Raw genomic sequence first — 72,089 nt, forward strand, 5'->3', positions numbered from 1 at the left:
GCTTCTTCAATATGCAAATCAAATATACACCAAATCAGCCACAACATTAAAACCACCTGCTTATTATTGTGAAGATCCCCCTTGTGCCATCAGAACAACTCTGACCTGTCAAGGGATGGACTCCAAAAGATCTCTGAGGTTGTCCAGAGGTACCTGGCACCAAGATGTTAGCAGCAAATTCTTTAAGTCCTGTTCAGCTTCACAGTGGTGGGTTCCATGGATCACACTTTTTTTCCCAGCACATAGCATAGATCGGACTGAGATTTGGGGAGTCTGGAGGCCAAGTCAACACCTTGATCTCTTTGTAATGTCCCTCAATCTATTCCTAAACAATTTTTGCAGTGTGGCAGGGCACATTATCCTGCTGAAAGAGGCCACTGCCATCAGGGAATTCTGTTGCCAAGAAGCGGTGTACATGATCTGTAAAAATATTTAGGTAGGTGGTACTTGTAAGGGTAACATCCACATGAATTGTCCAGAACATCAGGCTTCTTCTGCCAGGTTGCCTTCTTCTCATAGTGTGTCCTGCTGCTATCTCTGATGTACATGCACCTGACTGTCCACATGATCTAAAAGAAAATGTGATTCATAAAATAAGGTCACCTTCTTCCATTACTTCACGGTCCAATTATGATGCTTATATGCCCATTGTAGGCATTATTGGTGTTGGACAGGGGTCAGCATGGGCACACTGACTAGTCTGTGACAATGCAACCACATATACAGCAAGCTATGAAGCACTGTGTGTTCTGACACCTTTCTCTTATGGACAGTACTACAGTTTTCAGCTATTTGTGTTACAGTAGCTCTTCTGTGGTATCCAACTAGGTGGACTAGCCTTCGCTCCTCATGCCTTGGCACCCATGAACCTTTAACTGGTTCACCAGTTATCCTTCCTTTGACCACTTTTGGTATTGGTACCAATCACTACATACTGGGAACACAAGCCCTTTCGATTTGGAGGTGCTCTGACCCAGTCATCTAGTCATCACACTTTGGCTCTTTTCAAAGTCGCTCTGGTTCTTACACATGCTCATTATTCCTGCTTCAGACAAATTATCTTCGAGAACTGGCTGTTCACTTGCTGCCTAATATATCCCATCTTTTGACATAATGTGATAATCAATGTTATTCACTTTACCTGTCAGGATGCTAAGGATAGAGCTGCCAGGGAAGAGAAAAACAGGAAGGCCAGAAGGTTTATGGATGTGGTGAGAGAGGACATGCAGGTGATGGGTGTAACAGAACAAGATGCAGAGGACAGAAAGATATGGAAGAAGATGATCCGCCGTGGCAAACCCTAACGAGAGCAGCCTGAAAGAAGAAGAAATAGATTAAAAGAAAAAAAAAAATAACAGGCAGTTCTGCAATAGTCTTGCCTTCATTCTCTCAAAACTCAGAGGAACGATAAGCCTTCTCCTAAAAAACGAATTCGAGAACACCTTGGTATAGAGGCAGCTTAATACTAAAATGACTTTCCTCAGAACATGCTCACTGTCATAACAACTTCTACCTGAACAGAGCCGGCTTCTCGCATATACAACTGACCGCTTCTTACAGAACTCTCGAGGATTTTTAATAATCTTGACCAGCTCTCAGCTGACAAGGGTACGAGTTATTCCATTCCCTGTCACGCGTACACGCAATTCTTTATCTACGAGCGGATCTCTCTCACACGCATGCTCACTCGCTCATCGAGAGCACAGTTGCGCGCTCACGAACCGTCTCCCGGTCTCAGGATCTTTACGCTAACGCCCGCCTAAGCGCACCTCTCTTAACATTTGGCAAGCTTTAACGAAGCCGCCAAAACGTACTTTTCAAAACTTAGCTGACTTTATACTGTTCTAGCAAGCGACCTCAAAATAAGCGGACAGGTGGCGGATAGTACATCTCCTCTAGGACCATTCGAGGAAGGGTGTTGCCTCCTAAGAAATGCCTGTGTGTTCTGGGCATCACAGGAGTGTGCAAGATTGAAGCAATCAGAACCGTCATATAGGCAGCAGAAAAAAGCCTCCAGATGGCTGTGGATTAAGAAGAGTGAACCGAGGTCAATTGTTACTTGGACGACATTTACTTCATCATCGCCAATGGAATGTGCTCCATACGGAGAACAGTTTCAAGACATTGCTCTTTAACTTTAATAGGCAGCACAATGGCAACATTCGTTCATTATCTCATGTTAGTTTGGTTGGCTCATGTAAGAAGGACTGTACTGTCAGCATCCTGGATTGTGTCCTGCCTGGCTCTCAAAGCTACCCAGATAAACTTCGGCTCCCGACTATATTATATTTTAATATGCGGTTTCAGGAAATGGATGGACGGCTTTTGAACGTGATTCAGTGCATGAGTCACCTTTAATAAATTGACGCAGTCCAAGCAGTGTACGTAATTTTGAAGCCTAGGTAATTCAAGAAGTATTGAAGGAACAGCAGCGATCGAATCCCCGTCTCATTAATCCTGCATTCGATGCCTCCACTAGACAGGCAGAGACTCTTTTGTGTCGTGTAAATGCGTCTGGTGTCAGTGATGCCGTCGCCAGGTGCTCTCTTGTTATGGCCACATCGCTTCTGCTACTCACTGCCAACCGCGAGTTTAGCTTGTCGCACCTTGCGTCAAGGACCTCATCAGTGTCTCTTACGATCGCAGAAGACTTGGAGCAAGACGAAGAGAGCGTAAAGATGGGTGTAAGAAAGAAAGAAAGAAAGAAAGAAAGAAAGAAAGAAAGAAAGAAAGAAAGAAAGAAAGAAAGAAACGCACCTTTCCCTCTGTCTCACTCAGTTTCACTCATTCGTTTAATGTTACTCCAAAACACAATGACCTTTAATATAAGATTTGGGGCCATTTTAAGACATCCCAAAGCCGCACATTCGGTACCAATTTACAGTGGGCTGTTGGTATTGTGAATTGTGGGAGGAAAACCGGAACACCAGAGGTAAAGCAGACGTGCAAGCTCCTCACAGAATTTGACTGCTTTGTAAAAAGCTACCTCTTACTGTACCTTGCTCAATCTTTGTATTATATAACGTCTTTCCCTGCGCTCTCAAAGCAAACTTAATACTATACAGAATAGTGACTGTTTTTATATATCCACCCATTTTCCATACCCGATACTGAGCAAGGTTGCAGGAAACCTAAAGGCTCTCCCAGCATGCAAAATGTCGCAAGGCAGGAACCACAGGGCGCCGGTTCATGAAACACACATTCACACACACACACCAAGGGTCAATCAAGCTTCGCCAATCCACCCAAACTGGATGTCTTGAGACTTTCTTTGGTGCATTTAGAGGAAACCCGCGCGCATACGGAAAGAACTTGCACACTTCACAAAGGGAGCACCCAGAACGTGAATCGTGGCGTCACTTTTACTTACGGATATATGGAATGTATAGGGTGGGCCAGATCTAATTATGTAACTTTTAATTCAATGCAGGAAAACAATACAAGACAAAAGAATTCTTCGAAATATCTTGTAAAAAACGAAAATGGACTTACATTGAATTAATTCACTGATTTTCCATGTAATCTCCCACTTGTACTCCATTCAGTTGGATACATGCTCGGAGTAATAAACTTAATCAGTTATAGCGTAATGAAAATTGCATAATTAGATCTGGACCACCCTGTAAGTGCAGTATATATACGTTAATGTAGTAATGTTTATTGTATATAGTGCACAGAGAGTTACAGAAAGTGTGCACCTGTAATGAAATAAAGGTAAAAGCAATTTCACACGCTGTGAAGAATAGACGCAAATATTTTGCCTATATAACCTTAGATGTCCGACTTCCTTGTATTTCCAGCGTGGTAACAACTTTCATCTTTTTCACCTTATTTACACTTTCACACTTAAAAATAACGGTTCTGTAATGGCTCTTTACAGGATGGTTCCTCATGGAACCACTGCTTGACAAAGTACAGTCTTTGCAAATGAAATTGGTTCTTTGGGGTTGGAAACAAATCGGTACTATATTAGGCTACCTACCAAGATATATACTAACAAATAAAGAAAACCCGAACTTTCCAGGTGTTTTTATTTACAACAAAAGGAATCCACTGCTAATTAAAAAATCTGTTATCTATTTATGGAGCCTGTGGATCTAAATAAACAATGGTACTTTCTAGAGCCTTCATATGGATAATTCTTTTCGGAACCAAAAATGTTTTCCGAAGAATGTTAAGGGATGTTAACTAGCGGGCTGGCGCGGCTAATGATGATGTCATCAGGTTGGGTCAGCACGGGCTTGCTTCGGTGTATTTGTTGCAGCAGTTTATAACACGACCAGCTTTGAACTAATTGCCCGACTACTGTCGTTATTAACTTTTGAAACATGGTGTCAGAAGTTTAACCACGGCTCCGAAGATTAAAAAAACGCACCGCTTTTCTTTCGCATCCTAAACACAGACAAGGGCTGCGCCGCTTCGAATCAATTCAAGTTAGTAGGCGCACCTATCCGCGGATATGGCAACACACATTCCGCCTCCTACTGCATTGAAAATGAGTGGCGACCTGGGCACAAACTGGGATGTTTTCAGGTCAGAGTTTGAAGATTATGCCATTGCTATCGAGCTTAATAGGAAGGACGCCGCAATTCAAGCGGCTGCGTTGCGGAGTATCATGGGCGCCGAGTGCAGACATGTGTACAAGCACAACTTGAGTCTTTCAGCAGCGGACCAGTCCAATGTAACGGCTATTCTAAATGCACTGGAGGGACACTTTAAACCTACAAAGAACGTGATTTATGAATGCTATGTATTTGGGAGTTGCATGCATGAGGAAGGGGAGCCATTTGACAGTTTTCTTACACGGTTAAAAGAAGAATCCGCCACCTGTGAGTATGGAGCATTAGGAGACGAATGTGTTCGCGATAAAATTGTGCTAGGTACAGCAAATGAAGCAACCCGCAGACGGTTATTACGAGAGAGAGATCTCACCCTGGCCATGGCCGTGGAGACATGTCGATCAGCAGAGCTCACTGACATGAGACTTAGGTCGATGGAGTTGGATAAACCTTCCATGGATAGTGTTAATGCCACCTCGAAGCGAATTATTAGGAGGTCACCACCCATCACAGCAGCAAAGCAGGCAAGTCAGTTTTCAGGTTCAGATACAGATCGACCGACATGCAAATATTGCGGCAGTCCACATGGACGTGGGAGGGAGCACTGTCCAGCCTATCTATATGGAAAAACATGCAACTCATGTCAAACAGCCAACCACTTCGCTAGAGTGTGCCTGAAAAGCAAGAGAAGACAAATGGAAGGTAAACTTCTTACCATTGAGCCAGAGGTAAACCAAGCAGGCAGCTGTGCTGATAATGATGTTTATTCTACTGAACACATTGGCACTATGGGTGCTAGAGGTAAGAAGTGGTTTGTTACACTGCAGCTTCATAAGAAACTACAGCAATGTCAATTAGATTCTGGGGCCACTTGTGATGTTATGTGCTTATAGGACAAAATGAGATTAGCACCAAGAGCAAAACTACGTCCCAGTAATACCAAGTTAAAACTGTACTCGGGTCAAACAATGACCTCCTTAGGACTCTTTGACACAGAATGTGTCATTCGCGGTCGTAAGCATAGTTTGGAGTTTGAGATCATAGAGGGCAGTCAGAAACCTCTTCTGTCAGGCTCAACGTGTGAAAGGCTTGGCCTAATGTGCTTTACCATTCCAGCAGATATACACCTCATAGACAGTGCCTCATCTGTGCCCCTCACCTGCAGTAGCTTGATTAAAATGTACGCTGATGTCTTCACAGGACCAACCGACTGCCTCCCAGGCACTATACATTTCAACCTAGACAGGTTAGTACAGCCAGTTCAATGTTCTCCACGTAATGTGCCAGTTGCTATGAAGGATGCTGTTAAAGCCCAGCTTGACAAATATGAAGCTGATGGCCATATTACCACAGTGTCAGAACCGACTAATTGGATCAGCAACATGGTAATCGTGAAGAAGCCTGATAAATTGCGGGTGTGCATAGATTCAAAATTTCTGAATCAAGCACTGCGACGTTCTCACTATATTATGCCCACTCTGGAGGATGTACTGTACAAACTCCCTAAGGCTAGGCTCTTTACCTTAGTGGATGCCAGAGATGCCTTTCTCCAGTGTAAGCTAGATGAGGAAAGTAGCTTCATGACCACATTTTGGACACCCTGGGGGCGGAAGAGGTGGCTGAAGCTTCCCTTTGGAGTTAGTGTTGCACCAGAAGTGTACCAACGTAAGCAGCATGAGTTGTTTGCAGGGCTCGAGGGTGTGGAGCCAGTTGCAGACGACATCCTCATTGTAGGCTGTGGTTATACTGATGTCGAGGCTAATAAAGACCATGAAGCGAAGCTGCTTGCTTTCATGGAGCGATGCAGAAAGGTCAAGCTGAGGCTTAGCGTTAAGAAGTTGTGCTTTAAAGTGCCTGAAGTTCGCTTTCATGGACATGTTTTGTCATCCAGTGGCTTAAAAGCTGATCAAGAAAAAGTGCGGGCAATCATGGAAATGCCAACTCCAACAGATGCTAAAGCTGTGCAACGATTTGTAGGGTTCATCACGTACCTGAGCAAGTTTTTACCATGTCTTTCGGAAGTGTGTGAGCCCCTAAGGAAACTCTTGAGCAAGGATGTAACTTGGCACTGGCTTCCCAAACATGAAGCTGCTGTGCAAGAGATTAAGAAGCTTGTCACCACAACTCCAGTTTTGCGATACTATGATGTGTCTAAACCTGTTACCATCCAAAGCGATTCAAGCCAACACGGTCTTGGCTGTTGCCTCATGCAAGAGGGCCAGCTCATTGCTTTTGCTTCGAGAGCATTGACTTCAGCTGAGCAAAACTATGCACAGATAGAGAAGGAATGCCTAAGTATTGTATTTGCTTGCCAGCGTTTCCACCACTACTTATATGGCCGAGATCAAATCATAGCAGAAACGGATCACAAACCTCTTATCTCAATTTTCAATAAATCCCTTATCTGTGCACCAAAACGTCTTCAGAGTATGCTGCTTGCCCTCCAGCATTACAACCTCAAAGTGGTATATAAACCGGGTCCTGAAATGTTTTTGAGTGACGCCCTCAGCAGAGCCTCTACAGCGGACACGAACAGTGGTTCAGGTGAAGCATGGCACTCAGTCTGTGCGCTACAGCAGGAGCAGTTCGATCTAGAACACGTGACTCAGGCCGATTATCTCAATGTCACGGATCAGCGCCTTACTCAAATAAGGCAGCACACAGAAAAAGATGAAAACCTCCAAGCGCTTAAATCCACAGTTCTAACAGGATGGCCAAACCTGAAAGAAGACACCAACTTAACAGTCAGAGAATACTGGCCATACAGGGAAGAACTCAGTGTGCAAAATGGCGTGCTTTATAAAGGTCAGAGAGTGATTATCCCAAAATCAATGCGCCCAGAAATGTTAAGATGGACACATGCAAGTCACATTGGTGGAGAAGCTTGTTACAGACAGGCACGTGACACCTTATACTGGCCCAGCATGCAGAGTGAGATTAAAGACTTTGTGAGCAAATGTACAGTCTGCAATGAATACGCTATAGAGCAGCAAAAAGAGACAATGATGTCTCATGAACTTCCTACCAGACCCTGGCAAATCATCAGCATCGATCTCTTCCAACACAACGGTAAAGATTTTCTGCTGCTGGTTGACCACTATTCGGACTTTTGGGAGATAGACCTCTTACCTGATTTGGCTGCAGAAACAACCATCAAACGTTGTAAGGCACAGTTTGCCCGGTATGGTCAGCCTGATAGAGTAATCACCGATAATGGGCCCCAGTTTGCTTGTTTTCAATTCAGACACTTTGCTGCAGCATGGGAATTTGAACATTGCACATCTTCCCCACGACACCCAAAGGCTAATGGCAAGGCTGAAGCTGCCGTGAAACTAGCAAAGAATCTGATCAAAAAAGCACTGCGTGACGGCACTGACGCCTGGAAGGCCATACTCCAGTGGCGTAACACACCCACTGAAACAATGGACAGTAGCCCAGCACAGTGCCTAATGTCCAGGCGCTTGAAGACTGCCCTTCCAGTCACCAATTCATTGTTAGAGCCCAGTGTTGTGACAGGTGTTGTGGAGAAACTACATCAGAGAAAACAGATAGCAAAGCTTACTTATGATCGCAGTGCAAAAGATCTCCCAGAGTTCTCAGTGGGGGAAGCAATTCGGATGAAGCCGCCACCAGGTGATCAAACGGGCATCTGGAAGCTGGGATCCTGTGTGCAGAAGGTAGCCCCGAGATCCTACTTAGTAGGAATAGATGGCTCGCTGTATCGTCGGAATAGGGTGGACTTGAGGCCTGCAGAGTCCTCTATGCAAAATTCAGATTTAAAGTCTGGGACTTTGTCAACTTTCAGTCAATCGGAAGGAAATGGCAAGGCAGAGCAACACAAGGAGGAGGAGCAGTCATCCCCTGCAATAGCAACAACACCCTCTGTTCACGACTCCTGTGGTGATGTTAGTGATGCCACCCCCGCACAACATACCACCGTCATCTCACGCTTTGGTCGGGTGTCCAGGCCTCCCAACAGACTCAATTTGTGATGTACCCACCCTTGTTCTTGAAGTTTTTTCTCAGTAATTTGTTTTGTTCCTACTCGTGTGTTATTGTTGCTATTAGGCCTACATTGTTTAAAAAAAAAAAAAAATAATAATAATAGCTTTACTTGGCATCAATGGTAATTCTAGTTATACACTTGATGGCCAATTTCGTTCAGAAGGGAAAGATGTTAAGGGATGTTAACTAGCGGGCTGGCGCGGCTAATGATGATGTCTTCAGGCTGGGTCAGCACGGGCTTGCTTCGGTGTATTTGTTGCAGCAGTTTATAACACGACCAGCTTTGAACTAATTGCCCGACTACTGTCGTTATTAACTTGTGAAACAAAGAACAACTCTGGCATATTTATTATAAGAATGATGAGCGCGATGTAGTTGTCTCAGCAAAAAAAAAAAAAAAATCTACTGGACCGATTTTGCTCAAATCAGTAAAATACTGAATGGTACAGTTTTAAAAACTGCAAAGTTTCATTCTGGTTGCACAGTTCGTTTTGTCCACTGATATACACACACGCACACACAAACTGACAGGCATCACTCAAAGTTTAGTAAATTTAAATTTCGACCCCGACACAATGCGTTTCCTACCTACAGTTAAAAGGTGCTGGAAACAAAAGGAAACGTGACCGTTTATTATTTTTTTCTTTCTCCTGATTTCGAACGGCTGCTACACTGAGTGATATCGCAGAGTCGATATTATTGATCAAATAGGCGTGTTGCAGCGACTTACACACTCACACCGATTGGCGCTTCTTTCACTCCCGCACGTGCATTTATCTCCTGTGCAGCAGGCCACGCCCCTCTCAGCGCACCGCGTGTCGGTGTCCGTCGCTATTTGTGAGAGCAGCTTCACACCTTGCAGCAGACGGGGTTTCGTTTTTACTTGGTTAGCATTACTATTTTGCTCGTCTCTTTGGTGTGTGGAATTGTTTTTCCTGAATTTGGAGATCATCCTGCCACCTTTGCCTCATATTTACGGATTTCAAATACAGCGAGAAAAAAAACTTAAGAGTGTCTTATTAGCACATTGATGAAAACTGATTTGCGATGAGACATTAAATGACTTATTTCTATTCTGAATCTATTTTAACATCTGGTCTGAAACGAACAGGAGTACACAACGCTTTTCCGCACTTCTGGACTGTCAGGTACAATTACTCACCCTTTTTCCTCAGGGCTTTAATATGTTAATGTTAATGCGACGAACACTGTGTTTGAATATGAATAATATATTACTTGCTACCGCGCTCAGTAGATAAAATCTGAGCTCCTCGCCTATGGCAATGAATTTTATATTTTACCGAACAGGTGAAATATCAGAGCTAACATGTCTGTGACGTGGAACTTTATTTAGAGGTACACTTGTCTGTCAGCTCCTAAAAAAACGAAGAAATAATAAAGAAATCGATTTAGTTAGCAAGATATATTAAATATATCTCGATCAATGAAACTGGTATTTTGCCTAGCGGCTGATAGTCTCAATCTAAGGGAATCCTCGGTCAGGAAGAAAAAAAATACGGAAATATCCATTGAAATAATAAAATGTGAAGACAGTACGAGTTTTATTGTTAAAGTATTATCAAAGTCGCTCCCTGCAGTGTTTTACATTTAAGAGTCCCGTATCACATTGACTGCTCATGAAGTTTCATTTGATAGACGGATTTTGAATTCTTGCATTTGTAGCCACGTAAACGTGAAATAAAATAACCGTCACACCTCAATTGACCGTCAAGATGACAGATGCTTTATTTTATACAAGGTTTAATACAGCATGTAACAATACTCGAAAATTAAAGCCCATGTCTATAGACAAACGTAAAGATTTGAAATTAATGAACTATAGAACTCTGGCCAGTTATGCACATATGTGTATTTGCGCGTGGGTTTGGGTTCATGGGGATGCTGCGCCGCTGACTGATGGCTCCAGCGTCCTGGGTGTGAATGCCGTGCTGGACTGTTGTCTGCGCTGAGTATGCATAACCTCCGTGTCAGCGTGGGCTTTTCTTCGAGTACTGTTATTTTACTCACTTGTTCCAGAAATGGGTGTGTTGACTGATGATTCTAAATTGGTTTCCTGGGGTTGGTAATGGTTCAGCCCTGTAACGTCCATAGTTTGCGTTTTTTGCTCATTGATACTTGGATCGGTTCAAACCTCCCCAGCCTGAGACCAAAAACTAAAGCAGAGTTTTAGAATATTTGTAGGAAAACAAAAAGCTGTGTATTGCAATAATAATAATTTATGATATCGATAACGATGTCTTATTTTAATTAATAAATGATTATTGATCATAATTAATAAATTATTTGTATGTATTAATTAACATATCATTAATTATTAATTCTGTTATTTATTATTTAATTAATCTTTCTTTCATGAATGTTTCCTTCATTTTTTCCTCTACCAGCATAATTTTGCTCTTCCCCTTGCCTCTTTTAACGCGGTTACTACAATCGGAGGATGGCTGTGTTTTCTTTAGCCTCTGTGCTGCGTTTCTTGAATGAGCCTATTGAAGGGTCTTGACTCCGCCCCTACTGGAGACTCATTGGCCGGTTCTAAGTAGTAACAGCCACTCAGGTTACATGGATAAGCAGATAAGGAGGACCACAGCTACAAACCGATTTCAGATCGAGCGCTATGCTTCTGAACTATATATCTGCATTCCAATATTACCATTAGTATTCTTATAATATTTGGTCTGAGGTTTAAAAAAATTCGGTATTAGCACTAGGGCATTAAAAACTAAATGTAACATAATGCCAGCTGGAAATTAAGATGTTTTTGGGTGGAGCACATAGGAATACGGCAAGCAAAGTTTTCCGTCGGGTAATTAAAACTTAAATGTACAAGTTTTCAATTATGTGTTGATGGAAGCTGAACAATTTAGTAGGGTGGATGTTCACTGATGGAAGCCTTTTCAATCTACCAATGAAGATTTGTATTACTGGATTTTTGAAACTTTTCTCATTCCAGCAGTTTTCTAATCTGACTTTGTCACTGCAGGCTCATAGTGCTTATTGGACTGGGTGGGGACATATGGTTGGGTGGCATTGTGGAGTTTTGGTATAGTAGATGTGGGAATGGTGTCTTCTTTTTTGTTCATTTTCATTATTATTATGGGATTGAAATCTGCTCCTATGTAACTTAAGATAAGAAAGAAAATTGTTTTACAGACAGAAACATCTATAAGAATTTTGAGTGACGATTAACTAATATCAAGCAATTCTTCTGAAGCATACCACTTCTGTCTACTTGTCATCTGGGACAGCCATGAATACTGTCTTCACCAGTTTCCTTCTTGCTCCGACTACTTGTAACACTGATGTCACATCACATGACTTTTAGTCTTGGGGTATGTCATATTTGCCAAAGGAAATTGCTGATCACCAGTTATAATAGATGGTGGCACCAGGCAAATCTATTTACAGGTCTTCTGAAAAATGTCATCACCCCATTAATTATACAGGTAACAGTAATTCTTTACATTTATATTGCACTTTCTCACTGCTCAAAGTGCTTTTCGTAATGACTGGGAAACAACTTCAGCCACTCCTAATGTGTAGCATCCACCTGGATGATGAGACGGCAGCCATTTGTGTGCCAGTCTGCTCACCACACATTAGCTATTAGGTAGTGAAGGGGTGAGAAAGACAGGCAAGTAGAGACACAGGATACACCCTGCTGTTTTCAAATGATGCCCAGGTATCTTTTATGACCACCGTGAGTCAGGACTTGGGTTTACATGTCATTTTAAAAATGAAGCCATTTTTATAGCACAGTGTCCCTGTCATTGCACTAGGCCATTAGGATTCACATTCAGACCACAGGGTAAGCACCCCCTGCTGGCCTCACCAACTCCTCTTCCAGCAGCAACCCAAGCTTTTCCTAGATGGTCTCCCATCCAAGTACTGGCCAGGCCCAAACAGGCTTAGCTTCAGGTGGGTGACCTCATGTGGTAAGACTGCTTGAAAGCTTTCACATTTTTCCTGTTATACAAAATTGAATCGCAGTGGATTTCTTTTGGTATTTTTGAAACTGATCAATAGAAAAAAAATAGACAAAGTAAAAAACAGATCTCTGCAAAGTGTGAAGTAAACTAATTACAGATCTAGAACACAAAATAATTGTTTGCATAAGTATTAACCCTCTGAAGTCCATATTTAGTAGATGCACTTGTGGCAGCCATTGACAGCCTGTGCACAGGTCTCAATCAGCATTGCACATCTGGACACTAACATTTTCTCAAACTGCTCAAGACTGGTCAAGTTACATGAGGATTGTGAGTAAATATCCTAAGTTGGACTGAGATCAGAACAGTAAACTTGTTGTTTTAAAGCCATTCTGTGTAGCTTTGGCTGTACAGTATGCCTGGATTCAAACAAATCTTCACCCAAGATATTTCATATTTTACCTAATCAACTACATTGTTTTTGAAGATCTGCATTTATTCTGAAACTGATGCCTGCAACACATTCCAAGAAAGTTGGAACGGGGTAGTTTAGGACTAATAACAATGTGACAAGTTGAAATAACAAGGTGACATGAAACAGGTCAATTATATTCTAGTATATAAAGAGCATCCAAAAAAGGCCTAATCCTTCAAGGTCAAGGATGGATTGAAGCTCACCAGTTTGCCAGCAGAGGTGTCCATAAAGAATCCTGCACTTTGAGAACAACCTTCCCCAGAGACAAATCAGGTAGGATTATGGCATTTCATCCTTTACCGTGTAATAATCAATAGATTCAAGGTGTCCATTTAGATCTTGGTGCATAAAGGGCAAAGTTGAAAACCATTTTTGAATGTTCCCGATGTCTGAACACTCACATGTCACTATTTTAAATTGTCATGTGTCTGTCATGGATATTGTGACTCTGGAATACTTTGGTAAACCTTTATCAGTCAACACCATTGACCTCTGCATTCACAGATGCAAGTTAAGACTTTACTACACAAATACAGAAGTAAAATATCAATGCTGTCCAGAAGGTCCTCTGGCTTGTCTGGCCTCCGTCTCGTCTGAGGTAGAAAGTTGGACATTGGGATTGTATTTTGGGCTCTGATGAGTCAACATTCCAAATAGTTTTTGGTAAAAAAGCAGCCACCATATTCTTTAGCCCAAAGTGGAAAGGGACTGTAACTGGCATCAGTTTCTGTCATGGTATAGTGGTGCTTCACTGCTCATGCTATGGGTAACTTGCACATCTGTGAAGGCACCATAATGCAGAAAAACATGTACAAATTTTGGAGCAATATATGCTGCCATCTTTTCCAGGGACATTCCTGTATTTTCCAGCAGGACAATGTCAAACCATATTCTGTGCAGATTTCAAGTGTATGCCTCTGTAGCCAAGGATTATGGGTGTGAGACAAGTGTGTCTGCAGTCCTGACCTGCCCCTGACTGACAGAGGGTGTGGTACATTATGAAGCTCAAAATATGGCAACAAAGGCCCTGTGTAATTGTGCACCTGAAGACCTGCATAATGGATAAACGAGGAAATGTCTGCTTGCTAAACTTAAGCAACTTGTGTCTTCAGTACCCAAATGCCTAGTAAGTGTTATTAACAGAAATGGTGATATTAGATAGATAGATACTTTATTAATCCCAAGGGGAAATTCACTTTTTTTTCAGTATTACACAGTGGTAAACACATAAATGCCCCAGGGTTTTTTGGAGCGTGTTGCAGTCATCAGATTTAACATGAGCATATATTTTCAAAAACGACAATTAAATTCACAAGGTAGATTTTAAATAATATGCTGTTTTATTGTTTTCAGTGGTGCACAGGATGAAGAAATCACAAATCACTTGTTTTTATTAACATTTTCCATACTGTACCAATTTTGTCTGAATTGGGGTTGTAAAATGTTTCTCTGCTTATGCTATAATTAACTGTTATCCAACCAGATAGTAAACTGCCTTCTGCTCAAGTCCTCAGTTGTAACAGTTGTACAACTACAGACAATCAATGACTAACTTTATTAGGTACACAACATAAGTGTTATGGGATGACCAAATATTACTGCCAATTGAATGAATTCCACCATAACACAGCTGTAAATATTTGTTTTCCAACAAGCTAATTTTCCAAGCTGGGATAATTTTCCAGATCCAGAAAACATTTCAGAAATTTGACTTTCAAGTATTTGAATACATTAGACTCCTGACTCACAAGATGTCAATCCAACCCTGACTAATATAACTTGGGGTGGCTCACGGTCCAAGCAATGTCCAGGCAATGAGAGGAATGAATTATGAATAAAACCTGCAATTTTACAGGAAAATGTCAGGCTGCCTGCGGTATGACAACAATGTTCAACACAAAAAAGATCTTTGAGAAAAGGGCAGTAGTAGCTGAAATGATGTATTTTAGGTGGCATAGTCAAGGCACTGACATTAAGCCAAATGAAACTGTGTGGCATCACCTAAAGGGAGAAAAAAATAATTCATGAAAGCCAGACGACAAAAATTAATAGGCTGAAATGAATTTAAAACATGAAATGGAGAGAAATAATCAAGGCTGAGGGGCAAGACTGGTCTGGTCAATTCTTCTTTCCAAAAGTGCTCAAGCTCCGCCAGGTAGAATGAAGATTGAGAGTGAACAACCCTTGTCAAGTCCAACCACATATTCTCAACTGGACTGAGATCAGGACATTGTCATTGTTGTTTTGTAGCCATTCCTGCATAGCTTTGGCTTTATGCTTGGGGTTCTTATCCTGATGGAAGATAAATCTTCTCCCATGGTGCAGGTTTCATGCAGACTGTTTTGTTTCAGGAGTTCCCTTTATTTTGCTGCTTTCATTTTACCTTCTCCCATAATAGGCCTTCCAGGGCCTGCGTACAGAATCATTCCAACCGCATGATGCTGCCATCACCACACCTCACGCAGGAATGGTGTATTTTTGATGAAAAAAAGAGATGTTGTGTGTTTATTAACCATGACTTTCTCTTTGTCTCCCCCATAAAACTGCGACTGGTGTAGCACCTGGGCAGCAGTTGGTACCTGCAGAGCCACAGTAACTTGTAACTCCTTCACAGTCCTCATAAGTTCCTTGGTGGCCTTCCTCACCAGTTATCTTTTGCATGATCACTCAGTTTTTGTGGATGGCCTCCTCTAGCATATTTAGAGCTGTGCCATACTCTTTCCATTTCTTGATGGCTGATTTAGCTGGACTCCAAGGGATAGTCAGTGACTTAGAGATTTACTTGCCACCATTTTTCTTGTGCTTTTTAGTTACCTTTTCCTTGAGATGTTTTGGAATGTTCTTTTGTCTTCATTGTGTAGGTTCGGCCACCACACTGACTCACCACAACATGGACGTTCCACATTCAGGTGCATTAAGACTACAATCAGTTAAAACCACAGGAAGGTGATCTCCATTGAACACATTCTGTGACTAATTGGCTGCACCAGTGATGATTTAGGGGTGTCTTAGTAAAGTGGGTGAATACTTAAATAATGTGAATGCCATAATGGAGGGACTGGTATCCTGACAGAGAAGAAGGGTGATTCCATACCTGGATGAGATTCCATAATAGAAATGCATCTTGCTTGAGAGGCCATAATGGAAGGATATTGGGAGGCTCCTTCTGGGGGCCATATATTGCCCCTATACATGGGGATTAGGTGGCAGCTCCCATTTGTACACCCACAGGGCATATTAGGAGCTGTAGTCCTGATGGGCAGCTCTGTTGGGCTGTTTGGATGCCACCAGGGGGAGCTGTGGCACTATGGCTTCTTTGGGGGGCTTCTGTCTGTCCCAAAAGTGCTTCCCATGCCTGTCATAAAAGAGGCCATCTTCTCTGCATCAGAGAGTCAGAGTTGGGAGGCAGTGGACAACACGCACAGAAGAGGAATAGAAGGAGATGGAGATGCTGCTTTGAATATTATAAGGTAACTTGAACTATCTGAAGGTGATTTTGTAAAATAAGTAACTCGTTATCTAACCTCGAATCAGTGATTGGCCAAGTTGTGTCAGGTGTTTGAAGATAAGGGGCACACCCTAGTGGTCAGAATGATCAATCATTTTTCTGTTTTATTTTTGTAATTACACCACTTTTAAGAGATCTGCTGTCACTTTGACACTAAAGTGTCTTTTTCTGTTGATAAGTATCAAAAAAGCCAAATTAAATCCACTGAGATTAAACGTTTCATTCTTTCCTCACAAGCCCGAAACATCAGCTGTAACCGGGGTTGCCATTGCACCTGCAGAGCACGAAAGCTGAAACGATTTCTCCGAACTGAAGGCCATAAGTGAGCTTAAGAAAGACATTCAGAAAAATATGAAGAAAGATAATAAAGACGTGGACATGAGTCTATACAATCGCTTTGACGCGACCTTTAAAGGTATGCTGCGGAAAATTGAGGAACACATCCAAGAAAATATGTCTATACTGAAGAAACTTGCCAATCAGCTGGATGACGTTAAGCAGACATTTACAGCCTAAATTGAAACAGTGGAACAATTGGCATCTAACGCCAATGGAAAAGCTACAGCTGCGAATTCTGAATGCAAGAAACTCGGAGACAGACTTACAGCTCTGGAAGATGGATACAGAAGGAATAATATTAGAAATGAAGGTCTACCTGAGAATTGTGAAAGTCCAAACCCTGTGAAATTCGCAGTTGAACTATTCTCTAAAATAATTGGTGAAGAATTTAAATCAGATACCGAGATAGCAGCAGCTTATCGCTTAAGCGGATCAAATACCTTTAGACCTAGGTCTTTTATTGTCCGCTTCGAGAGATTACTATGTAAGCTAGATGTGATGGCACTTCTCAGACACAAGTAAGAGGTTATATTTGAAAATAACCATATTCCTACTATCCCGGATTTCTCTCCTGCAACAGCTGCTAAACATGCAGCCTTCTACAACATTAAACAGCGGTTACGGCAAACCGATATCAAATACAGCCTCTTGTATCCTGCCAAACTGAAAGTGGATGTTCAAGGCCAATACCACATCTTCTCCAGCAAGGAGGAAGCAGAAAAGGAATTAAGGAAGCTGATCCCGACACTATTCTGAAACACAATAGTGAGTCACATCCTGTTATGGCACATCCTGTTATGGCATGGCAAGGATATATAACCTGCTGTCTGATCCACTTGTAATGATACAGGTATCATAATTATACATCCTTTTCATTACTCAGACGCTTTCTGTTTCTGTTTTACTTACAGTTATAGACATGTGTGTGGAAGAAATTAATAATTTTGTTTTACTGCCCTAAAGGAGACTGTTTAACATCATACCCTTGGTTTATTGTTACTGTTATTATTGCATTTGGATTTACTATGCTAATCCTGGACCACGTTTTAACACCATTCCCTGGGTTTTATTATCTTAATCCTTTAAGATTGCTGAAGATTATATTTTATGCTTATAGTTTGTTAATGATTATATTTAGGCATATACTGTAGTATTTAGACTGTAATGGAAATAGATATCTCTACTTTTAATCCTCAAACGCCGCTGCTGGGGGGCTTGTTTTGTTTTGGACATGCTCTTTCTCTATGTATGTCAGAGGACCAGGACTCTGTGAAGTGGGGTCCTGCCTCACTTGGGGAGGCAAAATGGGGGGTGGGTGGGGAGAGAAAGAGAGCAGGTTATATCTAATCTATCCTTTTAACCCTTATAATTACAACTATCAATGTAACAATAGGCTGCATGGCAATAGCTCGTGGGGAAATTGGAAATTAAGGTTAAAGCTGTCTCACTTCCAGTTAAGACTATAAAATGACATTAAAAATTCCAAATCAATGTCTCCATGATGGGACAGTTAACTTTGTGAGCTGGAATGTTAAAGGCCTGAATCACGAATTAAAGAGAAAGAAAGTATTCTCTCACCTAACAAGTTTAAACGCTAAAATAGTATTTTTACAGGAGACCCACTTACTAAGCAAGGATCAGTGCCGGCTGCAAAAAGACTGGACTGGCCAAATGTTCCATTCTAGCTTTACAAAGAAAACTAGAGAAGTGGGAATTTTCATACATAGAACAGTCTCCTGAAGGGAGATATGTGATTGTCATGGGCAACTTATTTAATTGTAAAGTGATTTTGATAAATGTTTATGCACCTAATGTCGATGATAAGGAATTCATGCAAAATTTATTTGCATCCATTCCTAATGCGAACACTCATAAAATTATAATGACTGGGGACTTTAATTGTGTTTTAAATCCACTCTTAGATAGGACTCCTGTCACAGGGGGATGACATCTAACACTGCAAAGACAATTACACAGTTTGTAACTGACCACAACTTATCAGACCCCTGGAGGTTTCTAAACCCAAACTCAAGAACATATTCGTTCTACTCACCAGTACATCATTGATACTCAAGAATAGATTATTTATTTATAGATAATAATTTCTTGCCTACGATTAAATCTTGCATGTACAAGGCTGTTGTTATTTCCGACCATGCCCCTCTAAACTTGGAACTAAAATCATTAGGCCCCCCACACTCATCTCGCAGATGGCGTCTTAACCCGCTTCTATTAGCAGATGAGAACTGTACAGAATTTATATCCAAACAAATCAGTTTCTTCCTAGAGACAAATACATCCTCAGAGGTGTCTGCAGGAATACTCTGGGAAACTCTTAAGGCCTTCTTAAGAGGACAGATTATTTCATATCTTTCCCACAGGAATAAATTAGAAACCAAGAAAGTATCAGAGCTAAAAGCAAATTACTAGAATAGATGAAGAACATGCCAGGCTTCCAAGCGAGGCTCTACATAGGAAAAGGCAGGCTCTGCATTCAGAACTCAACCTCCTGACAACTAAAGAAACTGAACAACTAATTTATAAATCAAGACATCATTACTATGAACACGGAGAGAAAGCTAATAAGCTTTTAGCTCAACAAATCCACAAGCAAGAAGTTCGCAATGCAATCCCAGTAATCACCAACATGAACGGAGATGAAATCATTGACCATAAAAATATAATGTACACATTTAGAGACTACTATAAATCCTTATATTCTACTGAGTTTAAAGAAGACAACACACAATCTAATGCATTTCTGGATACATTACAGATACCACAAATAGATACTTTTAGTGCGGAGGAACTGGATAAACCTTTGGCTCTATCAGAATTACTAGATGCTATAAAGTCACTTCAAGGTGGGAAAGCAGCAGGCCCTGATGGCTACCCTGTAGAATTTTATAAGAAATTCTCCACTCAGCTAGCTCCCCTCTTATTAGCAACATTTACAGAAGCTAGAGACAATCAAATTCTACCTCAAACTTTTCGCCAAGCATTAATCACTGTCTTTCCTAAACAAAATAAGGACTTATTACAATGTGCATTATACAGACCAATTTCACTTTTGAATAATGATGTTAAAATACTCTCAAAAATCATAGCTAGAAGGATGGAGAAAGTGCTGCCTTCGATAATATCACAAGATCAAACTGGATTTATCAAGGGTCGACACTTATCTTCAAATCTTCGACGCCTGTTTAATGTAATATACTCACCAGTAAAGTCAAACACCCCAGAAATATTATTATCATTGGATGCAGAAAAAGCATTTGACATGATTGAATGGAAATACCTTTTCACTACATTAGAGAAATTTGGGTTTGGCCCGAACATTTGTGCATGGATCAAACTACTGTATACCAATCCAGAAGCTTCAGTTTGTATCAACAACATTTGTTCAGACTACTTTAAACTAGAATGTGGTACCAGACAAGGATGCCCCTTGTCACCACTGCTATTTGCAATCGCCATTGAACCACTGGCAGTTCACTGTCCAAATGCTTATCAGATAAAGGGGATTATTAGAGAGGGACTGGAACAGAAAATTTCTCTATATGCAGATGATATGGTACTGTATATATCAGACCCACAAAATTCTGTGCCTGCAGTCTTAACAGCACTCACAGAATTTCAAAAGATCTCTGGTCTCAGAATTAATTTGAATAAAAGTGTACTCTTTCCAGTGAATTCTCAAGCATATAATATTAGATTAGACACCCTACCTTTTATCATTGCAGAGTTTAAATACCTAGGGTTAACATCACAAGTAAACACAAAGCTCTTTATCAACAAAATTTCTGTATAGAAAAAATTAAACAAGATTTACATAGATGGTCAACCCTTCATCTCACTCTAGCTGGAAGAATTAACGTTGTTAAGATGAATATTCTTCATAAGCTTCTTTTTGTATTTCAAAACATTCCAATATACATTAATAAATCATTTTTTAAGCAATTAGATTCAACAATAACCTCATTTTTTTGGGACTCAAAACATCCATGTATCCAAAGAGCGACACTACAAAGACATAAGGCAGAAGGTGGCATGGCTCTACCTAACTTTCAGTTTTATTACTGGGCAGCAAACATACAAGCTATAAAAACCTGGACACAAATAGATGAAAATACACAGGCTAGAAGTAAAATTGTGCAGTATTTCTTTATATTCCCTGCTTTGTGTCCCAACAAATGTAAGTTAATGCCAATATACTAAAAACCCAATTGTGCTTTACTCACTCAGAATATGTAATCAATGTAGAAAGCATTTTAAGATGGAGAATCTTTTATCTGTGGCACCTCTGCAAGAGAACCACCTCTTTCAACCCTCACAAACATATGCAGTTTTTAATATCTGGAAAAGATTTTTGATTAACTTGCTTAGAGATCTTTATATAGACAACATCTTTGCATCCTATGAACAATTACATTCCAAATTTAACTTTCCAGCTACACATTTCTTTCACTATCTTCAAATTAGGAACTTTGTTAAACAGAACCTGCCCAATTTTCCTCATCTTGCACCCTCCTCCATGCTGGAAAAAATATTGCTCAGTTTCGAGGACTTAGACACCATCTATGCAATATATAAAATTATTTTACAGTCCCTCCCTTTCAAAGATCCAAGAGGACAATGGGAAAAAGATCTTTTGATCAATATATCAGAAAAGGAGTGGAAGGTAGCAATGCAGAGAATTCACTCGAGCTCCATATGCACAAAGCATACAATTATTCAACTCAAAATTATATATCAAGCACATCTTTCTTGCTTAAAACTGTCCAAAATGTTTCCAGGGCAAGATCCAACCTGCAAACGCTGCAATCAAGTCCCAGCTTCACTGGGTCACATGTTTTGGGCCTGCACCAAATTAACATCATTTTGGACCAAACTTTTTAAGTGTCTTTCAGACACACAATCCCTCCTAACCCTTTAACAGGTGTTTGGGGTTCTTCCAGATGGGCTTAAAGTGGAGAAGGACAAACAAACTGTGATTGCATTCACTACACTATTGGCACACAGACTTATTTTGCTAAACTGGAAGAATCCTAACTCTCCTCTTTTAAGTCAGTGGGAAACTGATGTTTTATACTATTTGAAATTGGAAAAAAATCTAATTCTCAGTTAGAGGATCGGTACAGAATTTTTTCAATATCTAGCGGGATCTAATCAATAATATTTTAGAATAAGCTCTTAAAGCACCAAGGTAGCAATTTTTTCCGCATTTCTTTTCCTTCTCTATTCATCTCTATTGCTCTTTTAAACTAATCAATTTAGGTATGTTTACAAGCTTTAAGGTTTACTCCATTGGTCATACTCTCTTTCTTAGGGGTGGGGGTTAATTTGTTGACATCCTATTTTTTTTTTTGTAAAAATTGATCTATTTGTATGGAATGATTACAATACAATTAATAAAATAAAATAAAAAAAAGTTGAATAGCAGTAAAATATGAAAACGTCCACGTGGGAGAATACTCTATAAATCTATCTAATGTAAGTCTTCATCTTTGCAGTATAATTTAATAAAATCATTTCATTTTGCTATTGTCTTAGGTGGCTTAAGTGAGACATATTTCTCTTGACATTGCATACTTGAGAATCAAACCCGTGCATCTTTCATATTCACAAAAAATTTTACGAACATATCACAGGCTACTATTTCTCACTCCACAGAGATGAATAGCCACTTTACTAATGCTTTGTAAGTGTGATTAAAACCAAAAGAAGCCTTTATTAAGGTCTTGTTACATAAAAGTATAGGGGTAATGGATGCATTTGTGTAGTAGCTAACAAAAGAGTTACCAAGGAATCTATATATATATATATATATATATATAAAGTCAATGTATGTATGTTCCAGCATCACTTCCAAACGGCTGGAGCGATTTTCATGAAACTTGGTACACGTGTTTCTCATTGGTCGACTATAAGTACTGTAGGGTCAAATCAACCCTAACCCACCCCCTTCTGGGTAGGGTAGGGGTGATCTTGTGGTCTTGTATGCATGTTATCATCCAGTTGACACTCAGAACAACCACCAGAGGGCGAACTGGAGGTGACTGCCAGTATTCTTTATGTCTGAGCACCACCGCACCCCTGTTGCTTTTGAAATTAAATAGAGTCGGCTGGTTCTGAACGTCAACTGGATGATAACATATAGGGTGGTCCAGATCTAATTATGCAATTTTCATTATGCTATAACTTATTAAGTTTATTACATAGAAAATCACCGGAAAAATCCTGGACCATCGAGAAGTGTGCGAACTGACGACATGAAGAATCATCTTTGTGCCGAACTGGAATCGTCCCCGCATAAATCAAAGTCATCCAGACTACCTGGATCTGCATAATTAGATCTGGACCACCCTGTACATACAAGACTGCAAGACAAGCACATTAGTGAGTCTTCATTGTTTGTTAATTTATTTTAATTTTTAAAGTTGTGTTTTATTTTTAATTATATTTTTCTCAAACAATTAAAAAAAACAAAAACACTTTATTTTCCTCCCAGGCAATGCTGGGTATTTCAGCTAGTTTGCTATATAGTTGAAATAAAAAATTCTCAAACTTAGTTCCTGGCCCACTTTTCTGATCAGTTTCTATTTCTCTCAGATTCCACATTCAGAAATGCTTATCAAGAAAACAACAGTTTTGTTTGCCTTTTGTAGGACTTTCAAAGGAGGCACTGACTGCAATAACATTTTCTTGGCTGAAAAGAATGCCATTCTTTGTTTTCGGGAGGTGGTTTATTTAACACTGTTTTAGTAAAAATTCGAGTGTTTAGGACATTGTGAGTATACAACTGGAGACTTCATGTGTTAATTTTGTGAGACAAGAAACGTGTGATATTTTCAAATACATTAGAAAAAAATTCGAAGAGAACATGGCATTCAGATAAACCAATCTCGCCAATCCTATTCACCTAATTCCTCCAAAATGACATCAAGTCAAGTTTTTTTTTTTTTAAATATTATTAATTTTATTGCAATTATTCCATACAAATCAATCAATTTTTACAAAAAGTATAATTAATTAGTTTTGAAGGTCCCTGAAGTCTTACTGAAGTCTGAAGCCCACTACAAGTCCTTGTAACTTATTCCATGTATCTCTGGCTCTCTGTGTAAAGAAAAACATCCTAACATTTGAGTGAAATTTACTCTTAACAAGTTTCCAGCTGTGTCCTCCTGTTCTTGATGAACTCGTTCTTATAGTAGCTATCTCGATCTACTGGACATATGCTTTCACAATTATAAATACTGTTATTATCTCATTTAGCTTGAACTGAAAATGCTCAGCTGTTTTAATTTTTCCTCATAATTCATCTCCTGCAGTCCTGGAATCAGCCTAGTTGCTCTTCTCTGGACTTTTTCTAGCCCTGCAATGTTTTTTTTTTACAGTTGCATACGTACATCTATTTGCTTAGCAGATGCTTTTATCCAATGCAATTTACAAGAGAGGTAAGCATAATCAAGTAACATTAAGCTAAGACTTGTTTACTCAGCAAGTGTAATAGGACAGGTATCAGATGTTGATTGCCACCAATAATTTACAATCATAGGTTATAATCGACAAAGCAATTAAACAAAAAAAAATAACCAACAATATAAAAGATCACAGAGCATAGGTTTTTGTAGCCTGGATATCAAATCTGCACTCAGTACTCTAGTTGAGGCCTCACCAGTGTGTTATAAAGCCTGAGAACAATCTCCTTGGATTTGTACTCCACACATGGTGATACATTCTGTTAGCTTTCTTAATTGTTTTTGTAGTCTCTATGGAAGTTGATAGTGAGTCCACAATGATGTCTAGGTCCTTTCAAGCTTTAGACCTTCTATTGTGTTCTCAAATCTAACAAATTTACTTCCTACATATAATACTCTGTATCAGATGAAATTTAATGTAAGTAAATATACATCTGTCCAAGCATGTCTGCTGTCCAAGTCTCTCTGTAATGGTTCAATAGATCTGAGATTATCTGCCAATCCACCTATCTTGCTATTGTCTGTAAATATTAACCAGCCTATTGTTGATAGTCCTGTTGAATTAATTAAAATACAGGTAGTCATCGACTTATGATCACGTTCAGTTCCGATGGACAGGTCGTACTGTAAGTTGATCTGGACATGAGATGGACTGGTATGTGTATTCAGTCCTACCCATATGTATAGTACTGTATAATAACACATGTCAGTTTCCCTCCACTCCTGCCAGGTCCCACCAACTCCTCTTCTGAGTCTGACCACTGAGTAGATGGAGACAGATCCTTTCATGCTAGACCCAAGAATACTTCTGTGGTCCAGGAGGAAGCCCATTAAAGTAGAGACAGCTCACCCCATCATCTCCCACTGTTGGCACCCATAGAGCCAAACAAAGCTTCCTCAAGGAACTAAAACTTCCAGTATTCCTTGCAGGCACGCAAATGCACATTCTGGCCCAGGAATGCTACCACTCACTATGCTAGGGGAGCATGAACTCTTGGGAGGCAGTCACCTCCCCCACCACCCCCATCCATCCACTACACTGGCCTCCCTGTTAGGTACAGTTTCTGACCATAATGTCAGCCCAGCCCTGCCATCCATCACAATATACAAGGAGACAATACAAACTGTACACAGGCTAGGAATTGCATCAATGTCTTTAGAATGACCCCCTCAATACTTTTATGTTTATATACAATGCGGATTAGGTGGATTCTTCTTCTTCCTCTTCACCTATTCCCACTTCTACGTGGGATCGATGAATTTGACTGACCTTCTCCATTCAGCTTGGTCCTGCACCTCCTCCTCCTCAGTCAAACCCTTTATCCTTCAGATTTTTTTTTACTTTATCCATCCACCTCCACTTTGGTCTCCCTGACATTGCCTTCACCTTTACTTCCATTCCTGTCACTCTTTGGCCCACACATTCATTGGCAATGTTAAAGGGGCCCCTTTTGTGTTCACCGTTCAATGGACTGGCGCCCTGTCCAGATGTAATTCCTGTCTTACATCCTGTGCTGCTGGGATTTGTGGGGAAGCTAGAGCCACTCTGGCTTGGATAAGCAGGTTAAGGAAATGGAAAGATTGATGGCTGACTTAATAGGATAATCTGATATGGTATCTCCTTTATAGGTGACTCAGCAGAAGATGTGGAATTTCACAGACTTCCCAGAGTGGAACAGGAACAAGAATGCGACCTTCTCCCAGTACTATCAGCATTCCCTGGCAGTGGCGGCTAGCTACATTCTTTCCTACCTGTTTATCTTCATTCTCTGTATGATTGGCAATGGCCTTGTTTGTCTCATTGTTCTGAAAAATAAGCGCATGAGGACCGTGACCAACCTGTTTATCTTAAACCTGGCGATCAGTGACCTGCTGGTGGGGATCTTCTGTGTTCCCACCACCCTTGTCGATAACCTGATTACAGGTAAGGAAACAGCTTTTGTTAAAAGCCACTATTTTCTTTTTAGTGTGTTTGGGGGCTTTCAGCAGTAATTCTTAGGTGGGTGCCTTGCAATCAGTTCCAGTGCTAGGTTATTTTGCACCCTAGGCCAAGCTTATTAGTGTGCCAGCTGACTGTTCAGTAGCTAACCAATGCAGCTGGGGTTTCCCCTCCCTTATGATCTGCACATTCACCTTAATGGTGGCACCAATCTTGCCGGCAATGCGTGTTCATGTAAAATGAACTTCATTTTATTTTCCTTTACATTCAATCCATTTCATCCTAAACATTAATCAAAATTGCTGTACCACCTCTATTCAGTGAAACACTCATCCTCTTAGTGATTGAAGAGGAACTATATTTTTTCACCCTTCGTTCGACCAGCCAAACAACCTGATTATACTGATGCTGGCTCAAGTTTTTCAAAGCTTGCTTTGTGTCTTCTTAGAGAAAGCCACAGAAAAATTACTGAACATCTCCATGACATGTACTATGAGTGTTTACAACTACACAAAGCAAAGACTAAATAGAATTAAAATCTAGTTGTTTTCCATCTGGTTGCTGGAACTTGAGAATGCTGAAGGAACATCCATTCAGGCCTAGAAGTTGAAGGCTAAGTTGGAAGGTCTCGCTTAGTAGGATCTCCAGCTACCTAGGGAAGACATCAGATTTTATGACTACCGGGGCAAAAAATGGGACCTTTTAGTAGGAAACCTTTTTTTTTTAAAGAATTGACCTCTAACCAAGCCTCCCCTTGGGGGGTGGGGGTCGTGAGTTGAGTGAAAGAAGCAGCAAAGAAAATGGCTTTGGAAGGAAGGAAGCCAAGGAAAACGACGGAGGCAAACTTCACCTGGGTACGTACACTATATGTTGGGTGGCCACCCAGCAGAAAGGAATGGCAAAGTGATACATGAGAAGATGTGAATTTGGTGTATGGCCCAATGGTTCGCTGGTTAATCCTGTTGGTGAGTCAGACTCGCTCTCTATTCCTTGGGATAGCTTGAAATCAGCCATATCCATCTGATGACTATTTTCTTACATTATTTAGCAAGGAACTTTAAGAGAGGATACTCATCGTCATTTCATCCTAACTGTATTTAATCATTCCCCTTCTTTTTTGTACTATTTTGAATACTTGTGTCTCTTGGTGTTTGTATATCGCATTGGGGATAAGGTGTTTGGTGGAGAGGGAGGTTGTCCGAGGAAATGGGATCCCTGTCACCTTTTAATATGATGTGTAAATACTGCATTCTTGATCACAACACATTTTCAGATTTTATCAATTTCACTAACCATTATTGGCGGGAGCAGGAAGGTGGAAGTGTGATCTAGTACTGAATATTTTAATGCTAGTATATCTTTGGAACATCATCCACTTCCCTTACAAGTGGTGAAGTGCAGCTATCATAGCTTTTCTAAGTCGATTTGTTACAAATTTCATCCCTGAAATGAATGTCCGTCTAGGAGAAGTGGCACACTTAGTCATTTAGATGAGGCCTCACTAGTGCATTATAAAGGTTGAGCATAACCTCCTTGGATTTGTATTCCACAAACTGTTTTATATACCCTGACATTCTGTTTGCCCTTAATGGCTTCAGAACGCTGTCATGAAGTCGGTCCACTATGACTCCTAAATCATTCTCTCTTCTGACTGCCCATTGTGTATTCAAGCCTAACATTTTTACTTCCTGCATGTAATATTTTACATTTACTGACATTAAATTTCATCTGCCACCAATCTGCCCAAGCCTGTATGCTATCCAAGTCCTTCTGTAATGATATAACAGATTCCAAATTATATACTAATCCACCTATCTTGGTATCATCTGCAAACTTAACCAGCTTGTTCCTTATATTCCCCTCTAAATCATTTATATATATTAAAAATAGCAGCGGCCCTAGCACTGACCCTGTGGAACACCACTCTTAACATTGGCCATTCTCTCATTCTCTCATTCTCTCATTCCTGATCATGCAAGGCTTTGTTACTCCAAACATCCATCTCAACATCTTTATTTCTGAAGCTTCCAATTTCCTTTCATGCACCTTTTTAACTGCCCAGCTTCCTGAAACATACAACATTGCTAAATTGACTAATGATTCACTCTTGCACCAATTCTTCAGTCATATTACATTCCTGATACTTTTTCCAAGTTTTTCCAACCCGATTGCGTTTAGTTTATTTTTAGATCTAGTGTCCAAAACTTCCATTAAGATGCTTTAAACTGGAGCCGCCTGGGTTGGTGAAATCAAATACTGAATGACCACAGTATACCGAATCAAAGCAGGGATGCAATAGTCATTTACATTCTTATAGTAGCTTAACTTAGGTCAGAGTTGCACTGTACCCAACATTTAAGGGTGCAAGTCAGCAACCAGCCATATGTGGGGCACCAATCACAGAATCCACTTATATGTACACACATACATAAGCACAAAGCTAAGTTGCAGTTTCCAGTAAACTGTTTGAGGTAACTGACCCAAAGAGTTTTGGAATTTCAGTTTAGTTCCTACCCTGCTCTTAAAATGACCTCTCTGTATAACCCTGTAATTAAAAAAGAAGATTTATTGAATGGATTGATAACTAAGACACAAAATCAGATAATCACATAATTCAACATTAAATTCCTCAGGATATCATGCCTCAGAAGTAATATAAACTGGTTGCTCTTCAGTCACTTTTTAAAACTGCACACTGCACACAGGAACATGAAGGCCCTCGGACATGGAATTGTAGTTGTGCTTTTTAACAATTTTGTTTCTCACATTTTCAGACATTTCTTTACTTTTTTGTCTTTTCTCCATGGTGAGTGTGGGGCACACAGACACAAAGCACAAGTCAAATCACTTCTTCTTTTTCAACTGGTTGAATATATGACTTTTAAATTGTAATTTTGCACAAGGGATTTAGAATATTAATTACAACAGGATTAGCTGCTTGAAATCCAATTATTTCTTGTAACTTTTAAAAAGTTGGGCAATAATTTTGTGAATTCCCTTTGTGGGGATCTGTGTGAAATAAGATTAAATTTGACTTTTTTCCCCAAGATTGTTCATATCCTTCCAAAACGGATAAAAAAAATACACATGTTAACACCAATCATTTTGTAATGTATGGGGGACCGCTGGGTATCCTGCCCAGCTGGGATGTTCGGAAAGACTGGGAAGGGGACAATACCTCCCCTGGGCCACGAGAGGGCAGCCACCTTGGTCTGCATGTGGGCCACGGGATCAGAACTTGGAAGCTCATCCCTGTTGGGGCCCGTGGCCACTGCTGGGGGCACCCGGACGATTATGGAACCCTGGATGTGCTGCCGGAAGGAATTTCAGGGACACCTGGAGTGCTTCTGGGTTTTCATGTGGCACTTCCCCCACACCAGGAACTGCCACCGGAAGATCGACATGGAGCATCTGGAGCACATCTGGGTTATTATAAAAGGGGCCGCCTCCCTCCAGTAGACGAGCCAGAGTCGGGAGGAAGAAGACAGAGCTTGGGAGGAGAGGAGTAAAGGTGGCGGAAATTCTGAGAGACTGAAAGAAAGAAGGGACTGAGATTGGCTGATTTAAGCATCATGGTGCTGTATATTATATAGAAGGCAATAAATGTGAGTGTTTTTGGAACATTTGGTATCTGTCTGTCTGTGTCCGGGGGCTGTCTTAACACAAATGGCACACATTATCTGAAATAAATTGCAGTAGTGCCAGTATTTTTGGCCACAACTGTAGTTTGACCCTATTAGAGTTCCTCAGAGGCAGAGTTGGAGGTAACACATTTTAAAGTTATGTACATTATGTGGACCAGTTATATTTTTGAAGTGATTAATAACCTAATGCGATACTTATTTTATTGAAATAAAACTGCCTGCATTAGAAAGAAAAAGAAAGATATGTATTACTGTGTTACTACAGAAGCTTATTCTCACCACTTCAAAAAAAAAAAAAAAGACTGCATCATTTCTCAGAAGTATCGCCTTGCTGTCAAGGTAACATCACGCATGCACACACTCTGGCAGAGGAAGAGATTAAACGCTTGTGTAGAATGCAATCAAGTGACAACAATGTGCTTAGGGGTAAATATAATCCGCCCAGTTTGGGGTCACAGGCAGCCAATGCTTACTGTATGTGCATTAATGTGTAAGGTCAGGTGCTTAGGTAAATGGTGTGATGTTCCTTTGCTGGGCTCAGTTGCATACCCAAGAAGAAAAAAAAATGTGCTCTGTGCAGTCAGGTAGCAAAAATATATAAATAAAGTGTCAGTTTAGTTTTGTGTGTTGGTCTGAGTTGGCTCCACACTCCTTGAGACACTTGAAGGATCTGTCGATAATGAATCAGAGGACGAGTCACATCCAGTGAGGACACATAAGGCTGAGAAGGTGGTGTAAGTGTACGGGTGCCTTTACTTCAATAAAACAGTCAGGTGTTCAGATCTCCTTGTTGTAAAATAGTACAGTGTTCCAAAATGTAAATACAGTACATAATCCATTAAAAGGCAAGTGTTACTTAGTGGAGATTAAAATGAAATAAAGAAATAATAAATAATCCTTGAAAAGTGAGATTAAAATCCAGGGCAGAAAAAATATACTTCCATTAAAACCACGAGCCTCTGTGCCATTCTCTAAAACCGCCCACCAACAGGCGCAGACAGCCATTGAAAGCTGTTCAGGTCCCTGCTACCAGTCCCTCGCCATTTTGTAAGGTGCCATGCTGAGCTTTGCTCCTTGTTCCCACCAAGCCACAGACCATCTGGCTTCCTTATTTATGTATTATAGATAATATACCCAAAATAAAAGCTGAGTTCAAATGAGTGTTGGCAAAATAATAATAACACAATCTGGGTAATAATCATTACATCTTTCTTAGGCTACCTGGTTTCTTTTTGTCTTGATGTGTTGATTGGCCTCTGCGGTCCAGCATGGCCTTTGGATGGAGTGTCACAAATGGCGCTTTTCCACTGCATAGTACGGCACGACACGGTTCAGTTCAGCTCACTTTTGGGGGGTTTTCCACTGGTAACAGTACCTGGTACCTGGTCCTTTTTTTAGTACCACCTCAGCCGAGGTTCCAAGTGCGCCGAACCGTTACCAAAACGTGGCGTGTAAACTCTGCTGGTCACTGATTGGCCGGAGAAAATCGTCATTACTGCGTCACTGGCTATTCTTTTCTTTGAAGGTACACACACGCGGAAGTTTGTGTCCCGTCTCTCCATCGCTGGACGCAGTTTGTTGCATAAGTGGATGAATGTTTCTTCAGACATTCAAAAGTTCTCCAGCCACTGAGTGTTTGTAAAACCGGGAACAATCACATCCCACCACTCTGAAGCACGGTTAAATGTCCAAACAGATGGTCTGTTGCGGCGATTTTTTTGCAAAATGTGGAAGATCTGTAATATACAGAATCAGCATTTTAATGTTACACTGGCAGTTAAGTTCATTTTATACTTTGCAACAGTGATAAAAGTTAGCTAGTGATGTGCTTTTTTTAGATGCTTACCCTTGCGCGTCGTCGAGCTAAAGTGTTGTCGTTGTCTGCGTGTTGTTGTAAAAGTTCCACGGTGTCACGGCAGTAGAGGCGGCGCAACTGTAACGACACGTGAATAATCCCGCCCACTCTAAAGCGGTACTAAACTGCAGTCGAAACGCAAACCGAGCCGAACTGAGCCGAACCAAGGTGAGCTGTACTGAACCGTGCTGTGCCGTACTATGCAGTGGAAAAGCGCCTAAACAGAAAGCATGGCCTGTCTGAAAATGGCAACTGACAGAGAGATAGTGTGTGTGAGAGAGAGAGAGAGAGAGAGAGAGACTAAGCATTAATTTAAAGGAATTCTGAAGCTTCTTGTTACACCCTTCATCACAGCCTTTATTTTTAGCCCAACTCTGCTGCAGCCTGTTCATATCCTAGCCACCTGTATTCCTGCGCCTGTTTGGCCAGATTCAAAGGATATACAAATGGAGTTTGTAAGTCATAAACTGGCTTACTCTGGTCAGTTCTCCCCCTAACTAAAGGTCTTATTTGATTTGTTAAATTGTAAATGTCCTAAAGCAAGGGCTGGCTCATAAAGCTTCCCTGCATTTAATAATTAGATACTTAAACAATAACTTCAAACATTTACTGTATATCGTTAGAAATTAAAAATAGCAAAAAAAAAAAAGATCAACCTCTATGGTAGATATTATTCTCCATTACAGGTGTTTGCAATGATAATTCAGAAACAGAATACAGAATGAGATTGATGTGCCAACACTATGATAATGAGAAAAGATAAAAATTACTGAAAATATACCAAGAAACTGCCAGGATGTCACAAACACATTCATGGCCTGCGCATCCTGTAAATTCTTCTCAAACCTATTCTTTTGGTTAAATGACAGATAAAAAAGAAAAATCAATAAATGCTCAGATTTAAATTTAAATTGAACTTATTTCAACCGGCTTCAAAGTGCACCAAATCCATTCCCCTGATGAGTTGCTATTTTCTTGCCAGCAGAGGTCTCTACTGTGGCCCTGCACACCACATACGTAAGCCATTTCTTACACAAAAATCAAGATTTATAAAAACAAACTTTGCATGGAAATTGGCTTAAAGTTATGGAAAGTTCTGACCACTCATAAGTCCTATGCAGACATTTTTGGTGTTGGCACTTTAGTGACTCGAAAGAGCAGGACAATGAAATGAATAGTCAGTCAGTCATTTTCCAACCCGCCATATCCTCACACAGGGTCACTGGGGTCTGCTGGAGCCAATCCCAGCCAGCACAGGGTACAAGGTAGGAACAAATCCCGGGCAGGGCACACACACACACACACACAAAACACAATTTAGAATTGCCAATGCACCTGACCTGCATGTCTTTGGACTGTTGGAGGAAACCCATGAAGACATGGGGAGAACATGCAAACTCCACGCAGGGAGGACCTGGGAAGCGAACCCAGGTCTCCTTATTGCAAGGCAGCAGCGCTACCACTGTGCCACCATGCTGCCCACTACACAAAAATCAAAATTTATAAAAATAACTTTGCATTGAAATTGACTTAAAGTTATGGAAAGTTCTGACCATTCATAAGTCCTACGCAGACAGTTTTGGTGTTGGCACTTTAGTGATTCCAGTTGGCAGAACAATGAAGTGAATAGAAAATCTAATTTCTTTGTGTATTTCAATGATGTGTTTCTCATATTCTGATGTCCATCCATCTATTTCCTAAATCCAGTTGTTCCAAACCAGAAATGTGTAATGATAATAGGCTTCAATTCAAAACACAACTCCAAGAGGGCGGCTCTGGGACATCTAAATCTGCTTATAACTCAATCATCATCACAACAAATGACACAAATACCACTAACGACATTTAAATGATGGAAAACATTGTGTTTTTAAGTTTGTCTATACATTTTTGATATGGCAATATAATCACTTTATTATTTTAAGAAGTTAAAAAATGTACACATACATTAATATAGTTACTGATTTGAAAGGTGGAGCATTTTCTGTTATTTATTTTCTTCATGAGAGAGACAGATAGTTAGCCAGTAATCGTCCAACCCGCTATATCCTAACACAGGGTCACAGGGGTCTGCTGGTGCCAATCCCAGCCAGCACAGGGCACAAAGCAGGAACAAATCCCAGGCAGGATGCCAGAGACAGATATATTTTTGTTTTTAAATATTTACTCACAAGGATATGAGTGATGAGTGATGCAGTTTTGCTCAGACTGCCATGCCACTGTTTATACAAACAGGCATAAGCGCTGGGCACACATGCACTACTATTGCTCTTTCTGAATACTGAGGATCTATTTGGGGCACCTTTCAGACATGTAAAAGAGGAAAAAATTTAATTTAACATATTCAAGTTGAAATAGCCTCTTTCAAGCTAAAACTGAAACAGTGAGCTAACCTGTAATTGAAATTGTACAAAGTATTTCTCTATTCTGTTTAAAGGATTGGCGATATGCAAGTGAAAGTTGCTTTGGGCACTACAGATTATAGTATTTGTATTTTGTAAACCCACATATACAAGGCAGGAAAAAACCCTGTAATGAGTGCCAACTCACTGCAGGGTGAACAGACACACATTACTGTATACCTTAGCATCACCAGTTCCCCTAACATGCATTCCTTTGAACTATGGGAGGAAACCAGAGCAAACCCACGAAGACCACATGCAAACTCCATGCAGGGAGCACCCGGGACGTGACCCACATGACTCCATATTATGAGGCAGCAGTGCTACCACTGTGTCACGATGTGCCTAATTCTTTGATTAACACAATAACTGCTGGACCATTAATTACCAGGATGCTGCAGTATACTGTAGGTCTATGCATAGAAGATAAAGAATGAACTTCATCAAAACTCTTAAAAATGTATAGAAATGTATTAGAAAGAAATGGTTTTATTATCAACAATAATTCTGTCACAAATTCAAAGAAACTCTTAATTACTTTATTTACACCAGCAACATGACTAAAAGTCTGCATTTGAATGAGACTCCTAGAAGCATGGGACCTCATAGAGTGGAGGCTGAGAAGCTTATGTGCTGCAAATTGAATGCATTTCTTTGCACTTCCCATGCTTGTTGCACACACCACATTTAGTAGTTGTTTGTCCATGTAGTGTTGTCCTGATGGTCAGGACAAGTCAGGCACCTCGTAATTAAGAAGTGCTTTCAGGGCAGCTATCTGCATCAATACCAGAGCCTACAGGATCCACATAATCCAGCTGATTGTCAGTCAGGCACTATTATTATCATCAAAATATTCATCTTGCAACAAATTTAGTTGTTTCAAAACAGCAGCAGCTTTATACCTTTTTAGCAAAGCCATAGCTACAGACTATCCTTTAATAACAGTACAGTAATCCCTCGCTATATCGCGCTTCGACTTTCGCGGCTTCACTCTATCGCGGATTTTAAATGTAAGCACATCTAAATATATATCATGGATTTTTCGCTGGTTCGACGCTTTCTGAGGACAATGGGTCTTTTAATTTAGGTCACATGCTTCCTCAGTTTAATTGCCCAGTTGATTTCATACAAAGGACGCTATTGGCGGATGGCTTAGAAGCTGCCCAATCAGAGCATGTATTACATATTAACTAAAACTCCTCAATGATATAAGATATGCTTCCCGCGCGGTGCTTGTTTGCTTCTCTCTATCTTTCTCACTCTCTCTGCCTGACGGAGGGGGTGTGAGCAGAGGGGCTGTTTGCACAGAGGACACGGAGGCTCCTCTACAAAATGCCGCTTTATCGCGGTGCTTCTGTATACTTAAAAGCACGTATTGATTTTTTGATTGTTTGCTTTTCTTAGCTAGCGCTGTCAGACGGCGCTCTTTTGAAGATAAGATATGTTTGCATTCTTTTAATTGTGAGAAAGAACTGTCATCTCTGTCTTATGGAGCACAGTTTAAACGTTTGGCTAAAGGGTGTTATTTCATGTCTAGAAGGCTCTAATAATGTTAACAGGGTGGGAGAGTTTATAAGGGCTTAAAAGATATAAAAAAATTATACAAACATATGGTTTCTACTTCGCAGATTTTCACCTATCGTGGGGGGGTCTGGAATGCAACCCCCGCGATCGAGGAGGGATTACTGTATTTTCCATAAACTTGTTGTTACCAAAATAAAAATTTCTATGGCTATCCACTAGATGGCAACACTGTAGTAGGTAACTGAGATGTGGCAGCAAAGCTTGTCAACAAGTTGTCTGCGTCTATAGCAGCTGTTTGCTGAGGTACAAGTTCCCTCATATGTCACTTTTTGACAGGCTTGATAAGATAGGTTTTAACTCACACCTTGCGTTCAAAGTGTTAACATATTTATATTAACTTGGCCTTAAAAATTGAGGACAAAATATGCTTCGTTTGAGACTTGCTTTAGTAACACACTACCTCAATTTTTGGAGGAGCAGGGTCCCCTGGCCTCTCCTTAAACTCCACCAAATGTCTGTAATACTTCAAGTTTTCTGTATTCTCCAATGGTTGGGAAGTAAACATAGCCAAATGTATATGGTGGTTAGGTCATGAATATTCAAAAAGGGATTTTTTGTCATATATGGTTACTGCTGGGCAGTGACGAGGAGTGGCTAAGAGTGCAGTTTTAAATGCATTTAAAATTTAAAAAGACACTTTGTGTAGGACCTGGCTGACATACGATTTTATAAAATCAAGTTTTTTTTGCTTGCATTTGATGTTTTTGTCTTTCTAGCATAAGCAACATTTTAATATGGAATCTAAGCAAGGTTTTTATACCCGAGGCCCTAGGTGGCTGCTGGTTTACGAGGTAGTCTGAGTTATTGTGAGAGCAATTCTGAACTCACTGAACATGTTTAACATTTAATGTTTTAGTGGCAGATCATTTATGAAAAAACTGGCAGGAGTTCAAATGCTGTTAACTAAAACTGATTTACTACACAGTTACTACAGTCTATGTTTGATGAGAAGGAGAACAGAATGGAGAATGAAACTGACCTGCAGTTCTTTTTTAGGACACATTATCACTGTCCATTTCTCACTGGTAGAGAAAGCTATTTAGAGGCCATAAAAGAGACAATCTGTCAACAATGATATGAATTAAAAAAATAAGAAACGAATAAAGAGAATAAAGAGAGTCCTGTATGCTTTAAGCTAGGACAGCAGCAGTGCATCGATTCATTCTTTTCCTGCACCTGCGAGTCAGAGAGGTCAGCCAATCAGTCTAGTAATGATCCTTGTGTCAGGTGAATTTTTATCGATGAGATAAACAGCACAGCACAGTTATCACCAGTAGAGTAGGTACACACAAATAAGTTAGAGAGCAATTGAAAATGAAAAAAAAAAGGGAATGTTGCCAGGGGTAACTTAAAGTGTTAATGGTGTTCAACAAAAGGAAAGAGCTCAACAGAATGGACAGACTTCACTGAGAATCACACCAGTAGAAGGTGGGTGTTTAGAGGATCCTGGGGGGCCTCACAAGCTGGAATCAAGCCTCATGTCTGTAAATCGCTTAAAGAGGTGAGATGGTTTAAACCTCACAGAATGAAAACAGAGGGGAGGTGATTCATTTATATAAAGGTGTGATTCAGAATCAGTGGTTGGCCTCTGTAGGTTGATACAGCTACAGTATGGTTTAGGTAATGCCTTGACTGGTTTTTGAGTCGGCTAATGGACTTTACTTCACACTTAACACATGTCTTTGGGTTGTTGGAGTAAAATTGGCAAACTTGTTGAGTCACAAAGAAAAATGTTTTTCTGAAAAGCATGGCTGATGTCTGAAAGAGCCTGTGGGTGTGGTAGGCTGGAATGAGCCTCACATCACAAATTTCTTAGAAAAGTGAGTTGGTCACTCAGGCTCCCACTTACACACGTCTTCACACACATGTCCAGTGCCAGTCAAAGTCCATATGGAGCCATAGGTGGTGTCTGGAGTGCATCTCCAGAGTTTAAAAAAATGGAGCCCCTCGCTATCCATAGCATGGACCAAGGTAGGGGTGGGGCAGAAAAGTCCCAAGTACAGTTCCAGACTTTCAGTTCAGGACTGAGATATGCATATACTGTGCCCCAAGGTTTCGAAGTATGATTTGATGAATTGGGAATACTTGGTTTCTGAAGCATGTGCCCCTTAACTTTTATAAACAATGTCCCTTGGATGATGGTGTCCTAGGTATCCTTAAGTCCTATGGGGTGTTGGAGGAAAACCAGAATACCTGGAGAACAACCCACAGTATACATAGGAATATCTTCAAATTCCACATTCAATAGACCAGGACTTGAATGAAGACCCCTGGATCTGTGAAGCAGCAGCACTAACCACTGTGTCTTTGTAACTAAAAATATTTTGAATTCATATTCAAGCTTAATTCCTCCCAAAACATTTCTGATTCATAGTTGCCAGTCTTTCTGCGGTAGTTGCACATTCACAATGAGAATAGCACAGGCATTTACTTGAATAAATTTGTATAGATATTCGCAGGCATTTGCTGGCCTGCTGCCATGCTCTAATGTGAGCAGCCTTGAGTTTTTTTGTTATTTATCCATCCACTCATTTTCAGAAATTGCTTAACCAGTTCATAGTCAAGAAAAGTAACTTCTGGCAGTAACGGATGTCAGGAATGAACCATTACCAGGATGAGACATCATTCATTCACAGCAAAGCAATTGACCTGAGTGTCTTTGAGCTGTAGGAGGAATTAAGAAGAAACTGACAAGAATGCAGGGACATCCAAAGTTGAACACAGGCTTGTTCATAGAGAGACCTCAATACTAGCCTCTGCATTATCCTTGCTGCATTTAATCTTTCATGCTTTCATTTTCAGATATCACTCATTCCAGATATTAATATCTTCAGTCTATATGGAAAACAGTGCATGTGAGGGAGGAGCACCCACCACACCGAACATCAGATAGTCAAAAGGACATATTCCCAACAAGAAAACTAACCAATCTTTGGGCCATGTGGTTGAATGAGCACAGGAATAACATGTATACTGCTCCTTGACCAAACATGAGACAGCAACATCCCTGCCATAGCTTTCAATGAGTTTCTTGGAGATAATTTATGTGTCATCAGATGCAGGGATGGACTCATTCACAGACTGGATGTGACTCCATCACAGTGAACATGTACACACTGTCAGAGATGGCTGGGGTGGCAACCCGGCCGGGATGCCCAGGAGGACCAGAGAAGGGCTTGCGCCTTTGCCAGACCATGTGGGGGCGACCACTCTGGTACCTTTGGAGGGCACGGGTACTGAGCTTTGAAGCTCCACCCTGTAGGGGCCCATGGTCACCGCCAGGGGGCGCCCCTTTGCCTTTGGAACTTTGGACCTCAGCACTTCCGCCACACTCAGAAGTGCTGGAAGGAAGAAGAGCAGGGACACCTGGAGTGCTTCCGGGGATGCAGCTGGCACTTCTGCCACACTGGGGCGTGTCGGTGGAAGATTGCCGGGAAACACCTGGAGCACATCCGGGTGATTATAAAAGGGGCCGCCTCCCTTCATTCAAGGCTGGAGTCGGGTGGAAGAGGACAGAGCTCGGAGGAGAGGAGAGGAGTGGAGGTGGACCTGAGAAGAGAAAGGCATTGTGTGAAGGCCAGGACTTAAGGGGTGTTTGGTGCTGTGGCACTGGGTTGTACACTTTACTAGACTGTAAATATTGTAAATAAACGTGTGTGCGGTGAAACCATCATGTCTACCTGTCTGTGTCTGGGCTGTACCCCACAACACACATTCATTCATCCATTCTTTAATCCATTTTATATCTGGATCTGGATGATCAGGTGGGGTGTGTTTGTCTTGGCAGAAGTGAATGTAAACTGAGAAGAATCCTGGGGCAGGACACCAGACCACGGGCACACACTCATTCATACCGGGCCAAATTAGACTTACCAGTTAAAACAACATGCACGTCTTACAGAGAAAAGAGATGCAGACATGGAGGGCATAGCCAGACCCCCTAACAGAGCAAGGTAGGATTTGTACTTGTGTCCAGAAGCTATCAAGCAGCACCTTCCATCTGTGTTTACATGACAATTAGCTGATCATTGCAGATCAATTCCCCTGAAGTGACATCTCAAGTCATTAAAAAGGAATAAAAACATGGAAGAGCAAGTTGGGTAACCTTTATTTAGACAAACAGGACAACATTATAGACTTGTGTGATTTTCTTTTGCAGGGTGGCCATTTAGCAATGCTGTGTGCAAGATGAGTGGCCTGGTTCAAGGAATGTCAGTCTCTGCCTCCGTCTTTACTCTGGTGGCCATTGCTGTCGACAGGTAAGAGCTGATTGATCTATTTTTCATAAGATGAGGTGAAGCAGCCCGGTTTTCAGCCGATGTAACTCAATAGCTTTTGTCTTCTGGTGAGCTTAGTGGGAAGGCTTTTACACATTCAAAAGTCCCACAGGCCACCGTCTTTATTTTCATCGAGCGCAGACTAAAAGCAGACTGCTGTCTTCCAGCATTTAGAGCTACAAAGGCAGATGAGGCAGCTGGAGTTCCAAATACACTTTTTAACTGACAGAACTTTTTTTTCATAAAAGCAGAATTCATATGAAAATAATTAATCATTCATGTTTAACAACCTGAGTCACTGTTGACAAAGGGTGATAAGTACAGTCAAACTGATTTTGGCCTTTTTCTGCTTTCGGTGGCACAGATGTAATAATTAGTCTTCCTCTCCCATGTGAGTTAGTTGGAAGGAAGACTTTGATCATGCACACCCTGCTGGTCTTGAATATTGATAGTCCTTTGTAGATTTAGGATGCCAGGAGTCTTCTTATCCATTATTGTCACTTACACAGCTCTGCCCACTCCACTTGCTAGAGTTGTCTTCTTATTTAGCCAGCCTTGTTAAACAAAGCTTCTCATCTTCACTGCTGGAGCACCCCTGTGGCTGCAGGTTTTTATTGTAACCAGCTTTACTATCATTCAGTGCAGTTGTGGACTGATTTCTAGCATGTTCTGTACCTTCATAAACATTTTGTATGTCGTTATTTGTAAGCTAAACAAAGCAAATGTGATATTCGATGGTGTTTCAGGAGGTACAGTTGTGCTTGAAAGTTTGTGAACCCTTTAGAATTTTCTATATTTCTGCATAAATATGACCTAAAACATCATCAGATTTTCACTCAATTCCTAAAAATAGATAAAGAGAAACCAGTTAAACAAATGAGACAAAAATATTATACTTGGCCATTTATTTATTGAGGAAAATGATAGTGAGTGGCAAAAGTATGTGAACCTTTGCTTTCAGTATCTGGTGTAACCCCCCTTTGCAGAAATAACTGCAACTAAACGTTTCTGGTAACTTTTGATCATTCCTACACACCGGCTTGGAGGAATTTTAGCCAATTCTTCCGTACAGAACAGCTTCACATCTGGGATGTTGGTGGTTTTCCTCACATTAACTGCTCGCTTCAGGTCCTTCCACAACATCTCGATTGGATTAAGGTCAGGATTTTGACTAGGCCATTTCAAAACATTAACTTTATTCTTCTTTAACAATTCTTTGGTAGATCGACTTGTGTCCTTAGGGTCGTTGTCTTGCTGTATGACCCCCCTTCTCTTGAGATTCAGTTCATGGACAGATGATCTGTTATTTTCCTTTAGAATTCTCTGATATAATTCAGAATTCATTATTCCATCAATGAAGGCAAGCCATCCTGGCCCAGATGCAGCAAAACAGGCCCAACCCATGATACTCCCACCACCATGTTTCACAGATGGGATAAGGTTCTTATGCTGGAATGCAGTGTTTTCCTTTCTCCAAACATAATGCTTTTCATTTAAACCAAAAAGCTCTATTTTGGTCTCATCCGTCCACAAAACATTCTTCCAATAGCCTTCTGGTTTGTCCACGTGATCTTTAGCAAACTGCAGACGAGCAGCAATGTTTTTTTTGGAGAGCAGTGGCTTTCTCCTTGCAACCCTGCCATGCACACCATTGTTGTAGTGTTCACCTGATGGTGGACTCATGAACATGAACATTAGCCAATGTGAGAGATACCTTCAGCTGCTTAGAAGTTACCCTGGGGTCTTTTGTGACCTCGCCTACTATTATACGCCTTGCTCTTGGAGTGATCTTTGTTGGTCGACCACTCCTGGGGAGGGTAACAATGGTCTTGAATTTCCTCCATTTGCACTCAATCAGTCTGACTGTGGATTGGTGGAGTCCAAACTCTTTAGAGATGGTTTTGTAACCTTTTCCAGCCTGATGAGCATCAAAAACTCTCTTTCTGACTTTGATAGATCCTGTTCTTTAAATAACACAGGGTGCCCACTCACACCTGATTGTCATCCCATTGATTGAAAACACCTGACACCTGACCCTCAAACTAACTGCTAATCCTAGAGGTTCACATACTTTTGCCACTCACAAATATGTAATATTCGATCATTTTCCTCAATAAATAAATGACCAAGTATAATATTTTTGTCTCATTTGTTTAACTGGTTTCTCTTTATCTACTTTTAGGACTTGAGTGAAAATTTGATGATGTTTCAGGTCATATTTATGCAGAAACATAGAAAATTCTAAAGGGTTCACAAACTTTCAAGCACATGTATGTTTCACTTCATTGATGAGAACAGCAGCACTTTGGTGTTTACCTAACCAACCCCCCTCATGTCTTTAGGACTGACTCAGGATGTGAAATTTATGGTGAGGGGATGGGCCATGTATCAAACCAACTTGGCATGGGTGGCTGTGTTTGGACTTACAGTACATGAGCCTATAAGCCATCCACTGCAGGAAGGCCATAAGCTGACTAAACAAAGCAACTGAGGGATGAGTCATACCTGTGCACTTTCATTGGTTAACTGGTCAAGAAGGGACAGGAAAATTAATTCTGTTGGTCTGAAGCATGGCTGTTAATGATTGGCTTTGAATTTGAGGCCATTCTGTACCACGATGCTTCATTGGCCCATGTTTTATGCTAATAATGGTAGAATTTTTATCACCTTACCTATATGTCTCACCATCTGGCCATAAAAAGAATACAGGGATTCCCCGCTATATCGCGGTTCAGCTATCGTGCCCCCACTACATCATGGATTTATTAATACTATTATTGTTGCTAGGGGACTCTGCCCCCTGTTCGCTTCGCTCTCCCACCCTCAGGTTTGGTTTGCCGGATAAACAATTTAAAGAGATTGTTATTTTCTTGGGAATTGTTAGATATGCATTATTTTCATTTTTATTTTTAAACTTTTGTAAAAACAATATTTTTCCTTTATTTCCTGCCATGGGCGTGGTTAAATCTCTTTCTCGCGGCACTTATAACGCTGCTCGCGTGTCTGAACGGACACTAAAGAGATGCAATCGGTTCAGCTGGTGTCTTGCTGCTGCTGCTGGCCAGCTGTGTGTTGTGCTTGTTGCACTTTGCGTCAATCACTTAAAAGCGTGTACAGCTGTGATTGGGGGACTGAACACAAGCTAAGAAGAACTGGACAGATCAGCTACTGGCTTTGTGCTGCTTCTGCCAAGACGCCTGTACTGTTTGTCACTCTGCACGTTCTGAAGGAGGAGGAGGACGTCGGGGGGGAGGTGTGTGAGGGCTGAACGCACGCTAAGGAGAAGTACTCGGATCATCTGCTGGCTTTCTGCAGCTGCTGCTGGCAAGCTGCGTGTTCTGCTTGTCGTTGTTTTAAGAGCTGGGAGCACCTGAAGTTTGTCTGCCAAAAGCATTCCAACAGCTGCTAGGTTAGATGTCAGTGAACTTGTTTTAAATTGCTTGTAAGTAGGGCGTGATGTGCAAAAGTCACCATCTCACGGGTTTTGCTTCCTAAGGTTGTAATGTCTAGTCTTGCGTGTCATCAAAGTGTCTATCTGAGATGATCTGGTCTTGATCGCTTCGCTCAAACGCCCCCCCTCAACCCCGGAGGCATGCTACTTTGCATTGTGATGTGTTGGGGTGAATGCACACTAAGGAGAAGTGGACTTTGTGCTGCTTCTGCCAAGATGCTTGTTCTGCTTGTCGCTCTGCGTGGCAATCATTTAAAAGCCTGTACAGCAGCTGTTCTTCTGTCTCACAGCCTTGTCTTGCGTAACGTTAAAATGTTTTATAATAGAGAGATGTTACTCATATTCTTAGCCCGACATCCACATATCATATGTGTTCACAAAGTGTGTTTTAATAAGTTTACATGTGTTTAAAGCATTTAGGATGGGTATTTTAAGGCTTAAACTATAAAAAAAATGTTTATTTATAAGGTCTTTCTATATCGCGGATTTTCACCTATTGCTGATGGGTCTGGAACGTAACTTCCGTGATAGGCGGGGGATCACTGTACGATGATGAAAACAGCTCTATATCAGGAGCAATACTGAGACAGGCATGTGGCCTGTTTCAATACTCCATTCAAAGGCTGTGTGGTAGCAAAGCAAGCTAGACTGAAGATAAGCCAAGAGCCGCTGATCGACTCAAATTGCACTGCTGCTTAGGCTGTAAGGGTATGGTTTGCCAATATTCACATAGTATTCAGCTTCCTTAGTATTTTTCGGGCATTTTTATCATTAATACATAATTAAATGTGTAACTTAACTCCTGCCAGTTTCTTTACTATGTCTAATTGCCTGAGCTTGCAGATATAAAAGGGAAGGGGAGGTGAAAGTGCCATAAAGTACCTGATCACAGAGTAGTAAGCGTATGGGATTTTAGATATTTTATTAAAGTCTTGCGACAGTAGATGGCGCTATGCCAACGCTTAACCTGACACAGACAGATGCACAAGCTGTTTTTTATTTTCTTTCCGCTCATGGAGAACTTAAGCCCCATTCTCATGAGCCCACAACACAGTCCCAAACACAAACACAATCCCAATACTTTACTTGTGAACAGTTAGTCATATGAAATAACAGAAAGTAGTGCTCACTGGATAATGTAACTTCATGCCAAGCAGGCAGTGTGTCATAGTGATTAAGGCATTGGACTTCATACGCTAAGCTGGTGGGCTGAAATCCTACTGCTGACACTGTGTGTCCATGAGCCTATCACTTCTCCTGCCTATGCTCCAATTGGAAAGGCAAAAGCAAAGTAACCAATTGTATCTCAGATATTATAAGCCATGTTCGATAAAGGAATAAGCCAAATATTAAGAAGAGGGAACATCGTTAAGAAAGATGAGTGAAATTGAAAAGGTGAGGCAGTTACAATTTATGTGAAAAAGAAACAGAATTTATGCCTTCTTCAAATAGGTAATGAGGCACATCTTAATGGAGATATTTATATCTGAAACTTCTCACTGCAGACAGTAGCATCAATCTGCATCTTTTTATAATATTAAAGAAGCAAGTTTAGCAGGAGAAATTAAAGTCATAGGGGGCTTAAATTACTCAAATATTAAGAAGAATGGCCATACAAGTAACAGCTGTATACAGCAGGCAAAGCAAATAACTACAACGTGAACCAATAAGCTTATGAGAACAATATTTTAAAAGGATACTAGGAAAGCTAAAAGGCAAGTGGGTAGAAATTTTGCAAATAAAGGCAAAAGATGACCCAAAGAGATTAATTTCATATTTTTGTAATAGAAGGAGAGTCAAGAAAAAGGCGAAGAGCATCAGAAACACTAAAGATGAACTAAAATATGCAGAGAGTACTCTAAATTTGCATTTTTCGAAAGGTTTCATATGTGGAGAAATTGATAACCTTCTAGCAGTAACAGGAGATACTCGCTGATTTGGAAATTGTAGAGTGAACAGTGCTGTGGAGATTAAATTCTTTAACAAAGAAATCACTGGGACCAGATAATAATTGTTCTAGAGTGCTTAAGGAGGATAAGTGCCAACCCCATACAACTTGAAATTTGATTAAATTGGGATGAGAATGTTATGTTAATAAATGTCTACCAAATTGTAAAGAAGTCGTAGACAGTTCCTCATAAAGTGAAACTGATTTTTGTTCAATTTAAGTAAAATAGGACATTTTTCTCTACTATTTAATATCAGCAGGTTAGGTTCCACCAGTTTAGTAAAATATAACAACATGCTAACAGTAAAGTGTAAGATACCACAACAGATTGCTCAGTATGCTGTGATATCCTATCAGGAATTACTTCAAACAGTTCTGTTAAAGGTTTAACAATCAGCTACGTTTTTGACTTGAAAATTCTAGTGGGGCCTTAGCAGAATTTTCTTTAATTTATGCAGTACATTTTGTGTGGGTAATTTTTGCACAAACCTTACAAGGTTTATCTTCTCACAGAGAACTGCAGACACATGGAATAAGTTAGCAAGTGGTGTGGTAGAGAGTAGGACTTTAGAGATGTTCAAAACTTGACTTGATATTATTTTGGAGGAATAAAGTGGATAGAATTAAAAAGCTTTGCTGGGCTGAATGGCCTGTTGTTGTGAAATAATATTGTAATGTCACCCTGTGAATGAGGTGCCTGACAACATCACTCACAAAGAGGATCTTGACATGGATACCTTTTGGATAGGCTGCGCTGAGAGAAATGTGTAGGATAAGCACTTTTGAGTTACATGTTTAGTCATTTTTTGATTCTATGTGTCCTCTTCTAATCATTCTTCTCCTGTGCATTTGTATTAATAATGGTTGTTATCATTATTCTGAGAGTGGACAGATGCTGGGTTACTTACCCGTTATCCACCAGATGAAGCTTAAAGGCAAAGAGTTCTTACAGTTCTATGTAGTTCATGGTTTGGGTGGACTCATACCCTCTTACCACTTTGATTCTGAGTGATCATCTCCTGCTTTGGTTGCAGCATTTCTCCACTAAAACAAGGGAAGGGGTCTATCAGGATGACAGATGTACCTGACTAAAGGATAACAATCTGGCTATGAACTTCAACCAGGCAACATGTTAAGTATTATGGTGTTACATCCATAGACATAATAGCCAAAGTAAATAAAATTTAACAACACAATATGAATTATATGGCACCATCACAACATTACATACAGCAGTCGTAAAATACTAATCCTGTATATTACAAAAAAATACAAATAAGTAAAACAACATTCAATGGCCTTTTCAGCCGATGTAGGTAAATCTAATTATGCTTTTATACAAGACTAGCTGTGTTACCTAACGTCAACAGTGTGCCTCAGTTATATGCTGTAGTTATTTGAATGTAGCAGAACTTTATGGAACTAATGAAGTACTTTTTTATGTACAATATTTGTAGTTTATTTACGGGAGCTAATATTATTACTGTAGTTCATTTCTGCCATAGATCAATTCCTGCTTTTCTTAGTGACAGACTTTGGCTTCTGTTAATGACCAGTGAGAATTACAGTTTTACAGAACACTGTATTCTTTTGAATTCAAATAAGTATTTGTGCCCACCTGCCTTGCACCCTATGGTTTCTGGGATCAGTTCCAACTCTGCTCAGGATAAAGCAGGTTTAGAAAATGGGTGACCAGATGCATTATCATTATTATTATTACTATTATCATATGTTAACGATGTTCATTTGTTTACATCTTTTTTTTGCCATAGCCATAGACAGACAATGAATTTAGAACACTGAATCGTGTTTTACATTAACTTATTACAAAAAGCAATGGTGTGTACAGACTGCACATTTAGGCAGCCTATGAAATAAACTAAATGTTTGAAATGCCTCAAACGCATACACACCATGCTTAAATGCACCCCACTCCAAACCTCATCGAGACATGAGGCCAGGAATTGGATTACACACTTTTGAGAATGGAATTACATGTAAAAAAGTTATAAATCTGTTTTAATGGAAATTATCTGTAAATACCAACAAACAGATTTTTTTTGTGTTATGAGGAGAATAATATGTGTCATGATATTTGCAGTACATGTGAGTCGGAGTAATGATCACACCTAGATGCTGCTCAGCCACACAAGCTTCATAATATTCAAATATTTTTTACAGGTCTGTTACAGTCAAGTCAGTAAATGTGTTTATATATATATATATATATATATATATATATATATATATATATATATATATATATATATATATATATATAGTGTGTGGAAAGACAGCCCCCGGTGCACAAACAGACAGACACCAAATGTCCAAAATACACACTATTTATTGTTTTCTTCTTTATACACAACACCTCACAATGACCTTCCAGCCAACCTCTGTCCCTTCTATCCTTTACTCTTCCAATACTTCAGCCGCCTCTACTCCTCTCCTCTCAAGTTCCATCTTCTCCCTCCCGACTCATACCATGGAGTGAGGTGGCTCCTTTTATCATGTCCCGGATGTCCCAGGTGCTCCGTGACGATCTTCCGGTGGCACTTCCGCATGAGCACCCAGAAACACTCCGGGCATTTTTGGAATCGCCTCTGACAGCAGACCCGCTTGTGGCGGAGGTGCTGCATTCCAAGGCTCCCTAATCGTCCGGGCACCCCCTGGTGGTGGCCATGGCCCCCAACGGTGTTGAGTTTCTATGCTCTGGTTCCGTGACTCCCATACAGACCAGGGCGGCAGGATCCCCAGCCGCCCGCCACAAGTGTGTGAAACAAATATCAACATATGTTGTATGTATTGTTGCAACCAGGGAAAGAAAACACAGGCAAAGTGAATAAAGGTTATTGAATATTTATTAACAACAGTGTGTATGTTTCGGTATAAACATTCCTGTATACTGCGTTTGAGACAGAAATCTCACAATATAGTATATGTGTTTCAGTAGTTTTACTATAAATTTGATTACACAGTATAAGATGTTGGGAGCATACACTGTTGCAGAGCTTTGTCGCACCCACCACACAATGAACCACCTCAGGATCCCAAATTAGGACCCGAGTGCAGCCTTGCAATGGATGACACCTCAGCACCACACTATTTCAGATGGGATGGAACAGTGTGAGGATTTATACAGTGGCTGCAATGCCAATCCTAGCACCAACTCCCGAATTTTCCCTGCAAGTTGGAGGACCTCCTTTCAGGGCTTCCTGCAGGCTAACGTCATATCCAGGATGAAGCAATTGTAGGTTAAGGGCCTTACTGAAAGGCCCAACGGAATGGAATCACTTCTGGCATTTACAGGAGTCGAACTGGCAAAGTTCCGATTGCAGGTGTAGATGTCTAGCTTCAGAGAGTACCACTCCATCCAGCATTTCAGTATTTGGTGTATGTACTGTGTATATAAATAAAATGGCACACTCTAGAAAAGAAATTATATCATGTACTATATGTACTGTCAGTGTAGGTGCTAATATTTTTGATACCCTAGATGAAGGTGTAAATATGGGGTCCACACATGCAGTTTAAGTCATAATAAATCAAAGGAGAGGACTGCATTCCCCCTTGGTGTCATACTCGTCCAATAGGTGTTGCCTATGTCAGCTAATGGGTTGCCCGGCACTGTGTACAGTGTCCATTCCTTTCTCTCTTCTGAGCTGTGCTACCATGGTCAGTCATAGCCTATTGTCCTTGATGCGAGGAATCCAACTCCTCCTGTATTTCACTCTCCCTCCTGAGAGCTGGACTCAGGGTGTATAGCGTACCTCGAGTGTGTTACCACATCTTACTTCAACTTCATTGAACCGTCCTTCTTCCACTTCAGAGTTCACATCACATATAATCCTGTCAGTTTTCTGTTGTCACAACACTCGTCACTCGTCCGTCCACGCTATTGGCGTGTGGCGTTGTTTTACTGGCGATGTTCAAATGACACTAACACTTGTCTGTGATGAGCAGAAAAAAAGAAAACTAGTTCACTCAATACTGCATAAATATTGACATATAAAAAACATAGGTTGGCTAATTTTATTTTTTCTTTAACATTACCAAGTTTAAACCAAATCACTCAAAGCATTTTTGAGATTTTAGGGCATTTAGCTTTTCTGTTCTATGGGGTTTGCCCCTAAATATTGACATATCGGAATGTCTTTTCTTAGTAGATGCCTAGTGCTCTAGTTGTACAATCCTGCCAAATAAAGTTTTTGTCATTAAGTGATTGAGTGTGGAGTCAATAAGTTATTCAAGTATACTTTATATTATGTGTATAGAAAAAACAGTAATGTTCTTATAAATGAATGTCTGAGACCTCCTGTTTTCTTTTCTTTTCCTTTTCAATTTAGATTTCGTTGCATTGTGTACCCATTCAAACCTAAGCTGACTTTACCAGAAGCAGTCATCACGATTGTAATCATTTGGGTGCTGGCGGTGGCTATCATGTGTCCCTCTGCAGTTATGCTCATGGTGAGCCAGATGGAGGACCACTATATCATTTACGACAGCGACTACAACCAGACCTTCCCGATGTACTCCTGCTATGAAGACTGGCCCGATACAGAAATGCGTAAAATCTACACTACTGTCCTATTTGCACATATCTATCTGGCACCCCTGACTCTGATCACACTTATGTACAGCCGGATTGGGGTCAAACTGTACTCTTCATCTATGCCTGTGAGTGAGCACACAGCTGTGAATAGCAGTCATCCTGAAGGAAGGAATGTGGTCTCCAGGAAGAAGATAAAGATTATCAAGATGCTGATTGTTGTGGCGCTTCTCTTCATGGTCTCCTGGCTACCCTTGTGGACACTTATGCTGCTCACAGATTATGCCAACTTGAGCACTGACCAGCTTAATCTGATGACCAGTTATATCTTCCCTTTTGCCCACTGGCTAGCATTTTCCAACAGCAGCATTAATCCTATCATCTACGGTTACTTCAATGAAAATTTCAAAAGGGGGTTCCAAGCTGCCTTCAAATTTCAGTGCTGCTATGAAGAGATGGACCACCAAGAGACCTACGGTGAGAAGAGTAGGGTCAGCACCGGGAATGTGGGCAGTTTTGGGGTAAGGAATAAAGTCTACACAGATGGGGACTCCTCCAATAGCACCATTCAGAAGAAAGATAAAAGGAACATCTCAGGAGACAGAGCTGTATTGACAAACAGGCATGGGCTCAACATTGAGGACATTGACCACATTGAGCCGCTGGCCACTGGGGTCTGCCAGGCTTGGGAAGTGTAGATGTGTTACTGAACTCACAAGAGGTTGAGGGCAATATTGTTTGTCCAGGGATTAGTAGGCATGGAATTACAAATCTAAGAACTTCATTAAAGACAATCAGCAATGTTATTGTTGAAAAGAGTGCAGCTATGATAGAGAGAGAGAGAGAGAGTCAGATGAGGGACTGCAAAGAATGGAATAAAGTCACCTAGAATGGTATCCGCTGTCTTCTACTGCAGTTTAGACACAGAGACATCAGCGGGTGAACAGTAAAGAGAATCATGTGTTCCATAATAGATGTTGGTCAGGGTGGGATGGATCAGGTTGTCAAAATGAGTAACATTTCCACACAAATGAACACCATGGGCTTTAGCTGCCAAGCTATTTCATACTTCTTTTTCACCAGATGGGAAGGTTGGTCTTTTCACAAATGCTCTTCTAAAAAATAACAAGATTTGAAAGGAGATCAAATGCAATTCAGAAAACACACACAAGATCAGAACCAGAAAATCAGACTGACCTTCCAGCACACCAAAACAAAATCCAAATTTTTAGCCAAAGAAACATAAAAGAAAGTTCAAAGGTCAGGAACACAATAACTAAAGCAAACACAGATTGTCACAGGGACAATCTGTCAAACTCGGATAATGAGGAAGTGCCCAGAATGAACTTTAGCCATTGACCCAAGGTTGTCATGTATGGATACTTTCAGGTCATTTCCATAGCAACCTCAAGACAACAATGTTGATTAAAAATAAAATGGTGTTGGAAGATGGAAAAAATGATCAACTATACCAAAATGAAAACAAAACAAAAAACTAATATCAGGAATTATTCAGGATTAACCAAATAGATAATGAACAAACCAATCATTAACTCATAATAGGATTCCAAACAGGGAATATAAATTTAAAAATAACAACAAACCGATCCCCTCACCACTCTTTCATGCTGCACAAATCCTCTCATGTGGCCTACCAATGTGACTTATGTTCATGAAATACTGCTGCCACCTGAAAGTGTAATATGCCATTGTACCAAGTTTAAGCCTTACTATGTCTAATGAAATAAGCAACTCCCTGAGGATGATCTGATTCACAGGGTCCTCATTGTTAAGGACCTGAACGCGGCTGGACAAGGCCAAGGGCACTCCCACGTAACACCTGGCTGCGGCAGATGGACGGTCATTTCCGGAGGGTGGGACTGGACTGCGTGTCTGCCTGAGGGGTTGCCAACCAGGATCCTGAGCTGTTTCATTGTGTTGTGAGTGCAGCAACACCCTGTAACAGAGCATGCTCTCCAACCTGACCTGACCTGACCTGACCACTGCAGAATTAAAACCTATGATAAACCACTTTGACCGGCCCCTCGGTCACTCCCCTAAATAAAGCTATCTACAGCAGCAAAGAATTAGGCCATATCTAAAAGTGTAGGATTGCATGTGGTTTGAGTAAAAGATCATATCTAGAGAGTAAGCATGACAGTTATCCCTGCTCATTTAGATATGGCTCACTGAGCTAGAATTTCCTTCCAACTAGATATCCCTGAAGTGGTAACACCGGAAGGGTCACAATAACTTGAGGCATATTCTGCACTTCTTACTCTAAATATGTTTTATTGTTCTTAACTGTATGCAACCTTCCATACTTTGGCTTTAGATAGGCTTGTGAATGTTAACAGGATGGGTACGTTCTGTCCTGCAGGGCAGAAGTGGTTGCAATTAATGCAGTCACTTAAATACAGCTCCTCTTTTGATATTAAGAAGTCCTGGATGAAACAGCCTCTCTTCAGCCCACCTGTATGCAGTTTTCCAGGTGCTGAAAGAAAATGCAATCAGTCAATACATTCTGATGCTAATCACTCTTCTCTACTAAACAAAAGCAGTGAATAATGAAAATATGGAGAAGAAGAATTAAATTGCACTTAGCCTAAAGATGTAGCATTATTTGTTCCTGCAGTTGCTAATTAGAGCCTGACAACTCCGCTTACACTTAAAAAATTCCAGATTAGTTTTTAATCTCAAATGCTGGTAGGCAATGCTAATGCTTGGCTATCACTGGCATTATATAGAAAGCAAAGTGGCAGGGGTACCACATTCTCAAAATATATGAAGTTCCTTGACAGCTGATTGTTTATAATTAATACCTTGCTTACTTCCAGTAATCTCCATTTATCTATGTATAAATATAATTATATAATGTAAAGTTGACTGAATGACTCAACAAGTAAAGCACTATTTCATGTTTAGCTAAACAGTTCAAATTTTGGAGGATTGTACATCTAAGGCACTAGGCATCCACTGAGGAAAGAGATTTCAATATATCTATATTTATGGGTTAAAAAAACACAATAGAAAAATGAAATATCCTAAAATATCTAAAAAGCCTAAACAGATTAGACTGAAATTTGGTGACTTTGTAGAGAAAATAAAATTAGCTTTTTTTTTTTTTTTAATTTGTTGATATTTGTCATTACTAATGCTCTAGCGAGTGGCACATTTTAATACGCTGCATCCCCCATTTCACCACAGAGCTAACAGAGATCGCACAGAGAAATGTGGGGTGCCGGTTAATGCAAATGAAACTCATCTGCAGACACAAAGTGAAAAGACAAAAACTTTGTTGACGCTCAAAGGAGAAGCGTTTAGCAAATGCTTACCAGTCTCTGTGGCCGTGAGTGTAGTCAGCTTCATGCAACTGATCCAGTAACGAATGTATTTAATATATATTGCCCTCCCATCCCCTCCATCTTATCTGTAACCTTGTCAAATACCAAAGTGAGGACTACAATTCCCATCAGTCAATGCACTACTCCAGACAATTTGATCAACGATCACAAATTTTAAATAAGAATATCAACAAACAATGCGACATGTCATCAAATATAGCAAGTGCTGCATTGTATTTCTTCTCTTCATCCTGTTTGGGATAAATATTTCATTGTCTCATTGGATTACAATATTTATCTCAGAGCAGAGTTTCTCAACATTTATGGCCTTGGGGCCCAGTTTTACTATTTTATGCTCCTTGATGACATAAACTTTATTTAAAGAGATGTGACTCAAGCACGATTAGAAAAGCAGAAGATGTGGGGATAAGTTCCCTTTGGTGAAACAAGTGCAGTTAGAAGTGGGAAAAATATAAAAATATCCACACAGCACTGCTGATCACTTTGGCAGCCATGGTTTTGAGATTAACTGATTACTTTTTTTTATCAGTGCATTGCCTTGGACTGTAAGTAGCATGATCAACAGTCAGCAGCTCAAGTGAACTAATAAAATTAAACCCTGGTAAAAACAATCCAAATATTGTATGCAGAAAAGTACTTACCGTATATACTCACGTATAAGTCGGGTCTTGAAACCCAAAAAATCTATCATAAATGCAGACCCTGACTTATACTCCTATTCAAGAATGCGATGCTTATTTTTATTTATTTTTTTTAACATCTTCTTGCTTCCTCCAATCTCGCATCAGTTTCTCAGACGCATTGGATTTTGTTGCAGCAGTGCAGTTACCAATTTCTTTCACTACTTTAACGACGTCTAATTTAAAACCAGCTGCATATTTTCTTCTGGTTGAACGCTCCATCGTAGATAAGGGATGCTGTTACGATAAAGGTGTAGGAGGGTGTGAGATACAAAAAACACAAAACAGTGCAAACGTTGCTTCGGAATAGTTCGGGTATTACCATGTGGTCACGTAGGCACAATAGAGAGAGGTTAGGAGTATGCGCTGACAACAGAGCATTGCCACACTCACATAGAAAAGAAAGTGAGTGTATATGGCAGTTTACTTAATTTAAAAAGCTGAATTTTGGCAGGATGGTACATTTAGAACATTAGAACAATCTAGACGAGAACAGGCCATCCAGCCCAACAAAGCTCCCAGTCCCATTCACTTAATTCTTCTAAAAAAAACATCAAGTCAAGTTTTGAAAGTCCCAAAAGTCTTACTGTCTACCACACTACTTGGTAGCTTATTCCTTGCATCCCCCCACAACTGAAAATCTAAAACTCACAAAATCTCAAAAACACTTTGAATGATTTGTTCTAAATTTGCTGACATTATAGAAAAAAGAAAATTAGCCAATCTGTGTTTTATCATTTATCAATATGTGTTTGTAATAATGCTGCAGTGGGATATTCTTAGGGATTGTGTCTTTTTTTTTGGCTTAGTGCTGATAAGTGATTGCACAGACAAATGGGGCATGCAGTTCATGAACTGAACAAGCTGTTCCTGTAAAAAGAGGGTTGTCAGTGAGTGAAAAAGGAAAAAAGGGACAGGATAGTGAGCTGTGTGGAAAAAATGATCTGTAAAGTGGATTAATTAAGGTTAGGCAAATCCAAATAAGATATGGTTAGTAGTCCCAGTTCCGTTAGCTTCTTCTTACTCTTCACAATGATATATAAAATACATACAAGTTCAAGCTGGACTGGATTATCGAGCACACTTACATACATAAACTTAAAAGAACTTTTGTTTTCTGGGGTCTTGCTAGTATAAATGTAATGTTGCATAGAACTAAGTTGTCCCCATTAAAGTCAGACTGCAATGTGTTGTTGCAGAAACAGTGAAGTGCCAGTATGGCACGACAGATGAATTCAAGTCCAGGGTTCAACACAGATCATGAATGAGTGTATATTGCTTTTGATCTAAACCCTCCAAAACTTTGTAATGGTATAAAAATAAAGTGTTGCAGTCAATTGTGAATGAGACTACCATTTTTAGTGAATGCGCTACAAGGTGAATTATACTTTTACCCCAAACTTTCTATTATTCTCACAATAATCATCTATTTGAAATTAAAAGAATACTGTTTCCTGTAAAATTGTGTTTTGCAGTGACCATCAACAAAAGCCAAGTCACTAGGAAAAGCAAGAATTGATCTATAGAATCTGCGGTGGTTTGGCGCCCTGCCCAGGATTGGTCCCTGCCTTGCGCCCCGTGTTGGCTGGGATTGGCTCCAGCAGACCCCTGTGACCCTGTGTTTGGATTCAACGGGTTGGAAAATGGACGGATGGATCTATAGAATGAATGTTTTACTCATGGACAATCGTATGTAGCATGTTCAAAAGTAACAAACTCCAGTGAACTAATAATATTAGACCTGGGAAAAGAAAACAAATATTGTATACAGAAAACTTCTCAGTTACTTACATAATACTTTGGATATATCTGCTTAACCATTGGCACTACCACTGAGGCTCGTTTTCTGGGCAAACTCGGAGCAATACAGCTAGTTAAAGATTAACACAGAAACTTCCTATGCTGATGAAAAAGTAAATTTCCAATACAGAGTCAAGAGACAGTTTCTGAGGCAGTGCATTTTTAATGTAATAAAATAATACCATATCATTTCATTGGGACGGCATGATGGCGCAGTGGTACTATTGCTACCTCACAGTAAGACCAGGGTTCATGCTCCCTGTATGGAGTTTCCTCTGATTTCCTCCTAAAATCCAAAGACATATAGATTAGGTGAATGGAAAATACTAAATTGTCCCTTGTGAGTGTGCGCGTGGTGTGTGTGTGTGTGTGTGTGTGTGTGCTCACCCTAAGGTGGACTAGTGCACTATCCATGGATTGTTTCTGCCTTGAACTCAATGCTTTCTAGAAAGGACACCAACTTCCCCATAACCCTGCCCTGGATGGGTGGGGAAAATGTATGAATGGATAATTTAATAGAACCCTAGTCCATCACAAGTACAGCAAGTTCCAATGGTATATTATAACATAACACACTATACTGTCAAACGTATGAGGATTCCTCTCCAAATTATTGATTTCTGATGTTTCAGCTACACTTATTGTTATAAGCGGTGCATAAAATGAATCAAATAGCCAAGCAATCTCAATTGATAAACACTGGTAGGATAGAATGGGTCGTACTGAAGAGCTCAGTGACTTTAAATACGGCACTGTCACAAGTCAGTACACAAAATTTCTGCTCTGCTAGATCTGTCCCGGCCAGCTGAAAGTGCTAATATTTTGAAATGGAAGCATCCAAGAGCAATGTGGTAGATCACATAAACTCACAGAGTGGGGTGTAAGTTCACTGAAGCACAAAGCACGTAAAATTGCCTCTTCTTTGGAATCTCTCACAACAGAGTTCCAAACTGTCTCTGGAAAGAAAATCAGCACAAGAACATTGAGTCTGTAGCTTCATGAAATAGATTTCCATGGCCAAGACGCTGCACACAAGCCCAAGATCACTACGTGTAATGCCAAAGGTCGGCCGGAGTGGCATAAGCATGCCGCCATTGGACTCTGGTGTCTGGTGTGATGAATCACTATGTTGCAGTCTCATGGATGAATTTAGGTTTGTAGGATGCCAGGAGAATGCTATGTTTTGGACTGCATGAGGAGAACTAGGCATGTGCACAAAACCTGGGACCATAAAGACATGGAGGATTGTAAATATTCCCCGCAGAGTTATACAGCATAATCCCTTTGTATTCTCTTAGATATTAGGTAAGATTCATTGAAATAATGTATTTAAACACACTGTTTATATACAGTAAAACCTAAATATTATTTTAAAGATATCGAGCGTCTCCGATATCACATATGTTACAGCCATTATGATAGACAGGCCACCAGCAATAAATACGTACAATGCAAGAAAAATAGTATACAGTAAATGTGTGTGTACAGTGACACTAAACGTACGTACATGTACTAAGTACTGTAAGTAGAAAATTAATTATGGTTTACTTACTAACAATGACGCGACAACTTGTCTGATAACAATGAGTTTAATTTTACTGCCCAACAAAGGAGAGCGTTACAGCTCTTCTAAAGGAGCCACTTCAGGCGACTGTGTAGCACTGCCGTTGTTCTTCTAACCGGCAGTCTTCAATCCAAATCCCTAAAGCAGATTCCATCCAGACTACTGCCTTATTACATCCACTTACAACTCGTTTTGCACCCTGGTTAAACGGACACTGCGGCCGTAGATCTTACATTCCTTTCCTACTTTTTAAAAAAAGAATCGTAGCCTCATTGATACTGTAATGGCGTCCTACAGTGGTGTAACTTTTCCCTTCCTTCAACAAATGCAAAACATTTTTGGCAATCATTAACATCTTCCATTGGCGCTTGGGCACAGCCCCTGAAGCAGTAGCAGGACCAGATCGTTTTGGAGCCATAATGAAGGGCTTGACTATGCACAAAGATAAACACAAAATTTAAGTCTTTACACAGCGAAACACGTTGATGCTGAATGAGCGAGACGAGACTTCCTGGTTAACACTGCATTCAGGACACAGGAACTTAATTGCGTGCTCTAACTGGTTAGCTTCTCAGTCAGGAGAACTTAACTGCGTGCTCTGATTGGTTAGCTTTTCAGTCATCTGCCAATAGCGTCCCTTGTATGAAATCAACTGGGCAAATCAACTGAGGAAGCATGTACAGGAAGTAAAAAGACACATTGTCCGCAGAACCCGCGAAGCAGTGAAAAATCTGCGTTATATATTTAGTTATGCTTACATATAAAATCAGCGATACAGTGAAGCCACGAAAGTCGAAGCGCGATATAGTGAGGGATTACTGTATTGGAATGTTGATTGTGAGCCAGGTCTTCTCATCCAAGCCACAAGAGGGAGTGCCAACTCCATAAGAATGCCAATTGTTTTGGAAGGGGCTGTCCAACAGGGTCATTTAGGTGTGATGGTCAAGTCTCCTTAAACTTTTGGCCATATCGTGTAAAATATATCATCCCTGGGGCATAGTCTAAATGCAATATAGAATTCATCCATTTTCTTAAGCTGCTTTTTCAGGACACGGTAAAGGCACATCTGTAGTCCATATCACTTAGCATTGGGAACAAAGCAGGAACAACACCTGGACAGGGCACCATTCCATTGAAGGGTGAACACAAAAACACACATGCACCAATTTAGCATCATCAATCCCTTTAACCTGCATGTTTTTGGAATATGGGAGGAAATTCGAACACCCAGAAAAAAACAACAAACACGGGGCTAACATGCAGACTCCACACCGGGAGCATCCAAACCCCAGTCTCCTTATTGTGAGGCAGCAGCTCAAGTAATGTAATATAATGAATGTGATGGATTATTGCCCCGTCCATGGTTGGTTCCTACCTGATGCTCTCTGAATAAGCTTTTGTCCTCAGTGACCATAAATTCTAGTAAACAGGCTCAAGGCTCTTATGTTACAATATTTTCTAAATCTGCACATTCTAACTCAGAATTATGGTGAAATGAGTCCAATTCCAACAGCAATGGATGACATCCAGGATCCAACCCTGAACAGCATGTCAGTCTATTGTGTGACCGACTCACACAAACATCCACAGTCATTTACATCGATATAAGGTTGACAATCAAAATAACCAGCACATGTTTGGACTATAAGGAAATTCCAAATAATAAAAAACAAAAAAATATTAGTAACAGTTTATTATCAGCTCACTATTAGGGGTTCTGGTGCAGAAAACAGTTCAGACATTTAGGTCAACTATTCATATTCATCAGAAAAGCCTGTGAAACACTCTTTTTTAACTTTGGCTCAGTGCGTTGTACAGAAAACATTTCATTGTCTCCAGAAACTATCTATCTATCTTTTGTGATAGATAAAGCCACCCTAACATGACACAGACAGACAGGACATGACTTTGCCACACAGCACACATTTTATTTACAGTCATGGAGGGTGTTTCTTTCGCTCCCCTCAGCACATTACAGCCCAAAGCACCGATAATCAAACACAATCCTTTTCTTTTCTTTTCCTTTCCTTTCCTTCCTCTTCCACCTCCACTTCTCTCCCTGGCAAACTTCGTCCACCTCCTCCCGACTCTGGCTCCCCGAATGGAGGGAGGCAGCTCCTTTTATTCAGCAACTGGGAGTGTTCCAGGTGGTTCATCAAGGATTACCTAGAATCACACCCAGGTGTGGTGGAAATCCAGTGAATGGCTCTGCAGGACTCCCTGGTGGCCCCCATGGAACCCAACAGGGCTGCACCAAACTCCAGTTCACAGCATGCCCTGTGGGTAGGGTCTATCTATCTATCTATCTATCTATCTATCTATCTATCTATCTATCTATCTATCTATCTATCTATCTATCTATCTATCTATCTATCATTTTTACATATTTTCCCCCGCTTTGTTTTCCTTTACGCTCTTTCAGTTATGGGTTCTCTCCTTTCTTCTTTATTTTTCAATTTTCCAAGTGAGACATCTCATTTTAGTGATTTTTGCATCTTCGGAACCTAAGCCCTTCAGTTAGCCTTGGGGCTATAAGGAATGATTAGCCCTACCCTGCTGACCATAATAATGAGGCCTTTATTTGCTTTGCACACCTCATACGTTTACTGCAGCTCAATCTGCTTGACAAAAATCACATTACATTTTATCTTAAGAATAAATTATTTAATAAATAAAATAATTATGTTTTAAGCAAACTAATAAAATATCCACTGAAATTATGCACTAGAAAACAACAATAATATCCTTATTCATATTGTTTGTTTAAAATAGCATCAAGTGAATATCTGAAGGACACTAAAGTCATGCTCTCCAACACACACTTGGTAATTTATCCCATGTGTCTATTGTTCCTTGCATGAAGAAAAACTTTTGAATATTTGTGTGAAATCTACCCTTAACATGTCTCCAACTGTGGCCTTGTGTTGTTGCTGCAGAATTTATTTTAAAATAACAGCCCGGATCCACTGCACTTCAATAATGTCCTCTCTTAATTTCCAATTGCTTAAACTCAAGTGGTTCTGTTCCTTCAATCTCTCCTCATAGCTCATACCTCTCAGTTCTCAATCTGCCTAGTCACTCTTCTCTGGACTTTCTCTAACAGTCCTGTTCTAGACGTATGCTGCACAATCTTTTCCTGACTGCCTGATCACCCTTCCTATGTAATAGGATAATATTTGCTGGCCGTTGGTCTCTAGGAATTTCCTCAGAGATTGCGATTGTGTAGAGATTTTTGATAAATATGTGCCAATGGTTTATTTATGTACTCAGTAACTTACTTAAGCATTCAAGTATCTGGTCCAGGTGGTTTGTTTAATTTCAGCCTATTTAATCCAAGCAGCACTTCTCTCTCTATAATTTCCAAATCACTCAGTACTCCCTTAGTAGTTTCTGTTACTTTTAGGAGGGTATTGACTTATTCAAAACATTTGTTGTTTCTCTGTCTGTAAATTCTTGTTGACATTTATCATTCCTAATACTGTTCACCTCCAATACTGAAAGAACCTCTTTGGGTCAACTTTTGCCTTTTCTGCAATATTTCTTTCCAACTGACTTTTAGCCTTCCTAGTGTCTTTTTTTAACCATTGCTCTGTTTCTCACAGGGGATAAGCCTTATGCAGCCATTTTTTTCTTTGAAACTTCCTTTTTTGCTCCTTATTTATCCAGCTCAGAGTTTCCTTTAATTTCATACTGCGTCTAATTTTTTTTTGGTTGTGCAATTTATGTAAAACACTTTTAAACCTACCCTTCCTCTTCTCGACAGTCTTCACACTTAAAAGCTTATCCCAGTTTATCTTACTGACACTTTCCCACAACTACTCAAGGTTTGCTTACTAAAATTAAATTTTACTCTTTTTGATTTAGAATATGTACTCCATTATATTATGGCCACTTGGCCCTAGTGGTTCAATCATTTTTATCGTTTCAATTCTATCTTGATTATTACAAAATACTAAATCTAGACAGACCTCAACTCTCTTTGGTGCTTTAACATACTGCATCACTGATTACATCTAAAAGGTCCTGTTCTTGTACTCTGCTATTTGCAAGGTTAGCCCAGTTTATATTTTGGTAATTAAAGCCTGTCATAATATATCTCTCTAAGTTTTCCTTTTTAATATTATTGATAAGATAATTTAGAATATTTGCGGACATGACAGACCCTGATATTTCCTAAAAGTTCACAATGTCAGATAAGAGGTTTTTACTAAAAGGGATGAGTTCTTTTATCGTATCCATCCATCCATTATCCAACCCACTATATCCTAACTACAGGGTCACGGGGGTCTGCTGCAGCCAATCCCAGCCAACACAGGGCGCAAGGCAGGAAACAAACCCTGGACAGGGTGCCAGCCCAGCGCAGTCTTTTATCTTATGATGTAAGAAAAATATGAATAGGAAATAACTGCATGTTAATTAAATCTTTATCTTTGTTTACTTCTCTGCAAATCCCTAATGTGATTTTGGCACTGTTCTAGAAGTCTGAAGATCTGCTGGTTCTAGATCTTCATTCTGACCATGTGTAATAATTTGAGCCACAGGATGCCATATTCCAGTCTCTGCTGTATTTCTCTGACTGTCCCACATCAGTTGTCTTTGATGACCCCATTGCTTTTTCTTTCTTGACCTTGTTTAAGATCAGCTGTAACTATGACTGGACTTATCAGTGACATTCGTGTTCCTGTCTTTACATATCTACGCATACATTGCCAAGTCATGTGTGAATATCACCTGTGAGGATTTCCCATTTTTCCTGTTACTGTGCATTTTTAATTTTTTTGATTTTATTGATTTTATTGTAATCACACAACATACCATACAAATAGATCAATTTTTACAAAAATAGGATTAAAAACAAATCAACCCTCACCCCTGAGAAAGAGAGCATGGCCAACAGAGTAAAACTTAAAGGTAGTAATAATAATTAAATCAATAAGTTTAATAAGTGGATGAAGATGAATGGTGAAGAAAAAGAAATGGGAAGAGAATCTGCTTCCTCAGTGCTTTAAGAGCTTAATCTAAAATGTTATTGATTAGATCCTGCCAGGTTTTGAAAAAGTTTTGTACAGATCCTCTAAGTGAGAATTAGATTTTTTCCAATTTCAAATAGTATATAACATCAGTTACCCACTGACTTAAAAGAGGAGAGTTAGGATTCTTTCAGTTGAGCAAGACAAGTCTGCGTGCCAAAAGTGTAGTAAAGGCAATCACAGTTTGTTTGTCCTTCTCCACTTTAAGCCCATCTGTGAGCCCACCAAACACAACTGTTAGTGGATTAGGAGGAATTGTGGCACCAAGGCTGTTAGAAAGGCATTTAAAGAATTTGGTCCAGAATGAAGTTAATTTTGTGCCGGCTCAAAACATGTGACCCAGCGTTCGCAGGCTGGATCTTGTCCTGGAAACATTTTGGACAATTTTATATGATGTTGAGTTGAATAATTGTATGCTTATTATGCGCATATGGAGCTTGAGTGAATTCTCTGCATTGCTACCTTCCACTCCTTTTCTGAAATGTTGAATGAGAGATCTTTTTCCCACTGTCCTCTTGGATCTTTGAAAGGGAGGGACTATAAAATGGTTTTATATATTGCAGAAATGCTGTCTGAGTCCTTCAAACTGAGCAATATTTTTTCCAGCATAAAGGAAGGTGGGAGATGAGGAAAATCGGGCAGGTTCTGTTTGACAAAGTTTCTAATTTGAAGATAGTGAAAGAAATGTGTTAAATTTGAAATGTAATTGTTCGTAGGATGCAAAGATGTTGTCTATGTACAGATCTCTAAGTGATTTAATCCCAAATGTTTTCCAGATATTCAAAACTGCATATGTTTGCAAGGGTTGAAAAAGGTCGTTCTTGTGCAGAGGTGCCACAGATAAAAGCTCCTCTTTCTTAAAATGCTTTCTACATTGGTTCAATATTCTGAATGAGTGAAGCACAATTGGGTTGTTAGTATATTGGTGATAACTTGCCTTTATTTGGGCACAAAGCAGGGAATATAAAGAAGTACTGCAGGATTTTATTTCTATTGCAGACTAAGCATGTGTATGTTAATTTATTTGTGTCCATGTCTAGGTTTTTATAGCTTGTATATTTGCTGGCCAGTAATAAAACTGAAAGTTAGAAAGAGCCATGCCACCTTCTGCCTTAGGTCTTTGTAGAGTCGCTCTTTGAATATCTGGATGTTTTAAATTCCAAATAAATGAGGTTATTGTTGAATCTAATTGCTTAAAAAATTATTTATTGATGTATATTAGAATGTTTCGAAATAAAAAGAGAAGCTTAGGAAGGATATTCATCTTAACAACATTAATACTACCAGCTAGAGTGAGATGAAGGGTTGACCATCTATGCAAGTCTTGCTTAATTTTTTCCCTACAGACAGCGAAATTTTGTTGATAAAGAGCTTTATGTTTACTTGTGATGTTTACCCCTAGGTATTTAAACTGATCTGCAATGATAAAAGGGAGGGTGTCCAATCTAATATTGTATGCTTGAGGATTAACTGGGAAGAACACACTTTTATTCAAATTCATTCTGAGACCAGAAATCTTTGAAAATTCTGTAAGTGCTCTTAGGACTGCAGACACAGTGTTTTGTGGGTCTGATATATACAGTACCATATCGTCTGCATATAGAGAAATTTTCTGTTCAAGTCCTTCTCTGATAATAACCTTTATCTGATAAGCATTTCGACAGTGAACTGCCAGTGGCTCAATGGCAATTGCAAAAAGTAGTGGTGACAAGGGGTATCCTTATCTGGTACCACATTCTAGTTTAAAGTAGTCTGAATTAATGTTGTTAATACAAACTGTAATAAGGTGCTATATATGCCCCTGACCTGACACAGATTGGACAGAGAGACACACGTATAAAATAAATAAAGTTTTATTTTTCTTCAGCTGGAGGGCACATACCTGTGGTGGTTGCTGGCTCCTTATATTGGGCACCCGGAAGTGCTACAGGTGCTTGATTTCCAATATCTGGCTGCAGTTCCGGGTGTGGTGAAATTAGTGCCCTGAAGGGTCCACCAGCTCCTGCTGCAGCACACCCTGGAGGCACCTGTGGAACCCAACAGGGCTGCACAAAACTCCAACCCCCATGAAGCCCTGGGGGAGTCCGAGGCACCACTGCAACCCAGGGAGGCTGCCATCTAGCATCCAGGGGGAGATGTTGTGTTTCCCGTGCTTGCTCCCCTGGTACATATGCTGCAGGGGCATCCCAGCTGGGCATGGGCCCTGGCCATCCGTCACAAAACTGAAGCTTCTGGATTGGTATACAATAGTTTGATCCATGCACAAATGTTTGGGCCAAACCCAAATTTCTCTAACATAGTGAAAAGGTAGTTCCATTCAATCATATCAAATGCTTTTTCTGCATCCAACGATCATAATACCTCTGGGGTGTTTGACTTTGCGGGTGAATATATTACATTAAACAAGTGTCGAGGACTGGAAGCTAAGTGTCGGCCTTTAATAAATCCAGTTTGATCTTGTGATATTACCGAAGGCAACCTTCTAGCTACGACTTTGGACAGTATCTTAGCATCATTATTCAGAAGTGAAATTGGTCTGTATGATGTACATTGTAATAAGTCCTTATTTTGTTTAGGAAAGACAGGGATTAATGCTTGGCGAAAAGTTTCAGGTAGAATGTGATTGTGTCTAGCTTCTGTGACTGTTGCTAATAAAAGGGGAGCTAGCTGAGTGGAGAATTTCTTATAAAATTTGACAGGGTAGCCTTCAGGGCCTGCTGCTTTCCCACTCTTAAGTGAATTTATAGCATCTAGTAATTCTAAGAGTATCTATTTGTGGTATCTGTAATGCATCCAGACTGTACACTTCAGTATTACTTTTGGTATGCCCATTGTACTTCAAAATGCTTCCATGTAGAATAATGCCTGTTGTCTTGAAAAGCTTTGATTGAAAAGCTGTATTGGCCTGTTTGGTGTTACTGTTTGTGATTATCAGTGATTCTCTCTCTCTTGCATAATTAAAGTGTGGACAATGTCTAAAGTTTGTCCTTTAAAAAGGTTGTGATATATTATGAGATTGTGTGTTTGGTACACACAACAAAAAACAATTAGATTGATTTAGATAGAACTTTATTTGTCCCCAGAAGGAAATGTGGCTTTTTAAAGAAACTTGATAGATAGATAGATAGATAGATAGATAGATAGATAGATAGATAGATAGATAGATAGATAGATAGATAGATAGATAGATAGATAGATAGATAGATAGATAGATAGATAGAGTTAGCTTTATTTGTCCCCAGGGGGCAGTTTGCTTTGTAAACAAAGTTTAGTCTGCACACACCAAAATGACTTAAACATAAGAAAATTAAAAAGAAAGAAAAACTTCTGACTTTGCAGTCACAGCCCCAGTGAGACATTATACAGGTATATTGCAGTTTGTATAAAGGACCCTTAGTAGCTTTTCTTGACACACTTCTGCTGAATAGGTAGTTGTCTGAAAGTCCTCAGTGTTAGTGTGTCAGAGAGAGGATGTGCAGCATTGTTCATAATGGCACTCAGTTTTGTTTTCTTTCTCTCCTTTGCTACTACCTCCAGGGGGTCCAAAGTGCATCCCATAACTGAGCCATCCCTATTTTGAATTTTTTGCTTTGGTGGGCCTCTCTTGAAGTGATGTTACCAGCCAAGCACCTCACAGCATAGGAAATGTTATAGAGGATGCAAAGGATGTCACTTCCCACATGGAAAACAGTTTCCTAAGGAAAATCAGCCTGTTCTGCCCTTTCTTATACTGTCCCTCTGTGTTTCAAGACCAGTCTAACCTGTCATTGATGTGAACCCCTAAGCACTGTAGGAGTGCACCTCTCTACATCCACTCTCTGAATAATAACTGAACATAGAGACTCCTGGTTGTGGTAAAAGTCAATAACCAGTTCCTTGATTTTGCTGACATTAAGTTGCAGACAATTCTTTCTGCACCAAGAAATAAAGTTCTCCTCCTCCATAAATGTTTCACCTCCTTTATGTCTCAGGACACCCCATAATTGCAAAATCATCTGACAATTTTTGTAAATGACATGATTAACAACTTCAAGTGATAGAACAAGACCCTTCTGTCCTGTTTAGCTACTTACTCAGTCAGTCATTTTCTAACCCCCTTTAGTCCTCAACAGGGTTGTGGAGGTTGCTGAAGCCAATCCCAACGAGCACATTGTGCGAGGCAGGAACACACCCTGAACAGGGTGCCAGTTCATTGCAGGGCAAACACACACAGACTCCAGTCATACACTATGTCCATTTTAGTATTGCCAATCCACCTAATTTGCATGTCTTTGGACTGTGGGAGGAAACCGGAGCAGATGCAGGGACCCAGGATTCAAACTCTGGTGTTCTTTACTATGAGGCAGCAGCATTACCACTGCACCACCATACCACCCTAGCAACTTAATATATCTATAAAAGTGTCATTAATATATTAGAAAAAGCCACTAACAGTTCGTGTGTGTGTGTGCATGTGGGTTCATGTCTTATGCTGGAAGTGCAACAACAAAGCAAGCTGACACAACACAAGCCTGCCACTCATACACTTGTTGAATGAGGATTTCACCTAAGAAGTCCAAGGGCTAGCCTGAGGGATCCAGCAGTTTTTGTATTCATTTATGTATTAGAGGACAGGTGGAATAAGCCATGACAAGAAAAAAAAGGAGAGAAAACAGTTCTAGTCAGACAATTCAGCTGCTCCTTATTCATTTGTTTAGTAGTCAGCCACTGGAATCATATTTACGTTCATTTACTAAAATGAACACAATGGTACAGTGGTACCATTGACAGGAAGACAGGAAGAGAAAATGAGTTGAAAATAATAAAAGGGAAGCCATATCTTATTGTGATGTTAGGATTACAGGACATGCCACTTCTGTTAAAGGCAAATCATTTAATAAAGCAGAAATTGTGCCCATGTTACTGGAATTGTCAATTAAAATCTCTCTGTACTATATTTAATTTTTGTATTATTATTAATTTGCCTATTTTATGAATTGATGTATAAAATTAAATCTGTAGTCTTTACTATAGATACTAAAGACTAAAGATTCCTTTTTATGCAATGTTTTTGATAAACTGTCTTCTTTCTCCATTACTGAATGTGATGGTAAATCACACCATTATGGTGGAGAGGTCACCATGGCACCCATAGATGCAAATGCTAAAGAGCTATTGATTGATCTTAGATTTTCTATCATTTTTTTTCTTAATATATATGGATTCTGGTCATTGGCTGTTAGGTGAAATTATGTGTTCTTTTTACTTCTTGTTGCCTTTGTTGATCGAACATTGTATTTGCCATTCTTTGTGCTTCTTTCTATTTCTGCTCATTCGACATTCTAGCTTGTCTTTCTTTTTCTTGTTCCACTGTTTGTATTTTATCCTTTTTTTATGTTCTAAACGCTCCTCATCTGAAGAAAAATTCACTTTAGGTGAATTAATTCATCTTTAGGTTTTATCAATTCCCAACAAGGCTAATTCAAAGTATATTGTTGAGGATGCTGTAATGTGACACCTGGGCACGGATGGACAGCAGAAGGTCTACTGTGTTACATTTGGACATGGACAGACATTGGATGGACACCAAACAGTTTAACATCATACATCTGGGCATGGATGGACGGTGGATGGTTTAGTACATCATGCCCAGCTATGGATGGTTGCCGAACATTTTGTCATTTTATACAAAAATTGTGCAGTGGTTATGAACAGTGTGTGTCAAATGAAGCATTGTCAGTTCAGTCAATATGTTTAGTTTGCTGTGTAAACTGTTTTATAGACCTTTAGCACTAGTGAGTAAACTCTGTGCTACAAAATTAAATACTTAATGCGAATAAGTAAGGTTACTACATTTTCTGAGAAATATAATCAAACAGTTCTTATAAGATACTTTAAATAAGAATATTAAATGTATTAATAATGTTTATAATTGTTATTGCTTTGTTACAGTCGGGCACAGACAGATGCTGGATGGTTTAGTATATTATTCTGGCCATGGACAGATGCTGGACATTTTGTCCTTTTATATGTATAGAGAGATGATTGACAGTGTTCTGTGCATCCTCCTCCTAGTCCAGCTCCAAACTTGTGGGGAACGTGGAATGAGCGAGCCAAACCCTAACTGGCCAAGTTTGTGATTATTCAGTGTTTTGGACTGTGCACTGTGTAGGCAGTGTGTCGCCTAATGGCCAAGGTATTTGAATATAACACAAAGACGTCAGTCTGCATTACCAGCTTCTTGTGTGTCCCTGAGTATGGCGCATCATCAGCCCACATTCGAACGTAACAATATGGATGTAATTCTATGACCGTTTATGTTAGTACTTTGATTAGTGGGGGTGCATCATTGATCCAGAGATTGAGTTCTGGTTTCAGATCTTAGCCTTGATTCTGACTGTGTGGTGTTTGCAGATTGTCTTTGTGACCTTCCTTGTGTAGTTTTACCTTCTTCCTACATTTCAATGATACTAGGATTCTTAAAGGCTAAATTAGACACTTTATGCTGCTTATAACAGGTAACTTAGATATTTTAATTTACTTACATGCTGTAAATTTGGTCGCTGTAAAAGGAGTTAGCTGTCGGGTAAAGCTGGTTCCTGCCTCTAGCTTCATGCTGCCACCTTTGTCTCTGGTGTTCTGCCACCATTAATAGGATTTAGTTGGATTAGAAAAGGAATACATTCATGAATCCCTTGTGCTTTGTTAGTCACTTTGTACAGAAGCAACAGCTAAGAGGATAAAGTAGACAGGGGTGGAAAAAATGTAAAATGTCAAAAGTCAGACATCAAGAAGAAGACTTTCCAACTCACTTCAGGCACCTGAGCCATCTACAGTTAAATAACTCCATTCTGGTCCCCGTGGGCCAGGGTTGCTCCAGTTTTTCTTATTGTAAACAGATTTTGATTTGTGTCTTTTGTCAAACTTCTGTTTTAATTACTAGTGTGGTGTAGACTTTAAACCAAAAAGTTGTTTAATTCCTTCTTCCATGTCATCTAACATCAGCTCTCTTAAAATGTAAAAGATTTACTGTATATTAAAAAAAAAAAAACTACAATGTATCCTGATCTTATAAGTTATCTTGGGCTGGTATGTATGTGACGTGTATGATAATTGTAATAATAATAGAACTTCCTGGGCTGCATGGTGTCACTGTGGTAAGTGCCTCTGCAGCACATCTCCAGAGTATCTCCATTTCTTCATTATTTTTTTCCCCCGGTTCATCCGTGTTCATCTTCTCACTCGTGGACAGAACCACAGCTCAGGCACTGCCTCTGCGGGCGCTGCACATTCTCCCTTAGTATTTGTGGGTTTTTTTCTTAGCACATCAAAAGACAGTAACTGACAACTTTAAATTTGCCTAAGTATCAGTGAATGTGCCCTGGGATGGACTGGTGGCTCAGGCAGGGTTGAGTTGCTACAGCCAGGGTCAGCTCCTGTTACCAGTGACTGCAAACTTGGATTATGTGGATGAAGGAGAGGGTCTGGCTAGCACTGTGGCTGCAAAGTACTTCTAAGAGAAGAACAGGAGTTGGGCTGTAGGATAACTAGATAGCAGGTACACAATGCCACTGACAATGGGCCACTTATTATGAGGGGTGGTATGGCTAATGTAGATACACTAGAGGACAATTGTCCATCCCACCCAAGGTGGAGGTGGAGCCATTACCTGGCCAGGATGCCATAATGGAAGGATGGACTAAATGGGATCAATATGTAATAAGGATGCCTTATATTGCCCGTCCTGGGTGGGATGACTGAAGAGTACAAGAACTGGCAAGAGAGTATGGCAGGAATCAGTTTATCCCTCACTTTAATAGATAGATATAGAGTCCCAGCTGGAATGCCCGCAGGGCTGCATGGGATTTGGAGTCCGGAGAATTAGCTCTGTAGTGATCACTGGTGGACAATAGAGGGCACTGCAAGGGCAGGACCTCCTTGGATTTCTCATAACCAGGAAGTGCTTCCAGCTGGCTACGTCACATCACCAGAAGTGCTCCTGGGTCCTCAATAAAAGGGACCACACTGTCTTGTCCAGATGAGTCAGAGCTGGGAGGAGGAAAAGTAACACTTGACTGGAGGAGAGCAGTGTGATAGAGAGGGCAGAGGAGGAGAAAGAGAGAAAAGACAACTTGCTTTGGTGCTTCTTTATCTGAGATAATTGTAATAAAGCACCCGTTATTTGAACCTGGGACTGTCTTGGTGTGTTTGGGGTTTGCGGCTCACTGGCGCCCCCTAGCCCTTACACTAAATACTGTGTATGGAATCCAAGACTAGGTAACTGTTGGGGCACCAGTGTAAGACCAAAACACAGTGGGGTAATGTTGGGCATGCCTAATGTCCACTATGCTGTTTGGAGGAACAGCAGAGCGAATACTCATCTAATATTTGTCTCTCTGCCCACGAGTATGGTATGTGTCTGGGGGGTTGCCTGGCCTAGATTAGAAGTCTGGAGTCCAGAAATGCAGGGACACTCGGGGCCACTAGGGTAAGTTCTAACAGGACGACATTGCTCTTTCTTGACTATGGAATTTTTTTCTGGGATTCCCCTGGAAACAATTCCAGGTAGGGACGTAAAAGGCCATCCTGGGCATACAGCAGATTAACTTAGATTCCAAAGGAAAGGGCACAGAAGGAGGTGTAGACAAGCATATTTCACACATTCATTCATCATGTTGCTTAACTTTGTACCTTTATCACCAAAGCTTCCCATCCTCCTGTAATTAATACCTTTTTGTTATAATAAATCCTTTCTTTTCTTTACAGTTTGGTGTTTTTTTAGTTCAGAGACCTGCAAGTGTTCCCTCTGCTGGCCACATAAAAGCAGATGTACAGGTAATCTGTCTACTATGTAATAAAACACTAAGGTCTATGTGTGTGTCTGGTCCCTATGAGCAATCTAATTGGTCAGCTTGGCTTTGTTTTGATTGGTCAGCTTGATGACACAACTGATAGAGGAAATGCAAGTGCGAGAGACACAAGGAGGAGTAAAGGTATAGGAGGCATGCTGAGAGTCACCTTCAAAGATGAGAAGTAAAAAAACAGGATGAGAGAAGAGTAAGGCACCTCGAATTGAGAGGGTCTGAGAAGCAGACTTTATGGGAATGCAATTGACAGAGGAAGAGCCACTCAAAGGAGGTTTACTCATGAGGATACAGAGCAAAGGAGCTGAAGTCATGAACTGCTTGAGCCCCGAAAGCACAACTGCCAAAAACTTCCCAAATTTCCCACTAGAGGGGGAGAACACTGTCAAAATACCCCGTCTAGAAACCCAAAAGGCTAAAACAAAGCTTGATTAAAATAAAAGGATTATTTTTACAAACCTTGTGCAAGCACAAAGCTCCAAAGAGCACAAAGTATTGCCTGAAGGGCAAGGGTTAACACAGAAAACAGAGTCCCAATACAGATCCAGAAAATCATAGTCAAGGTAGAACAGCGGTCCAAAAAATCAGTAACACGGTCTCAATACAGAATCCAGAAATCGTAGTTGCAAAACAAAGCACAGATTAAAAATCCAGATATTCTATAGGCAATAGCAAAAACACAGATACTCACAAAAGGCGCTTTTCCACTGCATAGTACGGCACAGCACGGTTCAGTACAGCTCACCTTGGTTCGGCTCAGTTCGGCTCGGTTTGCGTTTCGACTGCAGTTTAGTACCGCTTTAGAGTGGGCGGGATTATTCACGTGTCGTTATAGTTGCGC

At 40.2% G+C, this 72,089-nt stretch overlaps 1 protein-coding gene across 1 annotated transcript; it reads left to right on the forward strand.

Annotated features, from left to right (window-relative positions):
• Positions 1-9,451: 9,451 nt before the first annotated feature.
• LOC120538539 (neuropeptide FF receptor 2-like) lies at positions 9,452-50,664 on the forward strand. The gene is made up of 4 exons (XM_039767935.1): positions 9,452-9,712; positions 25,944-26,238; positions 39,898-39,997; positions 49,764-50,664. Exons 2-4 carry the CDS (start codon positions 25,959-25,961, stop codon positions 50,662-50,664), a joined length of 1,281 nt encoding a protein of 426 aa, XP_039623869.1. The 5' UTR covers positions 9,452-9,712; positions 25,944-25,958.
• Positions 50,665-72,089: the final 21,425 nt, after the last annotated feature.

The sequence above is a fragment of the Polypterus senegalus genome, chromosome 11 (assembly GCF_016835505.1).
Source record: "Polypterus senegalus isolate Bchr_013 chromosome 11, ASM1683550v1, whole genome shotgun sequence".
NCBI classification, from domain to species: Eukaryota; Metazoa; Chordata; class Cladistia; order Polypteriformes; family Polypteridae; genus Polypterus; species Polypterus senegalus.

Coding starts and splice junctions, on each gene's coding strand:
- LOC120538539 (XM_039767935.1), top strand. CDS start 25,959: ATGTGGAATTTCACAGACTTCCCAGAGTGGAACAGGAACAAGAATGCG. Junction 26,239..39,897: donor TGTCGATAACCTGATTACAG/GTAAGGAAACAG, acceptor TTTCTTTTGCAG/GGTGGCCATTTAGCAATGCT. Junction 39,998..49,763: donor GTGGCCATTGCTGTCGACAG/GTAAGAGCTGAT, acceptor TTTTCAATTTAG/ATTTCGTTGCATTGTGTACC.